The sequence below is a fragment of the Rutidosis leptorrhynchoides genome, chromosome 9 (assembly GCF_046630445.1).
Source record: "Rutidosis leptorrhynchoides isolate AG116_Rl617_1_P2 chromosome 9, CSIRO_AGI_Rlap_v1, whole genome shotgun sequence".
Lineage (NCBI taxonomy): Eukaryota > Viridiplantae > Streptophyta > Magnoliopsida > Asterales > Asteraceae > Rutidosis > Rutidosis leptorrhynchoides.
In genome coordinates this window covers 350,226,346-350,298,434 of record NC_092341.1, presented here as the reverse complement: position 1 = coordinate 350,298,434, position 72,089 = coordinate 350,226,346, and the positions used below count along the sequence as shown (strand labels likewise).

Here is a 72,089-nt window from a genome sequence, read left to right as displayed (position 1 = left end):
ATAAGCGGTATTGTAGGTTTGTAAATTATTGTGTAAAAGTTTGAACGCGAAATATTATTATAATCAGTTTTTCATATAGAATTGTAGTAGTTGAATTGTATATTAGCTACTAAGTATGAACTTAACGGGTAGGTACTACCCGAATTTAAACTTATAAAACGCTAATATGAAGAAAAAGCTTTTATAAATGAGTTCATATTATGCTACGAAATACTATTAACTACTCTTAATATTCTGTATGATTAACTTGTTCCATTTAACTATTTTGAAGGAAATGGCACCGACTACTCGACACACCGTGAATATGAATGAAGAGGAATTCCGTACTTTTCTAGCTTCAAACATAGCCGCAGTACAGGCTGCGCTACATACCAACAATAACCTTGGATCTAGAAGTACAGGAAATCGTGTAGGATGCACCTACAAAGAATTCACTGCATGCAAACCTTTGGAATTTGATGGAACCGAAGGACCGATCGGATTAAAACGGTGGACCGAGAAGGTCGAATCGGTGTTTGCCATAAGTAAGTGTACTGAAGAGGACAAAGTGAAGTACGCTACGCATACCTTCACAGCATCTGCGTTAACATGGTGGAATACCTATCTAGAGCAAGTGGGACAAGACGATGCGTACGCACTACCGTGGTCAGCATTCAAGCACTTGATGAACGAGAAGTACCGTCCCAGAACCGAGGTCAATAAGCTCAAGACAGAACTTAGAGGGTTACGAACCCAAGGATTTGATATTACCACGTACAAAAGACGATTCACAGAATTGTGCCTATTGTGTCCGGGAGCATTCGAAGATGAGGAAGAGAAGATCGACGCGTTTGTGAAAGGATTACCGGAAAGAATCCAAGAAGATATAAGTTCACACGAGCCCGCCTCCATATAACAGGCATGTAGAATGGCTCACAAACTAGTGAACCAGATTGAAGAAATAATTAAAGAACAGACTGCTGAAGAGGCCAATGTGAAGCAAGTCAAAAGAAAGTGGGAGGAAAACGGTGATAAGAATCACCAATACAACAACAACAGCAATTACAACAATAATCGCAACAATTATCCTAACAATCGCAACATCAATCGCAACTACAACAAATGGCCCAACAACAACAACAACAACAACAACAACAACAACTACAACAATCATCCCAACAACAATAATAACCGCAACAACAACAACAATCAGAAGCAGCTATGCCAAAGGTGTGAAAAGTATCACTCGGGGTTCTGCACCAAATTTTGCAACAAGTGTAAAAGAAATGGTCATAGCGCGGCGAAGTGTGAGGTCTACGGACCAGGGGTTAATAGAACGAAAGGAACAAATGGTGTCGGAACGAGTAATGGCGGAGCAAGTAGTGTCGGAGCAAGTTATGCCAATGTAGTTTGTTATAAATGTGGAAAACCGGGCCACATTATTAGAAATTGCCCGAACCAGGAGAACACGAATGGACAAGGCCGCGGAAGAGTTTTCAATATTAATGCGGCAGAGGCACAGGAAGACCCGGAGCTTGTTACGGGTACGTTTCTTATTGACAATAAATCTGCTTACGTTTTATTTGATTCGGGTGCGGATAGAAGCTATATGAGTAGAGATTTTTGTGCTAAATTAAGTTTTCCATTGACGCCTTTGGATAATAAATTTTTACTCGAATTAGCAAATGGTAAATTAATTTCAGCAGATAATATATGTCGGAATCGAGAAATTAAACTGGTTAGCGAAACATTTAAGATTGATTTGATACCAGTAGAGTTAGGGAGTTTTGATGTGATAATCGGTATGGACTGGTTGAAAGAAGTAAAAGCAGAGATCGTTTGTTACAAAAATGCAATTCGCATTATACGAGAAAAAGGAAAACCCTTAATGGTGTACGGAGAAAAGGGCAACACGAAGCTACATCTTATTAGTAATTTGAAGGCACAAAAACTAATAAGAAAAGGTTGCTATGCTGTTCTAGCACACGTTGAGAAAGTACAAACTGAAGAAAAGAGCATCAATGATGTTCCCATTGCAAAAGAATTTCCCGATGTATTTCTGAAAGAATTACCGGGATTACCCCCACATCGATCCGTTGAATTTCAAATAGATCTTGTACCAGGAGCTGCACCAATAGCTCGTGCTCCTTACAGACTCGCACCCAGCGAGATGAAAGAACTGCAAAGCCAATTACAAGAACTTTTAGAGCGTGGTTTCATTCGACCAAGCACATCACCGTGGGGAGCTCCTGTTTTGTTTGTCAAGAAGAAAGATGGTACATTCAGGTTGTGTATCGAATACCGAGAGTTGAACAAACTTACCATCAAGAACCGCTACCCACTACCGAGAATCGACGACTTATTTGATCAACTACAAGGCTCGTCTGTTTATTCAAAGATTGACTTACGTTCCGGGTATCATCAAATGCGGGTGAAAGAAGATGATATTCCAAAGACTGCTTTCAGAACACGTTATGATCATTACGAGTTTATGGTCATGCCGTTTGGTTTAACTAATGCACCAGCTGTGTTCATGGACCTTATGAACTGAGTGTGTGGACCATACCTTGACAAGTTTGTCATTGTTTTCATTGATGACATACTTATTTACTCAAAGAATGACCAAGAACACGGTGAACATTTGAGAAAGGTGTTAGAAGTATTGAGGAACGAAGAATTGTACGCTAAGTTTTCAAAGTGTGCATTTTGGTTGGAAGAAGTTCAATTCCTCGGTCACATAGTGAACAAAGAAGGTATTAAGGTGGATCCGGCAAAGATAGAAACTGTTGAAAAGTGGGAAACCCCGAAAACTCCGAAACACATACGCCAGTTTTTAGGACTAGCTGGTTACTACAGAAGGTTCATCCAAGACTTTTCCAGAATAGCAAAACCCTTGACTGCATTAACGCATAAAGGGAAGAAATTTGAATGGAATGATGAACAAGAGAAAGCGTTTCAGTTATTGAAGAAAAAGCTAACTACGGCACCTATATTGTCATTGCCTGAAGGGAATGATGATTTTGTGATTTATTGTGATGCATCAAAGCAAGGTCTCGGTTGTGTATTAATGCAACGAACGAAGGTGATTGCTTATGCGTCTAGACAATTGAAGATTCATGAACAAAATTATACGACGCATGATTTGGAATTAGGCACGGTTGTTTTGCATTAAAGACTTGGAGGCACTACTTATATGGGGTCAAAAGTATTATATATACCGACCACAAAAGTCTTCAACACATATTTAATCAGAAACAACTGAATATGAGGCAGCGTAGGTGGATTGAATTATTAAATGATTACGACTTTGAGATTCGTTACCACCCGGGGAAGGCAAATGTGGTAGCCGATGCCTTGAGCAGGAAGGACAGAGAACCCATTCGAGTAAAATCTATGAATATAATGATTCATAATAACATTACTACTCAAATAAAGGAGGCACAACAAGGAGTTTTAAAAGAGGGAAATTTAAAGGATGAAATACCCAAAGGATCGGAGAAGCATCTTAATATTCGGGAAGACGGAACCCGGTATAGGGCTGAAAGGATTTGGGTACCAAAATTTGGAGATATGAGAGAAATGATACTTAGAGAAGGTCATAAAACCAGATACTCAATACATCCTGGAACGGGGAAGATGTACAAGGATCTCAAGAAACATTTTTGGTGGCCGGGTATGAAAGCCGATGTTGCTAAATACGTAGGAGAATGTTTGACGTGTTCTAAGGTCAAAGCTGAGCATCAGAAACCATCAGGTCTACTTCAACAACCAGAAATCCCGGAATGGAAATGGGAAAACATTACCATGGATTTCATCACTAAATTGCCAAGGACTGCAAGTGGTTTTGATACTATTTGGGTAATAGTTGATCGTCTCACCAAATCCGCACACTTCCTACCAATAAGAGAAGATGACAAGATGGAGAAGTTAGCACGACTGTATTTGAAGGAAGTCGTCTCCAGACATGGAATACCAATCTCTATTATCTCTGATAGGGATGGCAGATTTATTTCAAGATTCTGGCAGACATTATAGCAAGCATTAGGAACTCGTCTAGACATGAGTACTGCCTATCATCCACAAACTGATGGGCAGAGCGAAAGGACGATACAAACGCTTGAAGACATGCTACGAGCATGTGTTATTGATTTCGAAAACAGTTGGGATCGATATCTACCGTTAGCAGAATTTTCCTACAACAACAGCTACCATTCAAGCATTGAGATGGCGCCGTTTGAAGCACTTTATGGTAGAAAGTGCAGGTCTCCAATTTGTTGGAGTGAAGTGGGAGATAGACAAATTACGGGTCCGGAGATTATACAAGAAACTACAGAGAAGATCATCCAAATTCAACAACGGTTGAAAACCGCCCAAAGTCGACAAAAGAGCTACGCTGACATTAAAAGAAAAGATATAGAATTTGAAATTGGAGAGATGGTCATGCTTAAAGTAGCACCTTGGAAAGGAGTTGTTCGATTTGGTAAACGAGGGAAATTAAATCCAAGGTATATTGGACCATTCAAGATTATTGATCGTGTCGGACCAGTAGCTTACCGACTTGAGTTACCTCAACAACTCGCGGCTGTACATAACACTTTCCACGTCTCGAATTTGAAGAAATGTTTTGCTAAAGAAGATCTCACTATTCTGTTAGATGAAATCCAAATCAACGAAAAACTTCAATTCATCGAAGAACCCGTCGAAATAATGGATCGTGAGGTTAAAAGACTTAAGCAAAACAAGATACCAATTGTTAAGGTTCAATGGAATGCTTGTAGAGGACCCGAGTTCACCTGGGAGCGTGAAGATCAGATGAAGAAGAAATACCCGCATCTATTTCCAGAAGATTCGTCAACACCTTCAACAGCTTAAAATTTCGGGACGAAATTTATTTAACGGGTAGGTACTGTAGTGACCCGAACTTTTCCATGTTTATATATATTAATTGAGATTGATATTTACATGATTAAATGTTTCCAACATGTTAAGCAATCAAACTTCTTAAGACTTGATTAATTGAAATATGTTTCATAGACAATTGACCACCCAAGTTGACCGGTGATTCACGAACGTTAAAACTTGTAAAAACTATATGATGACATATATATGGATATATATATATATATAGTTAACATGATACTATGATAAGTAAACATATCATTAAGTATATTAACAATGAACTACATATGTAAAAACAAGACTACTAACTTAATGATTTTTAAACGAGACATATATGTAACGATTATCGTTGTAAAGACATTTAATGTATATATATATCATATTAAGAGATATTCATACATGATAATATCATGATAATATAATAATTTAAAATCTCATTTGATATTATAAACATTGGGTTAACAACATTTAACAAGATCGTTAACCTAAAGGTTTCAAAACAACACTTACATGTAACGACTAACGATGACTTAACGACTCAGTTAAAATGAATATACATGTAGTGTTTTAATATGTATTTATACACTTTTGAAAGAATTCAATACACTTATCAAAATACTTCTACTTAATAAAAATGCTTACAATTACATCCTCGTTCAGTTTCATCAACAATTCTACTCGTATGCACCCGTATTCGTACTCGTACAATACACAGCTTTTAGATGTATGTACTATTGGTATATACACTCCAATGATCAGCTCTTAGCAGCCCATGTGAGTCACCTAACACATGTGGGAACCATCATTTGGCAACTAGCATGAAATATCTCATAAAATTACAAAAATATGAGTAATCATTCATGACTTATTTACATGAAAACAAAATTACATATCCTTTATATCTAATCCATACACCAACGACCAAAAACACCTAAAAACACTTTCATTCTTCAATTTTCTTCATCTAATTGATCTCTCTCAAGTTCTATCTTCAAGTTCTAAGTGTTTTTCATATATTCTACAAGTTCTAGTTACATAAAATCAAGAATACTTTCAAGTTTGCTAGTTCACTTCCAATCTTGTAAGGTGATCATCCAACCTCAAGAAATCTTTGTTTCTTACAGTAGGTTATCATTATAATACAAGGTAATAATCATATTCAAACTTTGGTTCAATTTCTATAACTATAACAATCTTATTTCAAGTGATGATCTTACTTGAACTTGTTTTCGTGTCATGATTCTGCTTCAAGAACTTCGAGCCATCCAAGGATCCGTTGAAGCTAGATCCATTTTTCTCTTTTCCAGTAGGTTTATCCAAGGAACTTAAGGTAGTAATGATGTTCATAACATCATTCGATTCATATTTATAAAACTATCTTATTCGAAGGTTTAAACTCGTAATCACTAGAACATAGTTTAGTTAATTCTAAACTTGTTCGCAAACAAAAGTTAATCCTTCTAACTTGACTTTTAAAATTAACTAAACACATGTTCTATATCTATATGATATGCTAACTTAATGATTTAAAACCTGGAAACACGAAAAACACCGTAAAACCGGATTTACGCCGTCGTAGTAACACCGCGGGCTGTTTTGGGTTAGTTAATTAAAAACTATGATAAACTTTGATTTAAAAGTTGTAATTCTGAGAAAATGATTTTTATTATGAACATGAAACTATATCCAAAAATTATGGTTAAACTCAAAGTGGAAGTATGTTTTCTAAAATGGTCATCTAGACGTCGTTCTTTCGACTGAAATGACTACCTTTACAAAAATGACTTGTAACTTATTTTTCTGACTATAAACCTATACTTTTCTGTTTAGATTCATAAAATAGAGTTCAATATGAAACCATATCAATTTGATTCACTCAAAACGGATTTAAAATGAAGAAGTTATGGGTAAAACAAGATTGGATAATTTTTCTCATTTTAGCTACGTGAAAATTGGTAACAAATCTATTCCAACCATAACTTAATCAACTTGTATTGTATATTATGTAATCTTGAGATACCATAGACACGTATACAATGTTTCGACCTATCATGTCGACACATCTGTATATATTTCGGAACAACCATAGACACTCTATATGTGAATGTTGGAGTTAGCTATACAGGGTTGAGGTTGATTCCAAAATATATATAGTTTGAGTTGTGATCAATACTAAGATATGTATACACTGGGTCGTGGATTGATTCAAGATAATATTTATCGATTTATTTCTGTACATATAACTGTGGACAACTAGTTGTAGGTTACTAACGAGGACAGCTGACTTAATAAACTTAAAACATCAAAATATATATTTTGAACATACTTTGATATATATGTATATATTGTTATAGGTTCGTGAATCAACCAGTGGCCAAGTCTTACTTCCCGACGAAGTAAAAATCTGTGAAAGTGAGTTATAGTCCCACTTTTAAAATCTAATATTTTTAGGATGAGAATACATGCAGGTTTTATAAATGATTTACAAAATAGACACAAGTACGTGAAACTACATTCTATGGTTGAATTATCGAAATCGAATATGCCCCTTTTTATTAAGTCTGGTAATCTAAGAATTAGGGAACAGACACCCTAATTGACGCGAATCCTAAAGATAGATCTATTGGGCCTAACAAACCCCATCCAAAGTACCGGATGCTTTAGTACTTCGAAATTTATATCATATCCGAAGGGTGTCCCGGAATGATGGGGATATTCTTATATATATGCATCTTGTTAATGTCGGTTACCAGGTGTTCACCATATGAATGATTTTTATCTCTATGTATGGGATGTGTATTGAAATATGAAATCTTGTGGTCTATTGTTACGATTTGATATATATAGGTTAAACCTATTACTCACCAACATTTTTGTTGACGTTTTAAGCATGTTTATTCTCAGGTGATTATTAAGAGCTTCCGCTATCGCATACTTAAATAAGGACGAGATTTGGAGTCCATGCTTGTATGATATTGTGTAAAAACTGCATTCAAGAAACTTATTTTGTTGTAACATATTTGTATTGTAAACCATTATGTAATGGTCGTGTGTAAACAGGATATTTTAGATTATCATTATTTGATAATCTACGTAAAGCTTTTTAAACCTTTATTGATGAAATAAAGGTTATGGTTTGTTTTAAAATGAATGCAGTCTTTGAAAAACGTCTCATATAGAGGTCAAAACCTCGCAACGAAATCAATTAATATAGAACGTTTTTAATCAATAAGAACGGGACATTTCATGACTGTCCTTATGGGTTTGTATTTGTCAATTCTCACTATAAAAAGATCTTCATCAGAGTCTCATATTTCAGATGATACTCAGACGGAACGTTGATGAATGCTTTCAAATACTTGAGATGGAGACTGATCAATAACTGCTATTCAACTGAAGATAATGAGATTGTCAAATACATTCTCACAAGATTGAAAAGTCGTCTAAAGACAAGAGTGAACATACGAAGATATGAGAATCTCAAGGGATTCAAATCCAAAGTTTACTTCAGAGGAACAAAGTTCCTTTAGATGTTTTAGATAGGATTATATTGTAAAGTTCACATTTAACACTAAGGGGGAGATTGTTAGGACCCCAAAGTTGTATAGTGTTAATGTGAAATAATCTTAAATGAAGGTTCCTTAGAAGAGGGCTATATAAAGAACCTAAGTAGTCCTAATTAGATAACCATTGCATTGTAATTGAGTTTTAGAAGCTGTGGAATGTAAATCTTGTTGATTCTCTCTCATACCGAGTCTCCTTCACATTTATCGAATATTTACCATTTATCCTCTGACATGAGATACATATTAGGTTCGGATATTTACCAAGTATCGTGCCTTGATTCTTTCCTTCGCTATTCTGAAATATGGTGGTTCATAAGGAAGAGCTCAGGTATAATACAAAGTATATATTTAGGATGTATGTAGTCAAGATGGAATTTTTCCCTCTTATTCGTTGAGAGTCAGATGTCTAAGGCCTGATAAATTTAAATCTAGAAGAGAGTGATCACTCTGTATCTCTTGGATTTAACATGACATCTAGGACAAAAGGATGTAATGAAAAATTCACCTATTCATGTTTGAGTTGGGATCTCGAAAGGGATGATGTTATTGAATGGCATAAAGTCATAACATATTGGGGGTGATGGACGATCGTTAGGTGGTATCCATCACTTGCATTAATTTCTTATGTTTCTCGTGCAAGTGGGAGATTGAAGGTATTTCGTATGCCCGAGAGAAATATCAAATTAATGTGGCTAGTATGTTTTGATCCAAGTCGGGTCATACCCAATAACATGCTTACCGACACCTTATTTGTATTTAATCTTAGCGATTGGTTCGTTGATTATAATACACGACACTTGAATTATAAGAAAAATGGTTTTCTTAAATAACTTGATATGTATATATAAATTATGGAATAATTTATATAACGAGGACTTAATTATTTATAGGTTAAATAATTAATTAAGTTATGTTACATTTTATAAAATTGGTTTTATAAAATAAAGTATATATAACTAATATATGGAAGGTTATAAAATATATTTTATAAAATCTAATTTTATAAAATTATTTAAATGGAAGTGGCATTGGAAGTAGGAGTTCTTGTGCCCAAGACATCATCCATTGGCCATTTAATTCCCATATCCATATGCATGTATCTAGTCCTCTTGGTGACCACATACACATGAAAATACACATATCAAGTAAATGAAAAAAGCTCTTCTCCTACTACTTGTTTTTGGCCGAAATTTTCAAGGGGTGTAGGAGGTGTTCTTGAGTTTTTTTTAAGGCAAAATTCAAGTGTAAAAATCCTAACCAAACTAGTGGGTGTTGGTGCAAAAGTTTGGGGTATTACTACTTGAGGCTTCATTCGTTTGGAGCTTGCTTTCATCATCATCTTCGCCACCCACCTCCTAACTTGGAGAAGGTATAATCTCTTAACTCACTTGTAGTTTGTAAGCATATTTCACAACTTGATCCAATTTGGAATTTGACTTTAATCAGTTAAAGAATAACATGTTGGTAATCGGTTTTACACGCTTCCGCAAAGTTTATTTCTTAAATGGGTTTTAAGTATTTTGAAACATGTTAAATCCCAACATTTTACGGCCATGAGTTATAATTGAAACAAAACTACACTCTCATATATTCGCATTAAATATGAAACCAAGACGTTATAAAAGTGGCATGGTTTTGTGGCTAGTGGTGAAATAGTAGCCCCGACATGATTCTCGATGTACCTAAATACAATATTAAATAATAATATGTATCAAAGTGGTATTTAAACATGCGCTATAATTCACATGCGAATGTATTATTTATCATATGATCTAAAAGTGCAAAATTCACCTTTAAAAATAGTAGAATGATATTTTCGGCATCTAAAATGCTTCGAACGGAGGAAAGCCTTAAGGAAGTATTGCTCGTAGCGCCATTTTATAGTTATATTGCGAAAATGGGCCCAATTTTTAATCAGAAATTTTTTGTAAAATTCTCCACAAAATTTAACCCGATTTTGTAGAGAATGTAGTGACTTCACATATGTGTTTTACGGCCGTGAATTATAACTGAAACAAAATTACACTCTCATATATTCGCATTCAATATAAAATTTAGAAACAAAAAATAGAATAAAGTTATGAATGTAGAGAAATAAAAATTCGGCTCAAAATACTAGAACAATGAAACCAAGACGTTATAAAAGTGGCATGGTTTTGTGACTAGTGGTGAAATAGTAACCTCAACATGATTCTCGAAGTACCTAAATACAATATTAAATAATAATAAGTATCGAAGTGGTATTTAAACATGAAAAATAATACAAATGCGAAGGTATTAATTTTTGTAAGATCTAAAAGTGCAAAGTTACCTTTAAAAATGGTAAAATGTCACTTTGATATCTAAACTGCTTCGAACGAGGGAAAGCCTTAAGGAAGTCTTGTTCGTAGCGCCGTTTTCTAGTTATCTTGCTAAAATTGGCCCAATCTGCTATCGAAAATTTTTCGAAAAATTATCTACAAAATTTAGCCTGATTTTGTGGAGAATGTAGTGACTTCAATTATGTGTTTTACGGCCGTAAATTATAATTGAAACAAAACTACAATCTCATATATTCGCATTCAATATGAAATTTAGAAAAAAAAACAAAAATAATGTTATGAATGTAGAGAAATAAAAAATCGGCTCAAAATACTAGAACAAGGAAACCAAGACGTTATAAAAGTAGCATGGTTTTGTGGCTACTTATTAAATAATAGCCCCGACATGATTCTCGATGTACCTAAATACAATATTAAGTAATAACAAGTATGAAAGTGGTATTTAAACATGCGCCATAATTCACATGTGAACGTATTAATTATCATAAAGTCTAAAAGTGCAAAATTCACCTTTAAAAATAGTAGAATGCAATTTTTGGCATCTAAAATGCTTCGAATGGAGGAAAACCTTAAGCAAGTATTGCTCGTAGCGCCGTTTTCTAGTTATCTTGCGAAAATGGGCCCAATCTGTAATCAAAAATTTTTCAAAAAATTCTCCCCAAAATTTAGCCTGATTTTGTGGAGAATGTATGGACTTCAAATATGTGTTTTGCAGTAGTGAATTATAATCGAAATGGAACTTCACTCTCATATAATCGCATTCAATATGAAATTTAGAAATAAAAACAAAAAAAGGTTATGAATCTAGAGAAATAAAAAATCAGCTCAAAATACTTGAACAATGAAACCGATACGTTATAAACCTAGCATGTTTTGTGGCTAGTGGTTAGATAGTAGCCCCAACATGATTCTCGATGTATCTAAATACAACATTAAATAATAACAAGTATCGTTGGTATTTAAACATGCAAAATAATTCAAATTCGAAGGTATTAATTATTGTAAGATCTAAAAGTGCAAAATTGACTTTAAAAATAGTAAAATGTCATTTTGGTATCTAAACTGCTTCAAACGAGGGAAAGCCTTAAGGAAGTCTTTTCGTAGCGCCGTTTTTTATTTATCTTATTAAAATTGGCCTAATCTGCTATAGAAAATTTTTAAGGAAATTCTCCACAAAATTTAGCCTGATTTTGTGGAGAATGTACTGACTTCAATTATGTGTTTTACGGCCGTGAAGTATTATTGAAACAAAACTACACTCTCAGTTATTCGCATTCATTATGAAATTTAGAAAAAAAAAACAAAAATAAAGTTATGAATGTAGAGAAATAAAAAATTGGCTCAAAATTCTAGAACAATGAAACTAAGATGTTATAAAAGTAGCATGGTTTTGTGGCTAGTGGTGAAATAGTAGCCCCAACATGATTCTCAATGTACCTAAATACAATATTAAATAATAACAAGTATGAAAGTGGTATTTAAACATGCGCCATAATTCACATGCGAACGTATTAATTATCATAAAATCTAAAAGTGCAGAATTCACCTTTAAAAATGGTAGAATGCAATTTTCGGCATCTAAAATGCTTCGAACGGAGGAAATCCTTAAGGAAGAATTGCTCGTAGCGCCATTTTCTAGTTATCTTGCGAAAATGGGCCCAATCTGTAATAGAAAATTTTTCAGAAAATTCTTCACAATATTTAGCCTTATTTTGTGGAGAATGTAGGGACTTCAAATATGTGTTTTGCGGCTGTGAATTATAAACGAAATGAAACTACACTCTTTTATAATCGTATTCATTATTAAATTTAGAAATAAAAACTAAAATAAGGTTATGAATCTTTAGAAATAAAAATCAGCTCAAAATACTAGAACAATGAAACCAATACGTTATAAATGTAGCATGGTTTTGTGACTAGTGGTGAGATAGTAGCCCCAACAAGATTATCGACGTATCTAAATACAATATTAAATAATAACAAGTATTAAAGTGGTAATTAAACATGAAAAAAAATACAAATGCGAAGGCATTAATTATTGTAAGATCTAAAAGTGCAAAATTTACCTTTAAAAATAGTAAAATGTCATTTTGGTATCTAAACTGCTTCGAACGAGGGAAAGACTTAAGGAAGTCATGTTCGTAACGCCGTTTTCTAGTTATCTTGCGAAAATCGGCCCAATCTGCTATAAAAAAAAATTCGGGAAAAAATTCTCCACAAAATTTAGCCTGATTTTGTGGAGAATGTAGTGACTTCAAATATGTGTTTTACGGTCGTGAATTATTATCGAAACAAAACAACAGTCTCATATATTCGCATTCAATATGAAATTTAGAAATAATAACAAAAATAAAGTTATAAATGTAGAGAAATAAAAAATCGGCTCAAAATACAAGAACAATGAAACCAAGACGTTATAAAAGTAGCATGGTTTTGTGGCTAGTGGTGAAATAGTAGCCCCAACATGATTGTCGATGTACTTAAATACAATATTAAATAATAACAAGTATCAAAGTGGTATTTAAACATGCGCCATAATTCACATGCGAACATATTAATTATCATAAGATCTAAAAGTGCAAAATTCAACTTTAAAAATAGTAGAATGCTATTTTCGGTATCTAAAATGCTTCGAACGGATGAAAACCTGAAGGAAGTATTGCTCGTAGCGCCGTTTTCTAGTTATGTTGCAAAAATGGGCCCAATTTGTAATCGAAAATTTTTCTATAAAATTCTCCACAAAATTTAGCCAGATTTTGTGGAGAATGTATGGACTTCAAATATGTGTTTGCGGCCGTGAATTATAATCGAAATGAAACTACACTCCCATATAATTGTATTCACTATGAAATTTAGAAATAAAACAAAAATAAGGTTATGAATCTAGAGAAATAAAAAATCAGCTCAAAATACTAGAACAATGAAACCAATACGTTATAAACGTAGCATGTTTTATGGCTAGTGGTTAGGTAGTAGCCCCAACATGATTCTCGATGTACCTAAATACAATATTAAATAATAACAAGTATCGAAGTGGTATTTAAATATGCGTCATAATTTTCATGCGAACGTATTAATTATTATAAGATCTAAAAGTGCAAAATTCACCTTTTAATATAGTAGAATGCTATTTTTGGCATCTAAAATGCTTCGAACGGAGGAAAGCCTGAAGGAAGTATTGCTCGTAGAGCCGTTTTCTTGTTATCTTGCGAAAATTGGCCCAATCTGCTATCGAAAAGTTTTTGGAAAATTCTACACAAAATTTAGCCTGATTTTGTGGAGAATTTATGGACTTAAAATATGTGTTTGGCGGCTGTGAATCATAATCGAAATGCAACTACACTCTCATATAATCGCATTCAATATGAAATTTAGAAATAAAAACAAAAATAAGGTTATGAATCTAGAGAAATAAAACAATCAGCTCAAAATACTAGAACAATTGAACCAATATGTTATAAACGTATCATGGTTTTGTGGCTAGTGGTGAGATAGCAGCCCCAACATGATTCTCTACGTACCTAAATACAATATTAAATAATAACAAGTATCGAAGTAGTATTTAAACATGCAAAATAATTCAAATGCAAAGATATTAATTATTGTATGATATAAAAGTGCAATATCCACCTTTAAAAATAGTAAAATGTCATTTTGGTATCTAAACTACTTCGAACGAGGGAAAGCCTTAAGGAAGTATTGTTCGTAGCGCCATTTTCTAGTTAGCTTGCGAAAATTGGCCCAATCTGCTATCGAAAATTTTTCGAAAAATTCTCCACAAAATTTAACCTAATTTTGTAGAGAATGTAGTGACTTCAAATATGTGTTTTACGGCAGTGAACTATAATCCAAAAAAACTACACTCTCATATATTCGCATTCAATATGAAATTTAGAAACAAAAACAAAAATAAAGTTATAAATGTAGAGAAATAAAAAATCGGCTCAAAATACTAGAACAATGAAACCAAGATGTTATAAAAGTAGCATGGTTTTGTGACTAGTGGTGAAATAGGAACCCCAACATGATTCTCGATGTAACTAAATAAAATATTAAATAATAACAAGTATCAAAGTGGTATTTAAATTACATGCGTCATAATTCGCATGCGAATGTATTAATTATCATAATATCTAAAAGTACAAAATTCACCTTTAAAAATAGTAAAATGCTATTTTCGGCATCTAAAATGCTTCGAACGGAAGAAAACCTTTAAGGAAGTATTGCTCGTAGCACCATTTTCTAGTTATCTTGCGAAAATGGGCCCAATCTGTAATCGAAAATTTTTCAGAAAATTCTTCACAATATTTAGCCTTATTTTGTGGAGAATGTAGGGACTTCAAATATGTGTTTTGCGGCTGTGAATTATAAACGAAACGAAACTACACTCTTTTATAATCGTATTCTATATGAAATTTAGAAAGGAAAAAAAACTAAAATAAGGTTATGAATCTAGAGAAATAAAAAGTCAACTCAAAATACTAGAACAATGAAACCAATACGTTATAAACGTAGCATGATTTTGTGGCTAGTGGTGAGATAGTAGCTCCAACATGATTATCGATGTACCTAAATACAATATTAAATAATAACAAGTATCGAAGTGGTATTTAAACATGCAAAACAATTCAAATGCGAAAGTATTAATTATTGTAAGATCTAAAAGTGTAAAATTCACCTTTAAAAATAGTAAAATCTCATTTTGGTATCTAAACTCCTTCGAACGAGAGAAAGCCTTAATGAAGTCTTGTTCGTATTGCCATTTTCTAGTTATCTTGCGAAAATTGACCCAATCTGCTGTCAAAAATTTTTCGGAAAATTCTCCACAAAATTTAGCCTGATTTTATAGAGAATGTAGTGACTTCAAATATGTGTTTTACGGTCGTGAATTATAATCGAAACAAAAATTAACTCTCATATATTCGCATTCAATGTGATATTTAGAAACAAAAACAAAAATAAAGTTATGAATATAGACAAATAAAAAATCGGCTCAAAATACTAGAACAATGAAACCAAGACGTTATAAAAGTAGCATGGTTTTGTGGCTAGTGGTGAAATAGTAGCCCCAACATGATTCTCGATGTAACTAAATATAATATTAAATAATAACAAGTATCAAAGTGGTATTTAAACATGCGCCATAAAACCCAGGGGAATGATGAATCTCCAGTGAGCCACCGTGATGGCTGCTTTGATGCTGTTCCGAACCAGTACCGAACTGGATAGAGTCACAATTTGGTCTTTGACATGAGAGATGTCTTCGATGTTGATGATGGGAGGGTTAGTTTGTCCTGAAACAATTACTTTTATTAGTTTCCGCCATTGTGATCTCAGTGAGATGTAACACCCCGTTTTCCTCGTATATGATTTATAGGTGAATTGGGTATGTATGATAGGCATATGAAGGGTTCGGGACATTTTCTAGTGTTAAGTCTTGTGTGAGGAGAAGATGACTCAGATCGTGCCTTGTGTCGCGGCGCGACAAAGGAGGCCGCGGCGCGGCAATGGACTGAAATTGAGATCAGAAGTAGGACAAAAAATGATCCCAGACCTAGTTATAGGTCGCGGCACGACGAATTAGGCCGCGGCGCGGCAAACTGTGCGAGCAGGCACCAAATTCTTGTAATTTTAAATGAAGTTCAAGGGCAATTTGGTCTTTTCACGTTTGAGCCAGATTTGAGGCTTTAACCTCATCCATTCATTTCATTTCTTATTTTCTTTTCCTTTTTCTTTCATTTTCTCCCAAGAAACTCAAATACCCCAAGTGATTCAAGTGGGATTTTGGAAAGGAAGAAGCGGGTTTTGATCTTTGGCGTAGTTGACAAGTTTGTTCTCCTCGTTCTTAGCTACACGGTGATACTAGTGGTAAGCTCTAACTCCGAATTTCATTTTCATGTTCATCATTCAAATTTGGGGCTTTTGATTGTATGATTCATAGATGGAACCCATTTAGTTGTTAATTGAAGATTAACACCAAGATTCGGATTTATAAGTGTTAAAGGCGGGTTTTGGGTTGGTTAATGATTTAACCATGTTTAAGACTTGTAAATGGTGTACAATCACTAGCATTAGTGATTATTGGTGTTTTGGAGACTTTTAGGGTTTTCGTGGTTGACTAATTTTGACTAGAGTCAAAATTAGGGTTTGTTGAGAATTATGACCCGAATGTCGATTCGTTGAGGTTTGTAAACTTAAAATGGATTAAGTTGAAGTATAAAACCGAGTTAAACATGTTTTGGTGTCAAAACTTGTAAATGGTGAGATTTTGACCTTATAGGTCAAAATTAGGGTTTATGGGCGATTTTGAGAACGATAAGTGTCTAACACTTGTGTTCGGGTTTAATTGGCATATTAGGACCATTATCACTTGTGTTAGTGATTATTGGGTAGTTTGGGCGCGGTTTGTCCTTGGAAGTTCATTTGGGTCAAAATTGCACTAAGTGTCGAATTGGGTTGGTTTGTAGATCCAATCTAAGTGTGTTGTTGAATTTGTGATAATGGATTAGGTACTTTTCATTGACGAGTTGCGGATTACTTGGAAGCTTTTCTTCAAGGCGACAAGGTGAGTGTTAATATCCTATGTGCATATGTATGTATAGGATGGGTGCGGGTCGGGTGAAGTGGTTCTCGGTTATAGAGCTCACTTCACATATAGGTGGATTGATGGACTTGTGTATAGGTCCAATTGGCACGGTTGTGCGTTTTGGTTAACCACCTTTGGCGAGGTGCACACTTTGTGTGTACGTTATCACATGGGCGTGTGATGTGGATTATATAACCCCAACGGCGAAGGGTTAATATTGTGAGTGGAGTATTTATACGTACGTGTATATGGTGTATCTATTTGTGGGTGTTATGGCATGAACCATCGAGCCGGTAGTGCCATAACATGTGTGCGATAAGATGTGAACCACGTGCCGGTAGCATCGAGTGTGAACCACGTGCCGGTAGCACTAAATATAATGATGTGAACCACGTGCCGGTAGCATCGAGTGTGAACCACGTGCCGGTAGCACTATAAAATGAGCGTGAACCACGTGCCGGTAGCGTCAAAGTGTGAACCACGTGCCGGTAGCACTATAAAAGAGTGAGACTCAAATGCGTATGGTGTGAACCACGTGCCGGTAGCACCATAGCGTTATGGTTAACCATATTATGTTGTTGGATATTGTTTAGCATGTTAAATATTGTATACGTATATTGTTGTATTGTTGTGATGTAGCTAACTCTCCGGGTGTAGCTCATTGGCGTTGTTCACCTCGTCGTTGGTGAACTAACTTATACTTTGTTGATATCTTTAGCTTGTGCTTAGAGATCGTACGATATGCTTAGTGTAGTTGGCTTATACTTGGATGCTTCGGTATGAGGTATTTGACTTTTGTGTGGCGTGTCCATTTTATACATAGATATGTATGTAGTATATTTTCACTCACTAAGCGTTAGCTTACCCTCTCGTTGTTGATATTTTTATAGGTTCGCATGCTTGGCGGCTCGGGTAAGCTTGGGGATTAGAGATCTTGGCTAGGTTGCTTTAGAAGATCTTGCTTTTGGACTCGATTAGGATTTGGGTAGCGTAGTCCCAAATCACCATGCTCGGTTTTGTGTAAACGTAACTAGTCGGGTCATAATGATTACAACCGGATTACGATTTAATTAATGAACCATTGTATTAGGGAGTTTAAATTATTGATGTATGTTTTAAGTTCATTGAACTTACTTTGGTAACAAATATGTTTTGGAATTAGTGTAATGGGACCTAAAGTGTTATTTAAAGCGTATTAAAAGGAAAAAAAATTATGGGCCGGTTTTAATACGGGTTGGGTCGTTATAAGTGGTATCAGAGCATGGTCTAAGGGATTTAGGTGACTTGAGATAGGTGCCTAGACTTAGACTTTTGTGTGTGCTTAATTTGTTGCGGGACTTGTAGGTGTACGGGTCGGAATGGGTTATAGTTAGTGGCTTGTTTATAGGTGGACTAACGTTTATATTAGTAATGAGGATATTATTAATATATTATTATGTTGTGATAATAATTCTCGCGTGTGTTTATATCGCGTAGAATTTTATTTGTGTTTGTTTATAACATCGAGCGAGACGGTCGTTGTACTAACAATTCGATACGGCATGTGTGCTTAATAAGGACTTGCAAACCTTATTACGGGTGAAAATCGTGTCAAACAAGTGATGTACGATGAGTGTTTAGCAAGATGGACCGGTGTGGAGTGTGTGTTTTATACGTTCGTGATCTAATCACTTTGTATTCCTTAGAATGGCGACGGGAAGTGGGATCGAGACGAACAATGCTGAGTTTAACACTAGAGTTGCGGCCGCCGTTGCGGAGCAAATGAGTGCGTTTCGAGAAGAAATGTATAGGAAGTATTCCGAATTTTGGGGTAGTAGTGAAATGGAGCGTTGTCTTAAGAGCTTCATGAGGACTAAACCCCCGATGTACGACGAAAAACCGGATCCTTTGGTAAGCACAACTTGGATCTCGGATGTCGAAGGGTGTTTTCGTACTATTGAATGCCCTCCTGAGAAGAAGACGAGACTCGCTACTAGTTTGTTGCGGGGTAGGGCAAAGGATTGGTTGGATGGTAAGATTGATCTTGTCGGTGGTGAACCGTTTATGGCGTTATCATGGGACGAGTTTAAGAAGGAATTCTTCGAGGAGTTCCGAACTTCAGCCGATTTGTCGAAAATGCGTAATGAGTTGCGAAATTTGCAACAGGGTTCTATGGATTTGAATACTCTCAAGACGACCTTTATGGCGAAGGCTCGTTTTTGCCCGGAGTATTTGGGGAATGATCATTTGTTGATGCAAGATTTTTATCGGACCTTGAATGACGAATTGAAGAGTAAAATTAGCTGAGGTCAAGCGAAATCGTTTGCGGAATTATTTGACTTGGCTAGAGGTTTCGAGTCGTATTCACAATCGAAGAGGTGTGAACCTTCAAGTGAGAGAAGGGTTGTTTCGTATGGTGCTCCAAGTAAGAGGACTAAGGGTCCGAGCGTGAGCTCGGGTGGTACGCGGACGAGTATATTGGATTCTAGTGCGCCTAGATGTTACAATTGTGGCGTGAGGGGTCACAAGTCTTGGGAATGTTCGGTGCCAAAGGGTGATGGCATGGTGTGCTTCAATTACCAAGAAGGACATCGTAAGTCAGAATGTCCCAAGTTAGCGGGGACGGGTGCGGCAAGGAGACGTTAAGGTACGTTTCGTTTTAATAAATATGTCCTTTGATTATTTATTAAGTGTCGTTTGTGTTTGAGTTGTAAAATGCCTTGTGTTGTGCATATTGTTGTTATGGGTGACGTTCCTAGTGGAAGTACCCTATGGTGACGTTTGATTAACAGGCGAAGGGCATAAGACTTGGTGCAACCAAGCATTCCTTAGTATTTGGGAAATGTTTCTACCAAGCCATGGAAATGGGTTTTGGTGTTCGGTTGTTAAGCGCGTGTTCGCTTGTGTGTTGGAGTTGATGAACCATGAGGTTCGACGGGTGGGATGAAACCCTTGAGATCGAGTGTTTTGAATCTCGATGTATGTTGGTAATGGAGTTTATATGACGCGACATCAGGTGCCTCTTTTATACCTACTAGCGTGGTGTTCAACTCTGATTGTGTTGCGGTTACATTGTACTTAGGGTACCGAAGTGAAACCCTTAGGTACATGAGTGATCGGGTGAAAGTTGACAAACTATATCAATTGGATGATTGCGAGGGTATAGTTTGTGTAATCGTGGTACACTTTTCGTTTGAAGTGTTTAAGGATAGGTTAAAATCCTTCGTATGCTCAAGGTTGGAGCAAGTTATGGTGATGGGTCGTGTGAGCCCAATTGTTGGTAAAGTCTACCTTTGGTAGCATTGTACGGTTGTAGGAGTTGTAAATATGGAACGTGGTTCCAAGTGGGGGAGTTGCACTCCCGCACGAGGAGGTTTTTAGTTTGAGACTTCGGATGATACTTTTGGTAGATCCAGAAGTTTGCGTTAGGACCTAGTTTTGGTCGATTTGTGGTAAAGTACAATTTCGGTTAAATTGTACTTATGGTTTTGGATGTAAGTTACCACCGAGGTGGTAATGTGGTAAATCTCGTTGAGAGATAAAGAACGTGTTTGGCGAGCAAGGTGAAATCCCTCGGTTAAGGGATGTGCGTATCGGATTTTCTTCTAGAGAATTATTGTTTTGTACTTGTGTTTGATATAGGTGGTTCTTGCTCGATTGTGTGAATGGTTAGTGGTATCCATTAGGATTCACTATGGCGTAGCAGAGCGCGATGTTACGCAACTCGTTGTTCGAGGCCAAAAAGGGCGTTGATTGGTGAAGCATGACCTTCGGGGTCCGCTGACTTCATCATGGTATTGTTGATTGGTGAGGCATGACCTTCGGGGTCCGATGACTTCATCATGGTATTGTTGATTGGTGAGGCATGACCTTCGGGGTCCGCTGACTTCATCATGGTATTGTTGATTGGTGAAGCATGACCTTCGGGGTCCTCTGACTTCATCATGGGAGTAGTGACATATCGGTGAAGCATGACCGTTGACGGGGTCCGCTGACTTCATCCGGTGTTAAGTGATCTATCGGTTGTTTTATACACCGATGGTGGGGTCGTAAGGACCGTGTGGTGTGATCTATCGGTTGTTTTATACACCGATGGTGGGATCGTGCGGACCATGTTGTGTGATTAGTGATGTGATAGCCGTGTTTCGCTCACATGTTGTTACGGGTGTGACAATAGTCGATTTTGTACACCTTAGGATTTATGTTGCCATAGTCGTTTTGGGCGCTTTTGGTTTTAGCCGTTGCTTATGATGTTAGGATAGTGGCGTATTGGTTGTATTGCTCACTACAAAGGATGTTTAGTGGTAAGTGTAATCCGTAAGGATTCATGTGGTTCGACCTTCAACGTTCGGATTGTTGACCTTAGTTTGAGACTTGGTCGCTTTTAGCGTTGACCTTGGTAAAGGTACGCTAAGGGATTGATATCTCGGTTCGAGATTGGTTAAGTTTTCCCGATGTGAGGGATTAAGTTAGTGCTAGTGCTCGAAATTATGGAATTTGATAAATCGCGGGTGACGATTTAGCTGTTAAGGGTAACTCTTTGAGAAGAATTGTCTAAGGGATCGTTGTAGACTTCGGTTGTTGCGTGTATTGTACGTCTCGGGATGCGATCAGGTGTGTAATTTTTCATTGGAATTAACCATCGGGTTAGCGAATTTGTGGTAGAAGTCGGTTTGAAATGCATGTTCGACGACCTCTGAGTGTGGGTCCGTTTGGGTTCGTGACTAGGATCACGAGGACGTGATCGAGTCTAAGTGGGGGAGAGTTGTAACACCCCGTTTTCCCCGTATATGATTTATAGGTGAATTGGGTATGTACGATAGGTGTATGAAGGGTTCGGGACATTTTCTAGTGTTAAGTCTTGTGTGAGGAGAAGATGACTCAGATCGTGCCATGTGTCGCGGCGCGACAAAGGAGGCCGCGGCGCGGCAATGGACTGAAATTGAGATCAGAAGTAGGACAAAAAATGATCCCAGACCTAGTTATAGGTCGCGGCGCTACGAATTAGGCCGCGGCGCGGCAAACTGTGCGAGCAGGCACCAAATTCTTGTAATTTTAAATGAAGTTCAAGGGCAAATTGGTCTTTTCATGTTTGAGCCAGATTTGAGGCTTTAACCTCATCCATTCATTTCATTTCTTATTTTCTTTTCCTTTTTCTTTCATTTTCTCCCAAGAAACTCAAATACCCCAAGTGATTCAAGTGGGATTTTGGAAAGGAAGAAGCGGGTTTTGATCTTTGGCGTAGTTGACAAGTTTGTTCTCCTCGTTCTTAGCTACACGGTGATACTAGTGGTAAGCTCTAACTCCGAATTTCATTTTCGTGTTCATCATTCAAATTTGGAGCTTTTGATTGTATGATTCATAGATGGAACCCATTTAGTTGTTAATTGAAGATTAACACCAAGATTCGGGTTTATAAGTGTTAAAGGCGGATTTTAGGTTGGTTAATGATTTAACCATGTTTAAGACTTGTAAATGGTGTACAATCACTAGCATTAGTGATTATTGGTGTTTTGGAGACTTTTAGGGTTTTCGTGGTTGAGTAATTTTGACTATAGTCAAAATTAGGGTTTGTTGAGGATTATGACCCGAATGTCGATTCGTTGAGGTTTGTAAACTTAAAATGGATTAAGTTGAAGTATAAAACCGAGTTAAACATGTTTTGGTGTCAAAACTTGTAAATGGTGAGATTTTGACCTTATGGGTCAAAATTAGGGTTTATGGGCGATTTTGAGAACGATAAGTGTCTAACACTTGTGTTCGGGTATAATTGGCATATTAGGACCATTATCACTTGTGTTAGTGATTATTGGGTAGTTTGGGCGCGGTTTGTCCTTGGAAGTGCATTTAGGTCGAAATTGCCCTAAGTGTCGAATTGGGTTGGTTTGTAGATCCAATCTAAGTGTGTTGTTGAATTTGTGATAATGGATTAGGTACTTTCCATTGACGAGTTATGGATTACTTGGAAGCTTTTCTTCAAGGCAACAAGGTGAGTGTTAATATCCTATGTGCATATGTATGTGTAGGATGGGTGCGGGTCGGGTGAAGTGGTTCTCGGTTATAGAGCTCACTTCACATATAGGTGGATTGATGGACTTTTGTATAGGTCCAATTGGCACGGTTGTGCGTTTTGGTTAACCACCTTTGGCGAGGTGCACACTTTGTGTGTACGTTATCACATGGGCGTGTGATGTGGATTATATAACCCCAACGGCGAAGGGTTAATATTGTGAGTGGAGTATTTATACGTACGTGTATATGGCGTATCTATTTGTGGGTGTTATGGCAAGAACCATCGAGCCGGTAGTGCCATAACATGTGTGCGATAAGATGTGAACCACGTGCCGGTAGCATCGAGTGTGAACCACGTACCGGTAGCACTATACATATAATGATGTGAACCACATGCCGGTAGCATCGAGTGTGAACCACGTGCCGGTAGCACTATAAAATGAGCGTGAACCACGTACCCGTAGCGTCGAAGTGTGAACCACGTGCCGGTAGCACTATAAAAGAGTGAGACTCAAATGCGTATGGTGTGAACCACGTGCCGGTAGCACCATAGCGTTATGGTTAACCATATTATGTTGTTGGATATTGTTTAGCATGTTAAATATTGTATACGTATATTGTTGTATTGTTGTGATGTAGCTAACCCTCCGGGTGTAGCTCATTGGCGTTGTTCACCTCGTCGTTGGTGAACTAACTTATACTTTGTTGATATCTTTAGCTTGTGCTTAGAGATCGTACGGTATGCTTAGTGTAGTTGCCTTATACTTGGATGCTTCGGTATGCGGTATTTGACTTTTGTGTGGCGTGTCCATTTTATACATATATATGTATGTAGTATATTTTCACTCACTAAGCGTTAGCTTACCCTCTCGTTGTTGATATTTTTATAGGTTCGCATGCTTGGCGGCTCGGGTAAGCTTGGGGATTAGAGATCTTGGCTAGGTTACTTTAGAAGATCTTGCTTTTGGACTCGATTAGGATTTGGGTAGCGTAGTCCCAAATCACCATGCTCGGTTTTGTGTAAACGTAACTAGTCGGGTCATAATGATTACAACCGAATTACGATTTAATTAATGAACCATTGTATTAGGGAGTTTAAATTATTGATGTATGTTTTAAGTTCATTGAACTTACTTTGGTAACAAATATGTTTTGGAATTTGTGTAATGGGACCTAAAGTGTTATTTAAAGCGTATTAAAAGGAAAAAATTTTATGGGCCGGTTTTAATACGGGTTGGGTCGTTACAAGTGACGTATTAGGATTATTGTCAGGATTATAATAATACCCACCGTGGCTGAGCTCGTGCTGGAAGCTCTCTAAGTTGCTTTCAGCAATCTCCTTGGCAGTCTTGGCTCTTTTGTTGCCGTCGGGGGTAACCAAAAACATGGCGGGGCTGTAACGCTTCTGCCCGACTGGGGGTCTGGTATGGCAACGGATATTGGATCCGGGTTGGTGGCTGGTGTTGATGTCTGTGTCTGTGAAACGCCACCAGTTTCGGTGGCGGCGTTTGTTGATGACTCAACGGCTGGCTCCCCTCCTTCCGGGGATCACCTTCCGGCAACTTGGACACGGGCACCCTCTTAAATTTGAGCCCTTCGATGTTAGGGCGGCGAATAGCTTGGCCAAAATCCATCTGTGCAAGAGAAGGCAAATGTTAAATATAAATAATACAGATGGAATGAGAAAACTTATAAAGAACGCTACGGCACGAAGAGCATACCCGTTCCGTTATAAAGTACCATTGGCACCTTATTCGCCCAAGGCCAGTAACATCGGACGTTACCTAGTTTCAACATCACCTCATCGTAAGGACGCATATCAAGTTCAGCATCCTTACAAAAATTGAACAGATCCTTTTCTTCCGGAGTCAAATCTGGCGTCTTGGACAGTTCTGGAGAACGGCTGAAGCGCCACGGAACCATATGGGCATGCCCTTCTCCTAGCACGTCCTGGTGCACAAACACGAACATATCCCTCCAATCATGAAGAGATGGGGATTTCTTTGAGGTGAAGTTGCACTTCTTCTTGAACGTATTCCAACCCCTCCCAAACGCTGATAACTTGAACGTCGCGCGAAACACGTTCAAGAGCGCCGGTCGATTTTGTCCTCTAAAGAACATCTCGAATATAATCACGCGCTGCCACGCGTGAGGGTGGAGTTGTGAAACACCGATCTGATAGTGGTCCAAAACCGATACAACGAATGGCGTAATGTGACGACCCGGAAATTTCCGACTAAATTTAAACTTTATCATTATATTATTCTGACACGATAAGCAATGTTTGTTAAGTTAAATCTCAAGGATTTTAAACTATGTTTATACATTCATTTAAACCTCGATCAAATTCCAATGATTCACGAACCATTAAATGAACATATATGAATATGTATGTATATGTGTATATGTTATAAATTGAAAATGTCAACAAAGTATTTAAACGTATAATACTTTATATGAATGCATTTGTTTCAATATGAATATCGACGAAATTAAAAAATATATATATTAAATGATTGAATTATCAGAAACATTGAATTATGATTACAAGTCTCTGTTGAGAGGTCCACTATGATTTGAGAAAATCTATTCCTCTTAACGATATTCGGAATAATTTGTAAAGCTATTTATAAATAAATAAAAAAGTGTCATTTACGAAAGTTAGACAAAAGCTAGTGGAGAATTGGTTTCCATAATATTCTATTAATCTATTTTCAAACGTACAAAAACGTTTTCAGTTTAAAAAGAACTTTATTATTAAAACGTATATAACTTTTATAAATATCTAGAATCACTTTTGACAACTCATTACTTAACCAGTATAATAAATATAACTATATTTATATTTTATTTCATTAAATATATATAACGATTTAAATTAATATTATATATATTTATACGCGTATTATATATACATAATTTTTATACTTTTACTATACTTTAACTTTACCTTTACTTTACTTTTACTTTACTTTAACTTTCATAATTCATACTTTAATAATTCATACTTTAATAATTCACTTTAATAATTCATACTTTAATAATTCACTTTAATAATTCATACTTTAATAATTCACTTTAATAATACAAAAATCTATTATAAATAGAATTCAATAGGTTTCATTATTTCATAGAAACTTGAAAATATATTTCCCTAAACTCTCTCAATCGATTTACACACACACACACACACACACACACACACACACACACACACATATATATATATATATATATATATATATATATATATATATATATATATATATATATATATATATATATATATATATATATATATGCTCTGTATTATTTCAAGATATTATTAGTATACATAAAATATTACGATAGAGTGATGTCCGAGTGATTTCAAAATAGTTTTTTGAATGAGTCGAAGCTAAGGAAATTATGGGTTATAGCTATGGAGGTGATGGGTATGGTTCATGGGTATGCTCGTGAGGTCAATCTAGTGTTTATCATCTCCGTTGCGTCTACGTACTTTCTTGCAATATTGAATCTCAATATTGATACGTGAGCACTCATAACTTAACTTTTATATATCAATAGTGTATCCCTGACTAGTGCTTGAGTATATAGGATTATGCATGCTTGTACATTCAATATTGTCCTTAGATAGGTTTGTTGAATCCTGAATTCGATACATATGCTACTGAGATAGGGTATATGATATGCATGTCATTGGAAAGCTAGCGAAAAATTAAGAACTTTTCATTTAGATATCGAATGGTTTCGATGAACGGATTAGAAGTTATAGTCAACTGAATTTTAGTATTATTGTTAAAATGATTATTATTACTATCGTCGTTATTATTTTAATAGAAATATCATTGTTATTATAAAATATCATTATTACTATTATGTTAGTATTATCATTTTATCATAATAACATTTTTAGTAAATATAAATATTGTTATTTTTTTATAGAATAATAATAATTATTATTACAAAATAATACAACTTTTACTTATTATTATTATGATCAATATTATTTTATCAAATAAATAGGGGATACAAAGATATTTTTCACCACGCGTAATATAATTACATTAATAATACTTACCAATATAGTTTTACGATATTAAGTGAACTTTATAAATTTTACTACTTAATATATATAAAAGTATATTTTATCATATATAAACGTTAATATAAATTTTTATTAATAAATGAATTTTATTATTATAAAATCTAATAAATATATTTAAATATATAAAATGACTATAGTTAAGTTATATAATAAACACGTATAAATTTTAGAAGTCATTTTAGGTCAAGTTGACTTTTGTTGACTTTTGCATATTAGTCTCGAGCATTAGGATTGTGGTACACTATGACTTGACCAAAAATTGTTAGACAAATATTGATCAACATATAAATATATATAATTAATATAGGTTCGTGAATTCGAGGCCAACCTTGCACTTGTTAAATGACGTTATATGTATTTTTACTACGAAATACAGTATGGTGAGTTTCATTTGCTCCCTTTTATATATATTTTTGGGACTGAGAATACATGCGCTGTTTTTATAAATGTTTTACGAAATAGGCACAAGTGCTAAAACTAATTCTACGTGGGTTTAAACCAGAAATATACCCTTAGCTTGGTAACATTAAACTACTTGTCTATGTACGGTAGGCGCGAATCCTAAAGATAGATCTATTGGGCCTGACAAACCCCATCCTGACTATGAGATGCTTTAGTACTTCGAGGTTATTTTAAACACACCTGATCTGGTGTACTTCAGAGGGTAAAACATGAACGTTAAGGCTTGTTACCGGGTGCCTACAACTTATAGAATACTTTTATACACATGCGAGTGTACATATATTTATAAACGGAAATCTTGTGGTCTATTAATATATTGAAATGATTGTTATGATAAACCTATGAACTCACCAACCTTTTGGTTGACACTTTAAAGCATGTTTATTCTCAGGTATTAAAGAAATCTTTCGCTGTGCATTAGCTCATTTTAAGGATATTACTTGGAGTCATTCATGGCATATTTTGAAAGACGTTGCATTCGAGTCATTGAGTTCATCAAGATTATTATTATGTCAATTATAGTTGGATGTATTATGAAATGGTGTGCATGCCGTCAACTTTCGTTGTAAAGAAAGTTTGTCTTTTAAAAACGAATGCAATGTTTGTAAAATGTATCATATAGAGGTCAAATACCTCGCGATGTAATCAACTATTGTGAATCGTTTATAATGTATATGAACGGGTCCTTTCACGTAAGTGGTAAATGCAAGTTTCCCACAGAAATCACCTTCAGATATAACGTGAAGTATTCGGTTGGAGGATTATGTGCACGTTGTTCGTCCGTGGCCACCATTATACGCCATCCGGCAAGCGGTGGATAATCGGCGATATACTGCTCTAATAAGTCAGTGGTCACGTTGCTATACTTCTGCTCTACATCAACCTTAGACATGATAAATACACTGACCTTCGAAACGAAGAATAAACGGTACGCTAATAGAGAATGTAAGACGCGGGAAGGTATCAATAGTAGGCTTGAATATTAATTTGAAAACGCAAGGGGTAAGTAAAAATGAGGAGGTAAAAGCCCCTATCTATAGGAAATGCCTTGAGTGGGCCTCAGCCTTGGGCTTTAATCCTAGACGTACACGTGTCTTCTCACCATCGGTTCATAGCCGTTAGATTCGCGTCGTTCCACTTCTTACAGCTGTAACAATGATGGCGTTTACCTAGGGAATAGCACGTTTGGCGGCTGATGGCACATTTTCGGTGTCAGAATCACTCATGATGTTATTTAAACATTATAAAAATACGGTTGTTCAGCATCACTTTGATAATGCATAAATACCATCATTTCGCGTGCCGTACCGCTTATGATATTAGGTTTACATTTTCGGACTTAGTTTGGTCACGTACAAGTACATTTTGTACCCAACCAAACTGGGGGGACTTAATGACGTACGTCACGCCATGCCCCGTCACGTTCTGCGTCACGTGCAACGCATGACGTCTAGCACACGAGCCCGCCAGGAACCTAATGCTGCGTCATGTGAAACAACGTGATGTCCAGTTAGACGTCAAGCTTGTGTATTCAAGTCAACCCCACGCGACTGGTAGCATGACGTCCTCACGAGGTTGACTTGGTGTTGCTGAGCTGGACTATAACCATACATTTCAGGAACGTGGAGTAGGTTGTAGGCATGATTAGAAGGTTCTAGCGGCAGTTTTGGATCGTGGGTGCTATTATAGTGGTTATTATGCATAACCGCCAATTATCAATCTATAAATAGCAACCCCATGCCTCATTTGAAGGCCGATCAATCAACTCGCACACTAATTCTCTTCATACTTACCTTGGAGGCTCGCAAAAGACAAACAACACCACACCCTTCACATCCCATTTAACCGGAGGAACCACTTCCGAAGGTTAGATTCTTCTTTTTATTTACCTGCACTCGAACCGAACAATTTCGGTTTGATCAGAACTCAATATTTCAAAGCTATGCGACATACCGATCGCTTAATAAGAATATATTATTCAGAAAACTCTATATAAGTAGGAGGTGATACTCACACATTACTTTTTTTATCCATATACATTTTTGTCTCATAAATTCACAGTTATACTCCTAAATTAATCTAGGAAGTTGAACTTATATAGTTAAGTGTATAATAGTAAATTAGGTGTAGATGAATCAAAAAGTAGTGTGTGACAGTGTGAGGATCACCTCCCATATAAGTAGCATGAATATATATATATATATATATATATATATATATATATATATATATAATTTAATAATTAAGTAGCATGAATTCCTGATGTATGAACCATAGAATACCTCATATTATTAGATACTGTAATACTTGTGTTGAAAAACCATTGTTGGTAGTTAGCTGTTTACCAAGTCATGAACATCTTATTTGATCACGATTAAAGAGTTCATTACCTCTAATAGGAAAGAATACGCGTTGTACCTTACATAAAAGTTAGGTAAAATTTAAACTAAAATATTAACGTTAAACCAACACGCTAAGACCATTTCTAATGGTGACTGTGACGTTACGTGCAGTTAGTGCACTTTTCGGCCAAAAGGTATTATTTGACTATGACATAACAATGTCAGTTTCTGAGATTTTTTAACAGTTAGTGTCAGTTTTTTTGTGTCAAATATTTGGTATGGTGATGTGGTAAAATCTGATTGAAAATGAAGTGAAAAACATAAATTAATTATAAAAAATATATATTTATTAAATCAAAAATATGCATGATTGGTTACCGAAGAAACTGACAAAAGCTTTCAAAGTCGTCACATACATACTTAATGCCCCGCATACTGACTAACTGACGCCCCGTAAAAATTCGTCAGTTTTCGTCAGTTTCGCCACATAGACTAACGAATGGATTCTGACGCGCCGTTAGGTGTGGTCTAACCCATTAAAATATTGCGACTTCTTTGTGGACTTTATGGATGCTTCGGATGAGCATTGTGTTTTGCCCAACTGTTATTCGGAAATGTGGGCTTTTTGATTTTATTCGTGATATGTCATTTTGTTGGTATTGTAATAGAGGTCGTAAATGTATTAGTTGAAATGATTGGCTTCAAGAGCCGGTGTAACTTCCCCTATCATCTTGCTAGTTGTTTATTTGATATAAATTTTAGTCGTTCTAAAAAAACCAACACGCTAACCCATTAAAAGCGTTACCCACAATTGGGTTATAAATTTGTGACATCGGGTCCTCGGGGTGACGACTCACTCGTTAAAAGGAGGAGCTAGGAAGTCGGCACTTGAAAATTGTAAAAAAGATAGGGGTGGTCTGTTTCGGTTGCGGGACAATGATGAGGACTTAGATGTTGGCGAAGCGATTCAAAACCTTTTTTGTGAGAAGTCGGATGATGATCCTTCTAACGGTGATTGTTTTTTTTGAGGGGTTAGCGATGTGTGGGTTGATCCCTCCTTCTTTGAGCACGCTTATCAAGGATCCTTCGGCAAATCTGTTGACATACTTTTTCAACCAGGTTATTAGTAACAAGGATATTGATTTGACTTCCACGCCGGGCGCCAAAGCTCGCAAGGATAAATCAGTGATTGAGTAATCCGGTGATCGTTCGTTAGTTTATTTTGTCCGTTCGTTAGTTTATTTTGTTAATATGACAGGTTTATTGTATTTTCCTTATTGTATCGTTACGCTGGTTTGGGTTTTGGTAGTTAGTGTCTAGGCTCAAGCTTATTTGGTTCGGTTTTGTGTTATCTTGAGCAAAGTCGTATTTTGCTTGTATTTTTAATTAATTATTTTCTTTTTTCAAGAAAAAGACTCGTTTATATAATTTTCGTTTTTTTTTTTTTTCCTGTTAAAACAAAATGTAAAAGATTGATTAATTAAAGTTTTGTATTTTAGTAGCGGACAAAGTGAAGTGGCCATCTTACGTCATCCCTCCCTTTGCATAGAAGCCAATCCTGGACCACCCTCACCATTCACCAACCCCCCAATTTTAGCCACACTTACCTCAACCTATCACTCACTCCACCATATCATCATCATATCATGGCACAAGGTATTGCTAATACTTATCTATTCAATTGCTAATTACTATTTCACTGTTCAATTCAAGTTATTGTTCATATTAGTATTGCTAAATTTCTAGCATAATAAGGTATTGAAATTGACATGTTTATCTGATTATTAATTGACCTTAATGTTTATGAAGATGATGAATGTTTATATCCTTCAAAAACTTATGATGATGCCATGGATGCTTTATCATCTCTCATCACTCAAAAAACTCGTGCCAATATGTCCAACAGCGGCCTCAGATTCGAGCTTTTGTTCGACTACGTTAAGGTAGACTGATTCATACTATTAATTAACGTTCACACACTGACACATTAATTTCATATATCATCAGAGTTTTTATACGAAATTACATTGCATATGCATCAAATTCCACACCTGCATCTTGAACGATCTATCTAAATCAGTTCTTACCAACAGCTTAACTAATTGGATGGATTTAAATAATGACCATAAGTTGAAGTATTGTCTTTTTGTAATAGATTTTGGATTTGGAGGAGTCAATTGAAAACATGAAGATCATCCATGTTGCAGGCACTAAAGGAAAGGTAATGTATTATCGCTCCTTATCTTTGATCATTAAATCGTCTAACAAGTCGTTAAATACATGTATGGAAGTAACCTTGTGTTGTAGCTCATATGGTAGTGCTCTGCCTCTCTTAGCGAGAGGTCAGGAGTTTTCATCCCGTGGGGTGCAACATTGCACACAAGGTTGCCCCTTTACCCTTGAATTTCACCCAAGGGTGCCTTCCGCACATCGCGTTACTGGGGTAGTGGAGGAGGGGGGGTTTACTTACCACCCATGCCCTTGGATTGGGCCAGGTTTCCTCCTGGACAGCAGTTGGGGCCTGGCGGCGGGTTATGCAACTGCAGGGAGATGAACGCGTGGGTGGTTAAGTCCCCCTGGATGATCTTGTACTGCTGTTAAAAAAAAGCATGTATAGAAGTACTGTCAATTTTGGTTTTAAGCAAATGCACATGTGTAGGATTCGTAGCAATGCAATTCTCATATGAAATGGTGATGTGTAGTGTACACCACCACATTTTGGTAATGCACCGCTAATAATTATGCATCAATGCAATCGTACTGTTTAATCCTTAAAGCATAATTGGTGTTGTATGGCTGAAATGTGGTGTTGCACAAATCATCACCCTATAGGAAATAGCTTGTAGGTTACATTGCTATTGATATAGTGGAGAATTGAACTCGTGTGTCCTCAGTTGACTGATAAGTACATGTTACATTAAAACTTTAGTACATTTGCAACCTAAGACGTTTCTTTCTATATTATTCTTTAAATGTTGCTGATATAATGAGATATTTGAATTTGGATTATTTACAGGGTTCAACATGCACATTTACTGAGGCAATACTCCGTAGTTGTGGCTTTCGCACCGGGCTATTCACATCCCCTCACCTTATTGATGTTCGAGAAAGATTTCGGTTAGATGGGTGAGTTTTTCAGGTTCTGTCACTGTCATTTGATGTTTAAGTGGTTCATACAAGAAATGTTTTTTTGTTCTTTGTTAAAGGTTGCTTAATTTCTCTTTTTTTTTTTTTTTGTATGTTTTAGTGTGGATATATCCAAAGAGAAGTTTTTGGCTTACTTTTGGTGGTGTTGGGATAGACTGAAGGCATGATTTCTGATCCATAAACATTTTGAATGTAATTTACTTATATTAACTTTTTTCATGCAGCTTCTTAACAGCTTATTTTGAATGTAATTTACTTATATTAACTTTTTTCATGCAGCTTCTTAACAGCTTTTCATAAATATAATCGCTCCTGTTAATGTTATTATCTCTGTTATTTGTATTATTTCGTTATGTATAACCCCTTGTCATTATAATAAGCTCCTTCACCCAGTTTAGTAATAGTATTGAAAAATAATGTGTTTCTTCTTGTAAATAGCATTGTCCCCTTATTGTACTTATAATTGTATTTATATATTACAGTAATTTATTCCATTAAAAATAAAATTGTTAATAATGTATTAAATATGCAGGATAAATGCAACGAAGATATACCAATGCCAAATTTATTTCGCTTCCTCGCATTACTTGGTTTCAAGATATTTGCAGCAGAGCAAGTATGGCAATTTTTGTTAACTTATTTAATTTTTTCTAAATTTAATTGTTGTTTTCTTGTTAATGAACGCTTCACGTTTGGATACAGGTAGATGTTGCTATTATGGAGGTTGGACTAGGTGGAAAGTTTGATGCAACAAATGTGGTATGCAGTATGCACATATTAATACTTCATTAAACTATTATTGAGTGTAACTTCAAGTAGTTACATGTATCTTAAAATTTCATATACTAATTTTCAGGTTCAGAAACCTGTTGTATGTGGTATCTCATCTTTAGGGTATGACCACACTGAAATTTTAGGTTAGTCTCAGACAAATTATTTTTTATATTATAATATAAATTAGTTGGTCGAATATTAGTCTATAATCTTGGATCGGTCAAATTTTGTAAATGTCTGTCAAATAGGAAATACTCTTGGACTAATTGCTGGGGAAAAGGCTGGTATCTTTAAGGTATTTTTTTTACCTTGTATCCTTTTTTTCCCACTGTAATTGACTTTTTTTCTTGTTTGTTGTTCTTTTATATTTGTTAATTATAATTATAATTATGCATTATGCATTATGATGTCTAATTTCTGGTTAGTTTAATGCAGAAAGGTGTTCCTGCATTTACTGTACCCCAACCAGATGAAGCTATGGAAGTGCTCAAGGAGAAGGCTTCACAGTTGGATGTAATTCACATTATCTCTAATAGGTCAAACGTGTAAAATTAAACAAATTTACCCACACGAAAAGGGTCAAAAGTCGCCCAAAGTGTATCTTTAATGCATACAAGCTCCCAAACCACTTTACTACAAAACATTATTATTACTAAAGTAACATAGTATTTGCAATCAAACTTTGATATAGATATAAAAGGTTTGGTTCAAGTGTTTTAACTGAACTGACCCAACCTGTTTCACACTGCAGGTAAAAACATTTTGTTTTTACCTGTTACCTGCCCTTTTTGGAACCTCCTGAAACGAGAAACTAAAAACTAAAAACTGAGTCGCGAAACTGAAAACTGAAAAAGGGTCCGACCCAACCCGACCCAAAAATTTAAGATGAAAAATGGGTCTTGACCCAACCCGGCCTATTAAAAAGCTGACTCTTTCAACCCATGACCCCTTTTCAACCCAAACCCATTTTACCTTGACCCAACCCGACCCGTTTGCCAAGTATAGTTGATACAAGTTCTGCTGCTACAGGTGCCTCTTGAAGTAGCAAATCCATTGGATAGAAAATTGCTGAACGGGTTACCTCTCGGGCTTGTAGGCGATCACCAGTATCTAAACGCTGGACTTGCAATCAAGTTATGCTCTACATGGCTCCAATGTACTGGTCATCTTGAACCCGGTTCCATGGACCAAAATGTAAGATCCAATAGTATTGTATAAATTATCATATGTCAATATATAACATATAATGATATAAAAATCAGAACTTTATGTTTGAATACAGAGTTCACTGCCTCATGAGTTCATCAAAGGGCTAACAACTGCAGCACTGCAAGGACGAGCCCAGATCATTCCTGACCCGTCAGTTAATAGTGAAAGTTTAGGTGATTTGGTGTTTTATTTGGATGGGGCCCATAGTCCTGAAAGTATGGAAGTTTGTGCAAAATGGTTTTCTGTTACTGTTAAAGCAGATGACAGTTATTTGCGTAACCAACAACTTGATAATTCCAGAAATTCAAATGAAGTTGCACCTGTTAACCATGGTGAAACCGCCAGCAAGGACTCTGCACAGGTTAGAGATAACACTTATATGCAATTATTACTTGTAATGCCTGGTTTTTTATTGGCCATTTGACTAAAATCGCACGTGTTTATAAGAACTGAACAGTCTAATAATCGATGTCAAAATGTATAAGTATTAAAAATTTTGGAAGATTTTTTAAACTTTCTGAAAATGCAGATATTATTATTCAATTGCATGTCAGTAAGGGACCCACAGTTGCTCCTTCCTCAGCTGATGAAAACATGCAGTGGTCATGGTAATTATTTTTTTCATAAGCGTCATTTGTATCATCAATCTTATACCATCTTGGGATTATTATTATTAATATTACGCATATGTTTAATCTTTATACAATTGAATTGTTTCAGGTATAAACTTTAATAAGGCACTATTTGTACCTAACATGTCCCTTGTGACCAAAGTTGGATCGGGGTCATCGTTTCCAGCAGCAACTGATTCTGTAGTAGATACATCATGGCAGATCACACTTCAAAGAGTATGGGAGAACATTATACTTGGTGAAAAAGGTGCCGTTTACGTACCTTATTTTAATGCTCAAACTATGTTATAAAGTGAGTGTTTGCTGTAACTTTAGCTATATGATCATGATTTTCAGGTAACACTCATAATAATGGTGAGTTAGTTTCGATAGAGAGCAAAGAATATAGTGAAATGAGTGTTGTGAAGAGTTGTGAAAACAGTGTGGTGTTTGCGTCCCTTCCATTGGCTATTAAATGGTTGAGAGACACTGCTAAACAAAATAGGTCTGTTCGGTTGCAGGTAATGATTGATGTCTTTTATTATCTGCTTGAGTTTTCTGGTTTTGTGTCTCCTGTAAGGTTACATATTTATTTGTTTTGAGTTTCTTGTACCAGGTTCTTGTAACTGGTTCATTGCATTTGGTGGGAGATGTTATTAAATTACTCAAGAAATGAGGTTACAGACTTCTTGCTGGAATGATATTTTACGAGATCTAACAAACAAAACTTTGTTATAAGTAAAGAAAAATTCAAGCGGTCTGTTAACATTGATTGGATGCTATACAAAGGAGTAACAAAATCACTCACATGTCACAATAGATAGTTCGCAGAATCCGAAAACATATATTTTTTTTTTCCATCTATTTTTTTTTGTCTAAAGGTAATATTTGGTTATATGGCAATGCTTGTCCCACTACAAAACAGTCATTTTACTGATTGCAACTTGTAAAAACCATGGTTTGGTTGCAGCATATTATGGAATGTTTGATTTGAGATATGAGTACCTTCATGTAAAACCGTTTTACTCTATTGATTGTTATAATTCAAAGGTTTCGTAAGAAAATATATCGATCAGGGAGTTACAGCGTTGGTTATACACAAACTATTATCTCATGTGATTTATAATTGAGTTAGAAATGGATTGTTGTTTATTGTCGAAATTTTGAAGCTTTCTCAAACATGTTTCTCCTTAAAATTTGTTCTCTTCAGATTCAATCATTCAGATAACCTATCTGACACTTTTTTTATGTTTCGTTGCATAGCTGCCATGGTTGCAAACGGCATTCATTTATCCGTTGTGACAGCCGTTGCGGCGTTTTGGCAACTAGACCGTCTCGGCATCTAAAAGTTGGTCAACGGTCAGGTCACAGACGGGAATGGGCGGGTCAACACTGAACAAAAGTCAAAATTTGTTCAAAACGGGTCAAAAGTCAATTGAATCAATCAAAATTGACGTAGTTTAGTGTTACTTTTTTGTATTATATTAGCAGTAATAGGTACAAATTGGTCAACGAAAGTTATTTAAGTTTAAAATATGTTTATATTTATATATTTAAAAGCCAACGTCCGTCTCGGCACCCTCGGTCCCAACTGTCTCGACCCCGTCTCACGTCCTTTTCATCCTTGATAACATCTAAACATCAAGTGCCAATAAAAATTAATGATGAAACAAGAAGAAAACAGAAACCAACAAAACTCAAATGTAACATTTTCAAGCAGCATTAAGATCAGCTGCTATTAACATCTCTGATATAACCCAGATTCTTTTTTGGCAATTTTTCAGAACAATAAAAATCATTCAAAATGTCATCACTCAAACTAGTAAACCTGGGTACGAATCTAAATATATAATCACATTCGAAATCAAAAACACATTTTCATCGGTCTTCACTAATTGATTTCAATGTTAAATCACCGCCCATATTTCATCCCGGAAATCGCCACATGCTATCTGCAATAGAAACAAGACAAAGAACATTAGTTATAGTTTAGAAACAAATTTAAGAATTCAAACGATATTAAAAGCTATTGATTTGGAATCTATCAAAGATACCTTGGGAAAATATAGGCAGTCGAAATAACAACACATCTATTTAGACATGGAGAACTTATTTTTCTTCTCAGCTGGTTTAAGGATCTGAAAAGAACACATCAAATTCTCATCAACACTCATCATTGCACCTGCATTATCAAACTCCCCACAGTAATTTGGGGCTGAAAATATAGTAACAAGCTGTCTGTCTGCAAAAAATTCATAACCATCCTCCACAACCTGTAGTATAACAAGTCGTGTTTTAGTAACCACGATAAGTCAATAACATAACATGTATATAAATCTAAACTTAAACAGATCAACAAAAACAAATGTTCCCTCTTATTATCCAAAAATGAAAGCAACAAATTGGTTTTCACGTGCACTATAAAACAGGTATTTAGCAAATCCGTTTTCATTAACATGGTACAACTTGAATTTTCTTGTTTTAAATCAATGTTTAATCTTAAATTTTTTTATACAATAGTAAAATCATTTTACAAGAAAACATCAAAATAAAGGGATTTCAAGGTGTTTGTCATATAAGGTTATATGTACAAGCGTACAAGAGCACCATATTCACTTCCCTTTATATATAATACATTTAGTCTTATTTACAAGTCCAAAAACTATGTCAATACGCAATTAATAGATACCTTTCATATTATATTAAAACAGGTTGAAGGATATTTATTCATTTGAATAAAGTTCAAATAACTTTCAATCTGTTTACTCTATTTCCCCTGTAGGCAACAACACTGGCTAAACCAACCCATTTACAAGTAAATAGGTCAAACTCACCACCTCTACCAGTCATGTATGGCAATCGTCTTAAAACATAGAAAACTAAAGGTAAACAAAAAAGACCAAAAAAAAAAAGGAAGATTGCTTATAACCTGGTGAGCACGACAAACAAGATCAAGATCATGCTTTGTTAAAAACTCGGAAACTTTATCAGGGCCAAAAGTAAACGAAACCCCTCTATCATTCATTCCCCATCCTTTAACATCTTTACTAGGATCCGACCACAACAAATCACAAAGTAAACCCGTATCCGGAATCGCAGTCGGGCGGGGCAAGTTTCTAATTTGATCCAAATCATTTAAATCGGGCGATAATCCCCCGTGCATACACAATATCTTATCATCAACAAGTGCAGCAACAGGTAAACAATTAAAGCAATCAGTAAATGCTTTCCATAACTTAACATTAAACCGTCTCTTACATTCATCATAAAACCCGTATATACGGTTTATGGATGCACATTCATGGTTTCCTCTTAGTAGAAAAAAGTTCTCGGGGTACCTAATTTTGTAAGCGAGAAGAAGACAAATTGTTTCCAAACTTTGTTTTCCTCGATCGACGTAATCGCCGAGAAAAAGATAATTGGCGTGCGGAGGAAAGCCTCCGTATTCGAATAGTCTCAACAGATCACTATATTGTCCATGAATATCACCTAAAAATAAGATATAAGTGGCAAAATGAGTGGGTCAGGCATGTTTTGAAACAGCACAAATGCAGATGATGTGAAAAGAAACAAACTTGAACCATGATGTAAATATATGTGAACCCACAAATTGATGGCACTTAATAACAAAGTCCTTATTAAAAAATGTTATTAGTTAGGAGAAGGTAATGAATGAAAATTGGTGACACATCTTGATGCCCCTTATCAAACTAATTATACCATTGTTGCAACTTGATGCAACAATAATCATTTTTTATGTTTGGATCACATAATAAGTAATATATTTATGTTTGGATATAATAATTTACAGTAGCTTTCAACAACCATTTGCCTTGCAATCTATGAGGATAATAGTAAAGACCTATGTTCATAAGCTAAATTACCAATTCTTCGCCAAAGTCAATTCCACTTCTCAATTGTTATAGCTTAGATACAAATATATATAAAATTTAAACAAAAATACATTTAGTTTAAAATCCCCAATCCAATAAACAATCAAGTATCACAAAGTCAACACATTTAAAAACCCCCCAAATCGCACAACATTATAATAATTCACGAACATTAAAAATAAAATAAAAAATAGATAAAGGAAATACCACAAATCTTGATAGGAGCTTCGAGTTCAAGAAGATTAGGTTGTTTCATGAAAATATCACGAGAAGCAACACAAAGCTGTTTGATTTCAGCTTCAGAAAGCTGAACCAGCTTCCCTGGTTTATTGGATCGAACTTCAATTAATCGTTCGATTATTCTATCTAGGGCAACTGGGTCCATCTCCAAGAATCAAACTTTATTTCGAAAACCCTAGATTTTTACTTCAAAGGTTATGCGAATCGAAATGGGGGCAACATAAAAATTGAAGCTTTATTAGAAATTTATATTATTATATATATAGAATTATTACTATCATTAAATAATTAAATATATATGTGGAGATGAGATTTGAGGAACTCAAATGAGTTCCATTTTCCAAAGCAGGGAAAGGGAAGGGAAGAGGGAGACGGGTGGGACTCAAAATGTGACGGAGTCGCCCATAAACGTGTGTCCTCATCTCATTGGTTCCATTTATATCTCAAGGGTTCCTTGATTATTTTTTTTGAATATTTTACTAATCTTTTTATTATATTATTATTATACGGGTGTGTTTGGATGTTAGAAGTCTATTGGAGTTTAAAAAGGTAAGCTTCTAGTAATTTTAAGAGCTTCTAATTTTTAAATATTGTTTTGCAAAAAAAAAATAATGTAGCTTATGAAAAAGTAGAGCTTAAAAAATAAGCTCCTTCTATTAAGTTTAAAAAATAAATTCATAGCTTATGATATGTTAAATTACATAACTATCATTTAAATAATTATTTAATATATATTATGTTGTCTTTTTTAATAAATTTATAACTATAAGCTCCAGCTTTAACTACTTTACCAAATACTTATGAAAAGTAATAAGCTTCAGCTTCAAACTTAAAAAATAAGCTTTATCTACCGGCTCTAGTTATAAGTTTCATCTTCAGCTACCAACTCCAGCTAGTTTCAACAAAACTCACCATATATCCTATATGTCTCAAAAGAAAATTTGTTTCTGCTTTCATTTGTTAAGTCCGTCTTGTATAACTTTGATTAGATTATTTTATTTATATTTTATAATATTTGATGAAAATTTTATTATTATTATTATTATATCAATTAAACACAATTCAAAATCAAACTGATTCATATGATTTTCATCAAATATTATATAGCACAAATAAAAAATAATTAATGTCAAAATTTGGGAAAAAAATAAGATTTGAAAAGTCAAACGGGACACTATGTTGGGACGGAAGTAGTAATAAATGTTAAATAACATTAAATACGAAAATAATAGTAGATATAGTAATTATTCAATCCGATTTTGTTAATGAGAGTTGTTAGGTCCGTTGTTAATGTGCTTTAAATAGTTGTACATATCGGTTACTTATTAATTTAGTAGTGGTGAACTATCGGTTACATGAATGTATAATTGTTTAAAACGTGTTAACGATAATACTATGGACTATCGTTGGTAAAATCTAAAAAGTTTTAAACCGCTAACTAGTAATTTGGCACAAACAAATCTGTAATTTTTTCTATAATATATGAGATGGAGTGACAAAATCAAAAATGATAGTAGAGAAAACGGTTCAAAATTTGTAAGTGTTCCCAACAGCTTCTTCCGATCGGTCAACCTCTTAGCCCTCAAGGATGCTCTTGGCAGCAATTAGTCCAGCCTTCGCCCAGCAACTAGTCCAGCCTTCCGCCCTTTTTCGTGTCCATTTTAATCATATTCGTGGATGGAGTAGTATGGTAAAATGTGTGATATATTTATAACACCCCAACTTTTTCGATCATTTTTATATTTAACGACCATTAGAATAACGAACTTGAAAACTTAGGACGTCCAAAGCAAACGAACTCGGTTAGAAAACCGAAACTATTGAAAGTAACGAAATGGGTAACGAGGTTACCTAAACTAACGATCATGGGTCATCATCAATAAATATTTAACGAAGGACTAACGCGAATAAAATGTGCGGGGACTAAAATGCACATTAATTAAATTAATAAAAATTAAAATATATATACATATTAGAACCGAATTTTTTTTCTTTTATAAATATATATAAATAAATAAGCAGGGAGTAATTAAATAAAAATAATTTAATTAATTAAATTTAAGGATAATGACTAGACCAAATTCTAGAACACTCCATGAAGAGTCCTAATCTCAAGAGTCCTAGTATTCTACAAATTTCCTAATACTAATCCTAAAGACTCATATCCTAATTCTAACTCTAAGCAATTGGTCTATATAAACTCATGATCAAGCATCAAAATTCATTCACCAAAATCACAAATTGTTCTCTTGTTCCCACAAAAACCCACGACCAAAAAAATAAAAAATAAAATATAACCCTCCCACCATCAGGAATATTGTCGATCACCACCACCATTATTTGCTGCTATATTGCAGCCACCAACACCATCATAAAACATCCCATGTTGGCGCCCTTTTTGCTGTTACTTTCAACTGTTTTTGGTCGATTTTTCCAGCCTAAACCGTCATTCAAAAGCTGTTAAAAACAGCTGCTAAAAGTTGTTAAAAACAGCCTGTTGCGGCTACTGTTTTGCTGTTTCTGATCAGCCGTGAACCACCACAATTCACCACCTAAAAGCTGCTGAAAACCGCCACCATGTAACGACCCCGAATCCGTTTACCAAAAACGAAGCACATTTTTTTTTTTTTAAGTTAGGTCCCATTAAAACGTTAATAATACATATTATTTTCAACTCTGTATTAACCAAAAGCATAATATCATAACGATATATTTAACAATTTATATTGACCAATGGTACACAAATGACACATTACGAAAGCATTTATGCTAACGATTGAATCACACAAAATACGGGTTAATACTCAATAACCCAACCCAATACCAAGAGCATAATCCCGGGGACTACCAAATCCCCAATCCGCGTTCAAATATCCAAAATCTACCCCATCGAGCCCAAGCGCTCCTACTCATCTAGTCTAACAACTAGCTAGCTTCACAATCACAATACCTATAAAAAGGTAAACAACGAGAGGGGTAAGCATAAAGCTTAGTTAATGCAATAATTATACATATACATATATAATCTACTTACTTGCAAACACTTACACAAATACCGCATACATGCTAGCAATCTAATTAGCATACCATCGCAAAGTATAAAGCTAATAATCTCCAATACCGCAAGCTAGCATAACCAATAGCATATATTCATCACAATATTAAATGCTAAATAAACAACACACCCACCATATGGTTAACCATACTCGCGTCATGGTGCTACCGGCTCCGTGGTTTACACCATACGCATTCATCATGATGCTACCACCTCCGTGGTTCACATCACAACTCGAGTCATACTCATGTTAAGGCGCTACCGGCTCCGTGGTTCACACCTTAACAAGTTGTGCCATAGTGCTACTGGCTCCGTGGTTCACACTAAAACACCCGTACCTTGAAATGTCCCGTTCTTATTGATTAAAAACGTTCCATATTAATTGATTTCGTTGCGAGGTTTTGACCTCTATATGAGACGTTTTTCAAAGACTGCATTCATTTTTAAAACAAACCATAACCTTTATTTCATAAATAAAGGTTTAAAAAGCTTTACGTAGATTATCAAATAATGATAATCTAAAATATCCTGTTTACACACGACCATTACATAATGGTTTACAATACAAATATGTTACATCGAAATCAGTTTCTTGAATGCAGTTTTTACACAATATCATACAAACATGGACTCCAAATCTTGTCCTTATTTTAGTATGCAACAGCGGAAGCTCTTAGTATTCACCTGAGAATAAACATGCTTTAAACGTTAACAAAAATGTTGGTGAGTTATAGGTTTAACCTATATATATCAAATCGTAACAATAGACCACAAGATTTCATATTTCAATACACATCCCATACATAGAGATAAAAATCATTCATATGGTGAACACCTGGTAACCGACATTAACAAGATGCATATATAAGAATATCCCCATCATTCCGGGACACCCTTCGAATATGATATAAATTTCGAAGTACTAAAGCATCCAGTACTTTGGATGGGGTTTGTTAGGCCCAATAGATCTATCTTTAGGATTCGCGTCAATTAGGGTGTCTGTTCCCTAATTCTTAGATTACCAGACTTAATAAAAAGGGGCATATTCGATTTTGATAATTCAACCATAGAATGTAGTTTCACGTACTTGTGTCTATTTTGTAAATCATTTATAAAACCTGCATGTATTCTCATCCCAAAAATATTAGATTTTAAAAGTGGGACTATAACTCACTTTCACAGATTTTTACTTCGTCGGGAAGTAAGACTTGGCCACTGGTTGATTCACGAACCTATAACAATATATACATATATATCAAAGTATGTTGAAAATATATTTACAATACTTTTAATATATTTTGATGTTTTAAGTTTATTAAGTCAGCTGTCCTCGTTAGTAACCTACAACTAGTTGTCCACAGTTAGATGTACAAAAATAAATCGATAAATATTATCTTGAATCAATCCACGACCCAGTGTATACGTATCTCAGTATTGATCACAACTCAAACTATATATATTTTGGAATCAACCTCAACCCTGTATAGCTAACTCCAACATTCACATATAGAGTGTCTATGGTTGTTCCGAAATATATATAGATGTGTCGACATGATAGGTCGAAACATTGTATACGTGTCTATGGTATCTCAAGATTACATAATATACAATACAAGTTGATTAAGTTATGGTTGGAATAGATTTGTTACCAATTTTTACGTAGCTAAAATGAGAAAAATTATCCAATCTTGTTTTACCCATAACTTCTTCATTTTAAATCCGTTTTGAGTGAATCAAATTGCTATGGTTTCATATTGAACTCTATTTTATGAATCTAAACAGAAAAAGTATAGGTTTATAGTCAAAAAAATAAGTTACAAGTCATTTTTGTAAAGGTAGTCATTTCAGTCGAAAGAACGACGTCTAGATGACCATTTTAGAAAACATACTTTCACTTTGAGTTTAACCATAATTTTTGGATATAGTTTCATGTCCATAATAAAAATCATTTTCCCAGAATAACAACTTTTAAATCAAAGTTTATCATAGTTTTTAATTAACTAACCCAAAACAGCCCGCGGTGTTACTACGACGGCGTAAATCCGATTTTACGGTGTTTTTCGTGTTTCCAGGTTTTAAATCATTAAGTTAGCATATCATATAGATATAGAACATGTGTTTAGTTAATTTTAAAAGTCAAGTTAGAAGGATTAACTTTTATTTGCGAACAAGTTTAGAATTAACTAAACTATGTTCTAGTGATTACAAGTTTAAACCTTCGAATAAGATAGCTTTATATGTATGAATCGAATGATGTTATGAACATCATTACTACCTCAAGTTCCTTGGATAAACCTACTGGAAATGAAAAAAATAGATCTAGCTTCAAAGGATCCTTGGATAGCTTGAAAGTTCTTGAAGCAGAATCATGACACGAAAACAATTTCAAGTGAGATTTCCACTCGAAATAAGATTGTTATAGTTATAGAAATTGAATTAAAGTGTGACGCCCCGTACTAAATCATCATGTACGGACCATCAACAACAGGATCATTACAAGGTTAAGTACTATATGCGTTTTCAAAACAGAGTTTACATTCATAAATAAAAGTGACGTCATAACATACGTCAATTGTTTTACAAATCAAAAGTATGCTTCGATAAGTAGAAGCATTAAATAAGTGTACGTGACCATAATGGTCGTTACATAACATAAGTTCATAAGTAAAAAGTTTGAATGCAACATAAGTAGTCATGCGATAACAACTCTAGGCAGCGGGTTCTACAGCACGACTAGTAAGATAGCGGAAGCGACTTCAAGCACCTGAGAAAATACATGCTTAAAAAGGTCAACACAAAGGTTGGTGAGCTATAGTTTAAGTATAACAGTAATGTAAGTAGGCCACGAGATTTCAGTGCTACAACGAGCGTTTCAAAAGTATGTAAAAGTATATGCTTAACCGTGGGCACCCGGTAACTAACTTAACGTTTAATGTACCCCCTTAAAGTGCACTTGGCAAGTGCGTATAACCTCGAAGTATTAAACACTCGTTAAATGCTAGCGCTACTAGCCCGAGTGGGGATGTCAAACCCTATGGATCCATATCTAAGATTCGCGTTCACGGTTCAAAAACCAATGATTAAACGTTACCGAGCTAAAGGGAATGTTTCTGCCGTTATATAACCCACACATATATAAAGTTTAAGTACTCGTGCCTAGTATGTAAAACATAAAATCCGCATGTATTCTCAGTTCCCAAAATAAGTTAAAGTAAAAAGGGAATGCTATAACTCACAATGATTAGTAGAAATGGTAAGGTAGTAGTCGGAAAGTGGTGTGCAAGTAACGGTCCAAACGTCCTCAACCTAAGTCAAATAGCACTAAGTCAATAAGTCGTCTCAAAAGGTTTATAAGTACGTAATTAGGGTCATAAGGGTCATCATCAATCATCATTAAACAAAAGGTAACAAGTAAGACTCGTTTATGAAAGTCGTTTAAAACAAAGGCTGACTTCGGTCAGTCACCACGGCCTCTACCCTTACTGAATTAAGGTGAGACCAGTGGTCATGGCTCCGTCTATGAGTCCCTTAAGTGTGGTAAAATTTACAGAAGCAAACTCGTCTTGGTTTGACCGTGGCGACGGTCTAAGTGCGAGTAGGTCAGAAATTTCTGCACAACGTTAAAGGACATGGTAACGATCGGAGGGCCATAAATCCTAAACCGTAACTCGGATTAAGACGAGTCCTATATGAAAAGTTATCTACTCGAAAAGTTCTATCTAAAAATCAAGGTTAGAACAGCCCAGGTCTACTGGTCTGTTCCAGAAGCATCAGGTCAGTGGGTTTTGGACAGAACAGTGGGTTTTGGAGAGTTCCGGTTGTCTCGGTGCTTGATGTTCATCACGGTTCTCATCCTTGATGCGTATAGCTTCAAGTGTACAACTCGTTGATGTGTTAACATCATTTTGACCAAGGTTTGTCCATCATAACTCAAGTGCAAGTGTTGTAAGTGTTTGATGAACCAAGGTTACATGTAAGTTTATGAACAAGTTCATGAACACTAAGAAAGATCACAACCAAGTGTTGGATCCATGATACTTGCACCAAAGTGTAAGCTCTTGTTGTTTTCATGTCCTTGTTCAAATGTGTAGTAAGCAACTAATAATAAGAAATAAAGAAAATGAATGATAAACCTAAACCAACCATGAAGGTGGTATTCTAGTAACATACAACAAACAAGAACACAAGTAACAATTATAAAGATTATAAACTTTAAATCTTTTGAAACAAAATATGTAGAACATAACTAGATAGATTATGTTCTTGGATGTTCTTGATGAATACAAGATATTATGAAGAATCAAAACTAAGAAGTTTGATCTTGTAACATGAAAGTAAGTAAGTAAACAACTTAGTAACCTACAAGTAATTAACTTTAAACAAGAACAAGTAACAAAAGTTTTAACAACAAAGATTGATGATGATTATGTTCATGTAGAAATCAGTTTTTACCAACAAAGAAAAGAAGAAAAGAAGTTGTTTCAAACACTTACAAGAAAGAAAGAAGAACTTGAGAGAAAGATAAGAGAAAAGATGAAGCAAGTGTGTGTGTTTTGAGAGAGAGATACAAGTGAACAAGTAATGAAGAAATGAAGTCAAAACCACCTTATGGAACCCCCTAGGCCGACGGCCTGCAGCTCCCAAGGGGGGGGTGTGTTGCTTGTTGGTCACTAGGTGGAAAAGCATGCAAAAGTTGGGTAAAAGGGTGGTGTTCATGGGGATTATGGCAACTAGATTCCATTTCTAAGCAACTAACTAGTTCCATGTCCTAAATGATACTTACACTTGCAAGAGTTGGGCTAATTAATCCAAAATATAAGTAGGGTGGGCTTACACTAGTCCATTAACTCTTAAAAGGCCCAAGTTGCAAGTAGTTAGCAAGTAATCCAATAAAAGTCCATCTTAAGCCCAAGTAACTAACTAAAGGCCTTAGTTAATTAAAATGATTAATAAAATTAATCATGAATGTAAATAATATCTTAAAATATTATTCGTGCAAGTTCCGGGTGTCACAAAGACGTTTCGGGCATTTAAAGTTCAAGTACGGGCAATTAAAGCAACATGTAAATGTAATAACATACATTCGTTTAATCAAGCGTATTAATAATAATAATTATTAATAAATAACGTTGGAAAAACCAGGGTCGTTACATTACCCACCTGTTAAAGAAAATTTCGTCCCGAAATTTAAGCTGAAGTAGATGGAGGAGTCGGGAAAAGATGAGGATATTTCCGCATCATTTGATCCTCTCGTTCCCAAGTAAACTCAGGTCCTCGTTTGGCATTCCATCGTACTCGTACAATCGGAATCTTGTTGCGTTTCAAAGTTTTGATCTCACGATCCATAATCTCAACAGGTTCCTCCACAAAGTGGAGTTTATCATCGATAGTAAGTTCTTCCAATGGTATGATGAGTTCGGGTGCAGCAAGACACTTCTTCAAGTTTGACACATGGAAGGTAGGATGAACTGAGCTCAATTGTGCTGGTAGATCTAAACGGTAAGCAACTGGTCCAACACGTTCCAAGATCTCGAAAGGACCAATGTATCGTGGGTTCAACTTTCCACGTTTTCCAAAACGGATCACACCTTTCCAAGGTGCAACCTTCAACATTACACGATCACCAACATTAAATTCAAAGTCTTTCCGTTTAAGATCGGCATAGCTCTTTTGGCGATCACGGGCAGTCTTAAGTCTAGCTTGGATCTGAGCAATCTTCTCTGTGGTTTCGTGAACTACCTCGGGTCCGGTGATTTGCTTTTCGCCTACTTCGGCCCAACAAATAGGAGATCGGCACTTACGACCATACAATGCTTCAAAAGGTGCAGCATTAATGCTTGAGTGATAACTGTTGTTGTACGAGAATTCGGCGAGTGGCAAATGCCTTTCCCAGGCCTTTCCAAAATCAATGACACATGCACGCAGCATGTCCTCCAAGGTCTGAATTGTCCGTTCACTTTGCCCGTCAGTCTGAGGATGATAAGCAGTACTCATGTCAAGACGAGTTCCCATGGCTTCTTGCAAAGAACGCCAAAATCTGGAAGCAAAACGGGGATCGCGATCGGAGATGATTGATAAAGGTACACCATGACGAGATACAACCTCTTTGATGTACAGCTGAGCAAGTCTTTCCATTGTATCAGTTTCCTTCATCGCTAGGAAGTGTGCAGATTTGGTGAGGCGGTCAACAATAACCCAAATAGTATCGCATCCGCCCACCGTCTTCGGCAGCTTAGTAATGAAATCCATTGTGATCCTTTCCCACTTCCATTGTGGGATTTCCGGCTGTTGAAGTAACCCAGAAGGTCTCTGATGCTCGGCTTTAACCTTCGAGCAAGTCAAACACTTACCAACATAAGTCGCAACGTCCTTCTTAAGATTCGGCCACCAATACTGTTCTTTAAGGTCGTGGTACATCTTACCTGCACCGGGGTGAATCGAATATCTCGATTTGTGTGCTTCATCAAGTATCAGGCTTCGCAGATCTCCATAGTAAGGTACCCAAATTCTTCCGGCATAACATCGGAGTCCAGACTCTCTAACCTCGAATCGAGAGACAAGTATGTTCAAATGCTCGTGAGATATGTTCTCCTCCTTGAGAGCCTCAACTTGGGCTACTCTGATCTGGTTGTTGAGGTTCGAATGGATGGTGATGTTCAGAGCCCTAACACGGAGAGGTGCCGTCCTCTCCTTTCGGCTTAAAGCGTCAGCTACAACATTGGCCTTGCCAGGGTGATAACGGAGTTCACAATCGTAGTCGTTAAGCGTCTCGATCCATCGACGCTGTCTCATATTCAATTGCTTCTGATCGAAGATGTGCTGGAGACTCTTGTGATCGGTGAAGATAGTGCTCTTAGTTCCATACAAATAATGTCTCCACAATTTGAGTGCAAAGACAACGGCTCCAAGTTCAAGATCACGTGTAGTGTAGTTCCGCTCGTGAATCTTCAATTGGCGGGAGGCATAGGCAATAACCTTTGATCGTTGCATCAGTACACAACCAAAACCACTCTTCGATGCATCGCAATAAACAACAAAGTCGTCACTGCCTTCAGGAAGTGATAGGATAGGTGCGGAGGTTAACTTCTTCTTCAAAATTTGGAATGCTGATTCGTGTGTGGGTTCCCAAATGAACTTCTTGCCCTTGTGAGTCAGTGCGGTCAAAGGACGCGCAATCAGAGAAAATCCTTCGATAAACCTTCGATAATAACCGGCGAGACCTAGAAATTGGCGAATATGCGTTGGAGTAGTGGGGGTCTCCCACTTGCTGATGGCTTCAATCTTGGCGGGATCAACTTTGATACCCAGGTCGCTCACAACATGACCCAAAAACTGTACTTCCTTCAACCAAAATTCACACTTGGAGAATTTGGCGTAAAGTTGCTCTTGTCTTAAGAGTTCAAGCACTAGCCGAAGGTGTTGCTCATGTTCTTCTTCGCTCTTAGAGTAGATGAGGATATCATCTATGAAGACGATAACAAACTTATCCAAGTAAGGCTTGCAGACACGATTCATGAGGTCCATGAACACGGCAGGTGCATTTGTCAAACCGAATGGCATCACGAGGAACTCATAATGACCATAACGGGTCCTGAATGCAGTTTTCATCACGTCACTTTCCTTCACCCTCAGCTGGTGATATCCGGATCGCAAATCGATCTTTGAATAAACGCTCGATCCTTGTAGTTGATCAAAAAGATCATCAATTCGTGGAAGAGGATATCGATTCTTGATAGTCAATTTGTTGAGCTCACGGTAGTCGATACACATACGAAAGGATCCATCCTTCTTCTTTACAAACAACACAGGTACGCCCCAAGGCGAGAAGCTTGGTTGGATAAACCCTCGATCTAATAGCTCTTGTAGTTGACTCTGTAATTCTTGCATCTCGGAAGGTGCGAGTCTATAAGGTGCGCGAGCTACAGGTGCAGCTCCTGGCACTAAGTCAATCTGAAATTCTACGGCTCTCGGCGGTGGTAATCCAGGCAATTCCTCTGGGAAGACATCGGAAAATTCGTTCACAATTCGAACGTCGTTCATGCTCTTCACCTCAGTTTCTACCGCTTTCACATGTGCTAGGACAGCAAAGCGTCCCTTCTTCATAATCTTTTGCGCTTTCACGCAACTAATGAGGTTCAACTTCGCGGTACATCTCTCTCCATAGATAACCAGTGGTTCGCCATCTCCTTGTGGTATGCGAAGTGCTTTATCTCCACAGATAACATCGGCCTTTATCTTGCTCAACCAATCCATACCGACGATCGCGTCAAAACTTCCCAGTTTGATAGGTATCAAATCAATTTCGAAATCTGCACCAGCTATGTTGATAATAGCTCCACGACTAATATGGTCAACCTTTTCAAGTTTTCCATTTGCGACCTCGACAAGCATACTTTCCTTCAAAGGAACTAACGACTAATCTAACTTATCACAAAAATGTCTACACACATAGCTCCTATCGGCACCAGTATCAAATAGGACAGAAGCTAAAAGATTGTTGATCTTGAATATACCTGTCACCAAGTCGGGGTTGTCGCGAGCGTCCCTTGCATTAACATTGAAGGCTCTAGCACGTGGTGGTCCGCCATCCTTACGCTTGTTAGGACACTCGTTTCTGAAATGGCCCGTCTTTCCACATTCATAACACTTCTTAGGCCCATTGTTGTTGTGGTTTGGCTTCACATTCAAAGTGGTAACCTTGCAATCCTTGCCAACATGTCCAGATCGTTGGCACTTCTCACAGATAACATTGCAATACCCAGTGTGGTGCTTGTAGCACCTATTGCATTGTGGTAAGGTTCCTTTGTAGTTCGGATTGGTGCGGTTGTTGTTGTTGGGGTTGGTGTTGTTGTTGTGTATGTTGTTGTTTTGCCTGAACCCTTCATGTCGTTTTGCCGGGTTTTGATCATAGTTCCTACCCCTGTTGTTGTTGTGGTTGTTGTCCCATTTCCTCTTTTCACCACTAACAGTTTCAAACTTAGCCTTCTCCGGGTCGTCCAGGATGATTTGATTCAAGAGAGTATGCGCCATGCGCATTGCTTCGGGAACACTTGGTGGCTTGGATGAGGTAACATTACCCTTGATGGACTTAGGAAGTCCCGAGAAGTATTTCTCCAAACGCTTAAATTCGGGGGTGACCATGGTTGGACACATAAGAGCCAATTCCAAAAACCTACGGTTGTAGCTGTTAAGGTCGTTCCCTACAGTTTTCAATTGCATAAATTCGATTTCCATCTTTTGAATCTCGGTTCTCGGACAGTATTCCTCGATCATAGCACATTTAAATTCTTCCCAAGGCGTAGCATACGCCTCATCAATTCCTTTCGCTTGGGCCATGGTATTCCACCATGTGAGCGCGCCATCAGACAGCGTGCAAGATGCAAATTTCGTTTTGTTAGCCTCAGAACAATTGCTAACCCTGAATACCGATTCCAACTTTTCGAACCATCTGGTGAGACCGACGGGTCCCTCAGTGCCACTGAAGTAGTGTGGCTTGCAGTTTTGAAATTCCTTGTAAGTACACCCATCTCGGACGACAGGTGGATTGACAGGCGGTGGTGGTGGAACTTGGGGTTGTCTTTCAGCTAGTGCAGCAGCGACTCGCTCGTTAATCATTTCCTCAATTTGTGCCGCGGTGGGGATAGATCTCCCGTTGGCCATGATGTTCTATACAAACATTTTGACTCAAGTCAAAATCCATTATGCAAATAATAATAATATAGTATATAACAACCAACATGAAAACAGCACAACACATGTTGATTAAGTAATGCAAGCATATATAAGTACCACAAAACCATGATATGATAACGTAAATAGAACACTTGCGCACAAAGTAACAACACAAATTCCATTCATTAATGATAATAAGTTCATACATTACAATAAGTTCGTACATTACATAAGTGAAATATGAAATTACAAAAGAAATTACAATACAGAATCTAGTACAAAGTCCTACGGCGATGGTGGGTACAAGATGTCCAAAACATGAGCCAACTGCTCCTCGAGCTCAGTAACTCGAGTCTGGAGAATCTCAATCTCCCGCCTCATTTCCTCATTAGAGGAAGATGGTGGGGCAGGTGGTGCTGGCGGTGCAGGTGGAGCCGGTGGTGCTGAAGTGGATGGTCCGGCTCTGGGTGGAGACGGTAATATCAGTGGGTCGGCGGGGTACGGCACCAGCCGTTTACGAGCAGTGATCCTACGACGCCGACCATAAGCGTCAGTGATAGTACGACCAGGAATTATGCCAGCGAAGCGATACCGCTTCTTCGGCGGGGTAGAAGGTGCCTGAATCGGTCGGTCAGCGGGATCCTCCTCATCACTGGAGTCGTCAGATGAGGTGTCGTCTGAAGAAGCATCGGTGGAAGAACCGTCGTCTGAATCATGCGGTGGTGGCGCGGGTGGCTCAACATATCCGAAAGCGGCCAACATCTGTCGGTGTCGGCCTGGCGTAATCACGGCTAAGCGGCCGTCGGCAGTGCGTCGGCAAGGTGTGCGCCAGTGATTACGGAAGGGTCCTTCCCCGAACTCCGCGGGGATCTCCATGCCACCAATGCGAGCCAGTTGCCTCAGGGGTCTGGAAGAAGACGCCGGGATAGGCACACTAGAGCTAGCTCCAGAACTAGAGGCGCCGGGGTCGCCAGTGGGTGTCGGGGCCGGAATGTCAGCAGCAGCAGCAGCAGCAACAGGTGCAGCAGTGGGAGGAACAACGGGGCCTGAGCCGCTCGGGATGTCAGTAGGTGGAACGTCCGACATCTGAACAAGGAAAAATAAGTTTTCCATGTCAGTATGTCATAAAGCAAGCAAATAATAGGCCAACAGTTTAAATCATGTATAACAATAAGTAGCATGGCAATATCAGTAATCGTACGAAACTAGCATGCAATCGAAAGCAAGTAATAGCATGCAGTAAGTTCAGCGGAAACAAGTAAACTAACAAGTTGTAGATTAGCCCTATTAGTGAATCCTACTCGGGTCGGTCTTAGACTCACTAATGCATCCTAATTCCCTACAACCAATGCTCTGATACCAAATGTGACGCCCCGTACTAAATCATCATGTACGGACCATCAACAACAGGATCATTACAAGGTTAAGTACTATATGCGTTTTCAAAACAGAGTTTACATTCATAAATAAAAGTGACGTCATAACATACGTCAATTGTTTTACAAATCAAAAGTATGCTTCGATAAGTAGAAGCATTAAATAAGTGTACGTGACCATAATGGTCGTTACATAACATAAGTTCATAAGTAAAAAGTTTGAATGCAACATAAGTAGTCATGCGATAACAACTCTAGGCAGCGGGTTCTACAGCACGACTAGTAAGATAGCGGAAGCGACTTCAAGCACCTGAGAAAATACATGCTTAAAAAGGTCAACACAAAGGTTGGTGAGCTATAGTTTAAGTATAACAGTAATGTAAGTAGGCCACGAGATTTCAGTGCTACAACGAGCGTTTCAAAAGTATGTAAAAGTATATGCTTAACCGTGGGCACCCGGTAACTAACTTAACGTTTAATGTACCCCCTTAAAGTGCACTTGGCAAGTGCGTATAACCTCGAAGTATTAAACACTCGTTAAATGCTAGCGCTACTAGCCCGAGTGGGGATGTCAAACCCTATGGATCCATATCTAAGATTCGCGTTCACGGTTCAAAAACCAATGATTAAACGTTACCGAGCTAAAGGGAATGTTTCTGCCGTTATATAACCCACACATATATAAAGTTTAAGTACTCGTGCCTAGTATGTAAAACATAAAATCCGCATGTATTCTCAGTTCCCAAAATAAGTTAAAGTAAAAAGGGAATGCTATAACTCACAATGATTAGTAGAAATGGTAAGGTAGTAGTCGGAAAGTGGTGTGCAAGTAACGGTCCAAACGTCCTCAACCTAAGTCAAATAGCACTAAGTCAATAAGTCGTCTCAAAAGGTTTATAAGTACGTAATTAGGGTCATAAGGGTCATCATCAATCATCATTAAACAAAAGGTAACAAGTAAGACTCGTTTATGAAAGTCGTTTAAAACAAAGGCTGACTTCGGTCAGTCACCACGGCCTCTACCCTTACTGAATTAAGGTGAGACCAGTGGTCATGGCTCCGTCTATGAGTCCCTTAAGTGTGGTAAAATTTACAGAAGCAAACTCGTCTTGGTTTGACCGTGGCGACGGTCTAAGTGCGAGTAGGTCAGAAATTTCTGCACAACGTTAAAGGACATGGTAACGATCGGAGGGCCATAAATCCTAAACCGTAACTCGGATTAAGACGAGTCCTATATGAAAAGTTATCTACTCGAAAAGTTCTATCTAAAAATCAAGGTTAGAACAGCCCAGGTCTACTGGTCTGTTCCAGAAGCATCAGGTCAGTGGGTTTTGGACAGAACAGTGGGTTTTGGAGAGTTCCGGTTGTCTCGGTGCTTGATGTTCATCACGGTTCTCATCCTTGATGCGTATAGCTTCAAGTGTACAACTCGTTGATGTGTTAACATCATTTTGACCAAGGTTTGTCCATCATAACTCAAGTGCAAGTGTTGTAAGTGTTTGATGAACCAAGGTTACATGTAAGTTTATGAACAAGTTCATGAACACTAAGAAAGATCACAACCAAGTGTTGGATCCATGATACTTGCACCAAAGTGTAAGCTCTTGTTGTTTTCATGTCCTTGTTCAAATGTGTAGTAAGCAACTAATAATAAGAAATAAAGAAAATGAATGATAAACCTAAACCAACCATGAAGGTGGTATTCTAGTAACATACAACAAACAAGAACACAAGTAACAATTATAAAGATTATAAACTTTAAATCTTTTGAAACAAAATATGTAGAACATAACTAGATAGATTATGTTCTTGGATGTTCTTGATGAATACAAGATATTATGAAGAATCAAAACTAAGAAGTTTGATCTTGTAACATGAAAGTAAGTAAGTAAACAACTTAGTAACCTACAAGTAATTAACTTTAAACAAGAACAAGTAACAAAAGTTTTAACAACAAAGATTGATGATGATTATGTTCATGTAGAAATCAGTTTTTACCAACAAAGAAAAGAAGAAAAGAAGTTGTTTCAAACACTTACAAGAAAGAAAGAAGAACTTGAGAGAAAGATAAGAGAAAAGATGAAGCAAGTGTGTGTGTTTTGAGAGAGAGATACAAGTGAACAAGTAATGAAGAAATGAAGTCAAAACCACCTTATGGAACCCCCTAGGCCGACGGCCTGCAGCTCCCAAGGGGGGGTGTGTTGCTTGTTGGTCACTAGGTGGAAAAGCATGCAAAAGTTGGGTAAAAGGGTGGTGTTCATGGGGATTATGGCAACTAGATTCCATTTCTAAGCAACTAACTAGTTCCATGTCCTAAATGATACTTACACTTGCAAGAGTTGGGCTAATTAATCCAAAATATAAGTAGGGTGGGCTTACACTAGTCCATTAACTCTTAAAAGGCCCAAGTTGCAAGTAGTTAGCAAGTAATCCAATAAAAGTCCATCTTAAGCCCAAGTAACTAACTAAAGGCCTTAGTTAATTAAAATGATTAATAAAATTAATCATGAATGTAAATAATATCTTAAAATATTATTCGTGCAAGTTCCGGGTGTCACAAAGACGTTTCGGGCATTTAAAGTTCAAGTACGGGCAATTAAAGCAACATGTAAATGTAATAACATACATTCGTTTAATCAAGCGTATTAATAATAATAATTATTAATAAATAACGTTGGAAAAACCAGGGTCGTTACATAAAGTTTGAATATGATTATTACCTTGTATTAGAAAGATAACCTACTGTAAGTAACAAAGGTTTCTTGATCTTGGATGATTACTTGGAATCGATTTAGAAAACTTGGAAGTAAACTTGCAATCTTGGAAGTATTCTTGATTTTATGAAACTAGAACTTTTGGAATTTATGAAGAACACTTAGAACTTGAAGATAGAACTTGAGAGAGATCAATTAGATGAAGAAAATTGAAGAATGAAAGTGTTTGTAGGTGTTTTTGGTCGTTGGTGTATGGATTAGATATAAAGGATATGTAATTTTGTTTTCATGTAAATAAGTCATGAATGATTATTCATATTTTTGTAATTTTATGAGATATTTCATGCTAGTTGCCAAATGATGGTTCCCACATGTGTTAGGTGACTCACATGGGCTGCTAAGAGCTGATCATTGGAGTGTATATACTGTAGTGACCCGAACTTTTCCATGTTTATATATATTAATTGAGATTGATATTTACATGATTAAATGTTTCCAACATGTTAAGCAATCAAACTTGTTAAGACTTGATTAATTGAAATATGTTTCATATAGACAATTGACCACCCAAGTTGACCGGTGATTCACGAACGTTAAAACTTGTAAAAACTATATGATGACATATATATGGATATATATATAGTTAACATGATACTATGATAAGTAAACATATCATTAAGTATATTAACAATGAACTACATATGTAAAAACAAGACTACTAACTTGATGATTTTTAAACGAGACATATATGTAACGATTATCGTTGTAAAGACATTTAATGTATATATATCATATTAAGAGATATTCATACATGATAATATCATGATAATATAATAATTTAAAATCTCATTTGATATTATAAACATTGGGTTAACAACATTTAACAAGATCGTTAACCTAAAGGTTTCAAAACAACACTTACATGTAACGACTAACGATGACTTAACGACTCAGTTAAAATGTATATACATGTAGTGTTTTAATATGTATTTATACACTTTTTAAAGACTTAAATACACTTATCAAAATACTTCTACTTAACAAAAATGCTTACAATTACATCCTCGTTCAGTTTCATCAACAATTCTACTCGTATGCACCCGTATTCGTACTCGTACAATACACAGCTTTTAGATGTATGTACTATTGGTATATACACTCCAATGATCAGCTCTTAGCAGCCCATGTGAGTCACCTAACACATGTGGGAACCATCATTTGGCAACTAGCATGAAATATCTCATAAAATTACAAAAATATGAGTAATCATTCATGACTTATTTACATGAAAACAAAATTACATATTCTTTATATCTAATCCATACACCAACGACCAAAAACACCTACAAACACTTTCATTCTTCAATTTTCTTCATCTAATTGATCTCTCTCAAGTTCTATCTTCAAGTTCTAAGTGTTCTTCATATATTCTACAAGTTCTAGTTACATAAAATCAAGAATACTTTCAAGTTTGCTAGCTCACTTCCAATCTTGTAAGGTGATCATCCAACCTCAAGAAATCTTTGTTTATTACAGTAGGTTATCATTCTAATACAAGGTAATAATCATATTCAAACTTTGGTTCAATTTCTATAACTATAACAATCTTATTTCAAATGATGATCTTACCTGAACTTGTTTTCGTGTCATGATTCTGCTTCAAGAACTTCGAGCCATCCAAGGATCCGTTGAAGCTAGATCTATTTTTCTCTTTTCCAGTAGGTTTATCCAAGGAACTTAAGGTAGTAATGATGTTCATAACATCATTCGATTCATACATATAAAGCTATCTTATTCGAAGGTTTAAACTTGTAATCACTAGAACATAGTTTAGTTAATTCTAAACTTGTTCGCAAACAAAAGTTAATCCTTCTAACTTGACTTTTAAAATCAACTAAACACATGTTATATATCTATATGATATGCTAACTTAATGATTTAAAACCTGGAGACACGAAAAACACCGTAAAACCGGATTTACGCCGTCGTAGTAACACCGCGGGCTGTTTTGGGTTAGTTAATTAAAAACTATGATAAATTTTGTTTTAAAAGTTGTTATTCTGAGAAAATGAGTTTTATTATGAACATGAAACTATATCCAAAAATTATGGTTAAACTCAAAGTGGAAGTATGTTTTCTAAAATGGTCATCTAGACGTCGTTCTTTCGACTGAAATGACTACCTTTACAAAAACGACTTGTAACTTATTTTTCGACTATAAACCTATACTTTTTCTGTTTAGATTCATAAAATAGAGTTCAATATGAAACCATAGCAATTTGATTCACTCAAAACGGATTTAAAATGAAGAAGTTATGGGTAAAACAAGATTGGATAATTTTTCTCATTTTAGCTACGTGAAAATTGGTAACAAATCTATTCCAACCATAACTTAATCAACTTGTATTGTATATTATGTAATCTTGAGATACCATAGACACGTATACAATGTTTCGACCTATCATGTCGACACATCTATATATATTTCGGAACAACCATAGACACTCTATATGTGAATGTTGGAGTTAGCTATACAGGGTTGAGGTTGATTCCAAAATATATATAGTTTGAGTTGTGATCAATACTGAGATACGTATACACTGGGTCGTGGATTGATTCAAGATAATATTTATCGATTTATTTCTGTACATCTAACTGTGGACAACTAGTTGTAGGTTACTAACGAGGACAGCTGACTTAATAAGCTTAAAACATCAAAATATATTAAAAGTGTTGTAAATATATTTTGAACATACTTTGATATATATGTATATATTGTTATAGGTTCGTGAATCAACCAGTGGCCAAGTCTTACTTCCCGACGAAGTAAAAATCTGTGAAAGTGAGTTATAGTCCCACTTTTAAAATCTAATATTTTTGGGATGAGAATACATGCAGGTTTTATAAATGATTTACAAAATAGACACAAGTACGTGAAACTACATTCTATGGTTGAATTATCGAAATCGAATATGCCCCTTTTTATTAAGTCTGGTAATCTAAGAATTAGGGAACAGACACCCTAATTGACGCGAATCCTAAAGATAGATCTATTGGGCCTAACAAACCCCATCCAAAGTACCGGATGCTTTAGTACTTCGAAATTTATATCATATCCGAAGGGTGTCCCGGAATGATGGGGATATTCTTATATATGCATCTTGTTAATGTCGGTTACCAGGTGTTCACCATATGAATGATTTTTATCTCTATGTATGGGATGTGTATTGAAATATGAAATCTTGTGGTCTATTATTATGATTTGATATATATAGGTTAAACCTATAACTCACCAACATTTTTGTTGACGTTTTAAGCATGTTTATTCTCAGGTGATTATTAAGAGCTTCCGCTGTCGCATACTTAAATAAGGACGAGATTTGGAGTCCATGCTTGTATGATATTGTGTAAAAACTGCATTCAAGAAACTTATTTTGTTGTAACATATTTGTATTGTAAACCATTATGTAATGGTCGTGTGTAAACAGGATATTTTAGATTATCATTATTTGATAATCAACGTAAAGCTTTTTAAACCTTTATTGATGAAATAAAGGTTATGGTTTGTTTTAAAAATGAATGCAGTCTTTGAAAAACGTCTCATATAGAGGTCAAAACCTCGCAACGAAATCAATTAATATGGAACGTTTTTAATCAATAAGAACGGGACATTTCAGTTGGTATCCGAGCGTTGGTCTTAGAGAACCAGAATTTTGCATTAGTGTGTCTTATCGAGTTTGTTAGGATGCATTAATGAGTCTGGACTTCGACCGTGTTTACTTGAAAAATGATTGCTTAACAAATTTTGTTGGAAACTATATATTTTTAACATGTGAATATTATGTGATACATTAATCTCTTAACGCGTTTGATATTATGTGATAGATGTCTACCTCTAGAACAAGTCCCATTGACTCACCTAATAATAATGAAGAGTCAAATGTAAATTGGAATGATTCGTAGACTGATTCACAAGTTCCCGAAGAGGAACCGGAAGAAGAGTCAGAACCGGAAGAAGAATCGGAACCGGAAGAAGAATCGGAACCGGATGAAGAAATAGAACCGGTGGGGGAAATAATAAAACGGTTAAGTAAAAGAAAATCCTCAACCAACCGACCAAGGTTAATTATGGTCAATGGTGTTTCCGCCAAGGAAGCAAAATATTGGGAGGATTACCAATTCTCCGATGAATCGGATTCCGACGAGAATTCCGATGATGTTATAGAAATTACCCCAACTGAATTTAAAAAGGCAAAAGAAAATAATAAGGGAAAGGGCATAAAAATAAAGAAATCGAATTCCAACCCCGATGAACTTTATATGTATCGTCAACTCCCGAAGTCCTTAAGTTGTAACAATGACCCGGGAACCTCTAAACCACCAGGTTTTTCTAAACCAATGTGGAAAACGACGGCTCGTATTAGGGGAACATCATATATCCCTAGAAACTTGGCAAAACGAACCAAAACCGAAGAAGAAGAAACAAGCGAGTCGGAATAAGATAGTTGTATTCGTGTGGTGTAATATATGTAATATAGTGTGCTTATGCTTTATGATATATGTAAAAATTGCTTGTATTAATAAGTATTTTTTTTTTTGAATCTAACTCTTGTCTATTTTACAGTATAAAAACACAAAATGGATAGACAACCCAATATTTTAAGAGACCTACCCGGAGACATGATTGATGAAATCTTGTCTAGAGTCGGTCAGAATTCTTCGGCACAACTATTTAAGGCGAGATCAGTTTGTAAGACATTCGAAGAACGTTCCAAGAATGCCTTGGTTTATAAAAGGCTTTCGTTCGAAAGATGGGGGATATCACATTGGGAAATCCATAAGTTACGATGTGTTTACTTTGACGCATATATTGCGGGGAACCCAAATGCTATTTTACGCAATGGGTTAAGAAATTATTTTGACTCAATATATCCGAATATTGGACTTCGTGATTTAGAAAAAGCGGCTAACATGCAACATAAAGAAGCATGTTATGCTTACGGATTAGTAATGTTCGCTTCTCACCAAAGTGAGAACAAGAACATCGGGCTACAACTATTAAACAAAACGTTCCCACAAGTGACGGAGTTGGTAATTGGGGTAAGAAATGAGGTTTTTAGATTGTTACGGGACTGTTGGACATTACGTAACCCTCGTCCCTTTGACGAAGTTACAACACGATGTCTTATCAACGGCCATAACGGTTATGTTCCACAAGACCAAGGATGGGAAGTAATCCTAGTAAAACCAGAATGCATGACTTGTTTCTGGACGTATGAATTACGTGTCTTTATTGCCTTTGCTGAACGACTTGTGTACTAGCTAGAATTATCTTCACAACCATCTTGTATCAAATTTATTGTGTACTATATTTCATGCTATATGTAAAATAAGCGGTATTGTAAGTTTGTAAAATATTGTGTAAAACTTTGAACGCGAAATATTATTATAATCAGTTTTTCATATAGAATTGTAGTAGTTGAATTGTATATTAGCTACTAAGTATGAACTTAACGGGTAGGTACTATCCGAATTTAAAATTATAAAACGCTAATATGAAGAAAAAGCTTTTATAAATGAGTTCATATTATGCTACGAAATACTATTAACTACTCTTAATATTCTGTATGATTAACTTGTTCCATTTAACTATTTTGAAGGAAATGGCACCGACTACTCGACACACCGTGAATATGAATGAAGAGGAATTCCGTACTTTTCTAGCTTCAAACATAGCCGCAGTACAGGCTGCGCTACATACCAACAATAACCTTGGATCTAGCAGTACAGGAAATCGTGTAGGATGCACCTACAAAGAATTCACTGCCTGCAAACCTTTGGAATTTGATGGAACCGAAGGACCGATCGGATTGAAACGGTGGACCGGGAAGGTCGAATCGGTGTTTGCCATAAGTAAGTGTACTGAAGATGACAAAGTGAAGTACGCTACGAATACCTTCACAGGTTCTGCGTTAACATGGTGGAATACCTATCTAGAGCAAGTGGGACAAGACGATGTGTACGCACTACCGTGGTCAGCATTCAAGCACTTGATGAACGAGAAGTACCGTCCCAGAACCGAGGTCAATAAGCTCAAGACAGAACTTAGAGGGTTACGAACCCAAGGATTTGATATTACCACGTACGAAAGACGATTCACAGAATTGTGCCTATTGTGTCCGGGAGCATTCGAAGATGAGGAAGAGAAGATCGACGCGTTTGTGAAAGGATTACCAGAAAGAATCCAAGAAGATATAAGTTCACACGAGCCCGCCTCCATACAACAGGCATGTAGAATGGCTCACAAACTAGTGAACCAGATTGAAGAAAGAATTAAAGAACAGACTGCTGAAGAGGCCAATGTGAAGCAAGTCAAAAGAAAGTGGGAGGAAAACGGTGATAAGAATCACCAATACAACAACAACAGCAATTACAACAATAATCGCAACAATTATCCCAACAATCGCAACATCAATCGCAACTACAACAAATGGCCCAGCAACAACAACAACAACAACAACAACAGCAACTACAATAATCATCCCAACAACAATAATAACCGCAACAACAACAACAATCAGAAGCAGCTATGCCAAAGGTGTGAAAAGTATCACTCGGGGTTCTGCACCAAATTTTGCAACAAGTGTAAAAGAAATGGTCATAGCGCGGCGAAGTGTGAGGTCTACGGACCAGGGGTTAATAGAACGAAAGGAACAAATGGTGTCGGAATGAGTAATGGCGGAGCAAGTAGTGTCGGAGCAAGTTATGCAAATGTAGTTTGTTATAAATGTGGAAAACCGGGCCACATTATTAGAAATTGCCCGAACCAGGAGAACACAAATGGACAAGGCCGCGGAAGAGTTTTCAATATTAATGCGGCAGAGGCACAGGAAGACCCGGAGCTTGTTACGGGTACGTTTCTTATTGACAATAAATCTGCTTACGTTTTATTTGATTCGGGTGCGGATAGAAGCTATATGAGTAGAGATTTTTGTGCTAAATTAAGTTGTCCATTGACACCTTTGGATAGTAAATTTTTACTCGAATTAGCAAATGGTAAATTAATTTCAGTAGATAATATATGTCGGAATCGAGAAATTAAACTGGTTAGCGAAACATTTAAGATTGATTTGATACCATTAGAGTTAGGGAGTTTTGATGTGATAATCGGTATGGACTGGTTGAAAGAAGTGAAAGCAGAGATCGTTTGTTACAAAAATGCAATTCGCATTATACGAGAAAAAGGAAAACCCTTAATGGTGTACGGAGAAAAGGGCAACACGAAGCTACATCTTATTAGTAATTTGAAGGCACAAAAACTAATAAGAAAAGGTTGCTATGCTGTTCTAGCACACGTCAAGAAAGTACAAACTGAAGAAAAGAGCATCAATGATGTTCCCATTGCAAAAGAATTTCCCGATGTATTTCCGAAAGAATTACCGGGATTACCCGTTGAATTTCAAATAGATCTTGTACCAGGAGCTGCACCAATAGCTCGTGCTCCTTACAGACTCGCACCCAGCGAGATGAAAGAACTGCAAAGCCAATTACAAGAACTTTTAAAGCGTGGTTTCATTCGACCAAGCACATCACCGTGGGGAGCTCCTGTTTTGTTTGTCAAGAAGAAAGATGGTACATTCAGGTTGTGTATCGACTACCGAGAGTTGAACAAACTTACCATCAAGAACCGCTACCCACTATCGAGGATCGATGACTTATTTGATCAACTACAAGGCTCGTCTGTTTATTCAAAGATTGACTTACGTTCCGGGTATCATCAAATGTGGGTGAAAGAAGATGATATTCCAAAGACTGCTTTCAGAACACGTTACGATCATTACGAGTTTATGGTTATGCCGTTTGGTTTAACTAATGCACCAGCTGTGTTCATGGACCTTATGAACCGAGTGTGTGGACCATACCTTGACAAATTTGTCATTGTTTTCATTGATGACATACTTATTTACTCAAAGAATGACCAAGAACACGGTGAACATTTGAGAAAGGTGTTAGAAGTATTGAAGAAGGAAGAATTGTACGCTAAGTTTTCAAAGTGTGCATTTTGGTTGGAAAAAGTTCAATTCCTCGGTCACATAGTGAACAAAGAAGGTATTAAGGTGGATCCGGCAAAGATAGAAACTGTTGAAAAGTGGGAAACCCCGAAAACTCCGAAACACATACGCCAGTTTTTAGGACTAGCTGGTTACTACAGAAGGTTCATCCAAGACTTTTACAGAATAGCAAAACCCTTGACTGCATTAACGCATAAAGGGAAGAAATTTGAATGGAATGATGAACAAGAGAAAGCGTTTCAGTTATTGAAGAAAAAGCTAACTACGGCACCTATATTGTCATTGCCTGAAGGGAATGATGATTTTGTGATTTATTGTGACGCATCAAAGCAAGGTCTCGGTTGTGTATTAATGCAACGAACGAAGGTGATTGCTTATGCGTCTAGACAATTGAAGATTCACGAACAAAATTATATGACGCATGATTTGGAATTAGGCGCGGTTGTTTTTGCATTAAAGACTTGGAGGCACTACTTATATGGGGTCAAAAGTATTATATATACCGACCACAAAAGTCTTCAACACATATTTAATCAGAAACAACTGAATATGAGGCAGCGTAGGTGGATTGAATTGTTGAATGATTACGACTTTGAGATTCGTTACCACCCGGGGAAGGCAAATGTGGTAGCTGATGCCTTGAGCAGGAAGGACAGAGAACCTATTCGAGTAAAATCTATGAATATAATGATTCATAATAACCTTACTACTCAAATAAAGGAGGCGCAACAAGGAGTTTTAAAAGAGGGAAATTTAAAGGATGAAATACCCAAAGGATCGGAGAAGCATCTTAATATTCGGGAAGACAGAACCCGGTATAGGGCTGAAAGGATTTGGGTACCAAAATTTGGAGATATGAGAGAAATGGTACTTAGAGAAGCTCATAAAACCAGATACTCAATACATCCTGGAACGGGGAAGATGTACAAGGATCTCAAGAAACATTTTTGGTGGCCGGGTATGAAAGCCGATGTTGCTAAATATGTAGGAGAATGTTTGACGTGTTCTAAGGTCAAAGCTGAGCATCAGAAACCATCAGGTCTACTTCAACAACCCGAAATCCCAGAATGGAAATGGGAAAACATTACCATGGATTTCATCACTAAATTGCCAAGGACTGCAAGTGGTTTTGATACTATTTGGGTAATAGTCGATCGTCTCACCAAATCAGCACACTTCCTGCCAATAAGAGAAGATGACAAGATGGAGAAGTTAGCACGACTGTATTTGAAGGAAGTCGTCTCCAGACATGGAATACCAATCTCTATTATCTCTGATAGGGATGGCAGATTTATTTCAAGATTCTGGCAGACATTACAGCAAGCATTAGGAACTCGTCTAGACATGAGTACTGCCTATCATCCACAAACTGATGGGCAGAGCGAAAGGACGATACAAACACTTGAAGACATGCTACGAGCATGTGTTATTGATTTCGGAAACAGTTGGGATCGACATCTACCGTTAGCAGAATTTTCCTACAACAACAGCTACCATTCAAGCATTGAGATGGCGCCGTTTGAAGCACTTTATGGTAGAAAGTGCAGGTCTCTGATTTGTTGGAGTGAAGTGGGGGATAGACAGATTACGGGTCCGGAGATTATACAAGAAACTACCGAGAAGATCATCCAAATTCAACAACGGTTGAAAACCGCCCAAAGTCGACAAAAGAGCTACGCTGACATTAAAAGAAAAGATATAGAATTTGAAATTGGAGAGATGGTCATGCTTAAAGTTGCACCTTGGAAAGGCGTTGTTCGATTTGGTAAACGAGGGAAATTAAATCCAAGGTATATTGGACCATTCAAGATTATTGATCGTGTCGGACCAGTAGCTTACCGACTTGAGTTAACTCAACAACTCGCGGCTGTACATAACACTTTCCATGTCTCGAATTTGAATAAATGTTTTGCTAAAGAAGATCTCACTATTCCGTTAGATGAAATCCAAATCAACGAAAAACTTCAATTCATCGAAGAACCCGTCGAAATAATGGATCGTGAGGTTAAAAGACTTAAGCAAAACAAGATACCAATTGTTAAGGTTCGATGGAATGCTCGTAGAGGACCCGAGTTCACCTGGGAGCGTGAAGATCAGATGAAGAAGAAATACCCGCATCTATTTCCAGAAGATTCGTCAACACCTTCAACAGCTTAAAATTTCGGGACGAAATTTATTTAACGGGTAGGTACTGTAGTGACCCGAACTTTTCCATGTTTATATATATTAATTGAGATTGATATTTACATGATTAAATGTTTCCAACATGTTAAGCAATCAAACTTGTTAAGACTTGATTAATTGAAATATGTTTCATATAGACAATTGACCACCCAAGTTGACCGGTGATTCACGAACGTTAAAACTTGTAAAAACTATATGATGACATATATATGGATATATATATAGTTAACATGATACTATGATAAGTAAACATATCATTAAGTATATTAACAATGAACTACATATGTAAAAACAAGACTACTAACTTGATGATTTTTAAACGAGACATATATGTAACGATTATCGTTGTAAAGACATTTAATGTATATATATATATATCATATTAAGAGATATTCATACATGATAATATCATGATAATATAATAATTTAAAATCTCATTTGATATTATAAACATTGGGTTAACAACATTTAACAAGATCGTTAACCTATAGGTTTCAAAACAACATTTACATGTAACGACTAACGATGACTTAACGACTCAGTTAAAATGTATATACATGTAGTGTTTTAATATGTATTTATACACTTTTGAAAGACTTAAATACACTTATCAAAATACTTCTACTTAACAAAAATGCTTACAATTACATCCTCGTTCAGTTTCATCAACAATTCTACTCGTATGCACCCGTATTCGTACTCGTACAATACACAGCTTTTAGATGTATGTACTATTGGTATATACACTCCAATGATCAGCTCTAAGCAGCCCATGTGAGTCACCTAACACATGTGGGAACCATCATTTGGCAACTAGCATGAAATATCTCATAAAATTACAAAAATATGAGTAATCATTCATGACTTATTTACATGAAAACAAAATTACATATCCTTTATATCTAATCCATACACCAACGACCAAAAACACCTACAAACACTTTCATTCTTCAATTTTCTTCATCTAATTGATCTCTCTCAAGTTCTATCTTCAAGTTCTAAGTGTTCTTCATATATTCTACAAGTTCTAGTTACATAAAATCAAGAATACTTTCAAGTTTGCTAGCTCACTTCCAATCTTGTAAGGTGATCATCCAACCTCAAGAAATCTTTGTTTCTTACAGTAGGTTATCATTCTAATACAAGGTAATAATCATATTCAAACTTTGGTTCAATTTCTATAACTATAACAATCTTATTTCAAGTGATGATCTTACTTGAACTTGTTTTCGTGTCATGATTCTGCTTCAAGAACTTCGAGCCATCCAAGGATCCGTTGAAGCTAGATCTATTTTTCTCTTTTCCAGTAGGTTTATTCAAGGAACTTAAGGTAGTAATGATGTTCATAACATCATTCAATTCATACATATAAAGCTATCTTATTCGAAGGTTGAAACTTGTAATCACTAGAACATAGTTTAGATAATTCTAAACTTGTTCGCAAACAAAAGTTATTCCTTCTAACTTGACTTTTAAAATCAACTAAACACATGTTCTATATCTATATGATATGCTAACTTAATGATTTAAAACCTGGAGACACGAAAAACACCGTAAAACCGGATTTACGCCGTTGTAGTAACACCGCGGGCTGTTTTGGGTTAGTTAATTAAAAACTATGATAAACTTTGTTTTAAAAGTTGTTATTCTGAGAAAATGATTTTTATTATGAACATGAAACTATATCCAAAAATTATGGTTAAACTCAAAGTGGAAGTATGTTTTCTAAAATGGTCATCTAGACGTCGTTCTTTCGACTGAAATGACTACCTTTACAAAAACGACTTGTAACTTATTTTTCCGACTATAAACCTATACTTTTTCTGTTTAGATTCATAAAATAGAGTTCAATATGAAACCATAGCAATTTGATTCACTCAAAACGGATTTAAAATGAAGAAGTTATGGGTAAAACAAGATTGGATAATTTTTCTCATTTTAGCTACGTGAAAATTGGTAACAAATCTATTACAACCATAACTTAATCAACTTGTATTGTATATTATGTAATCTTGAGATACCATAGACACGTATACAATGTTTCGACCTATCATGTCGACACATCTATATATATTTCGGAACAACCATAGACACTCTATATGTGAATGTTGGAGTTAGCTATACAGGGTTGAGGTTGATTCCAAAATATATATAGTTTGAGTTGTGATCAATATTGAGATACGTATACACTGGGTCGTGGATTGATTCAAGATAATATTTATCGATTTATTTCTGTACATCTAACTGTGGACAACTAGTTGTAGGTTACTAACGAGGACAGCTGACTTAATAAGCTTAAAACATCAAAATATATTAAAAGTGTTGTAAATATATTTTGAACATACTTTGATATATATGTATATATTGTTATAGGTTCGTGAATCAACCAATGGCCAAGTCTTACTTCCCGACGAAGTAAAAATCTGTGAAAGTGAGTTATAGTCCCACTTTTAAAATCTAATATTTTTGGGATGAGAATACATGCAGGTTTTATAAATGATTTACAAAATAGACACAAGTACGTGAAACTACATTCTATGGTTGAATTATCGAAATCGAATATGACCCTTTTTATTAAGTCTGGTAATCTAAGAATTAGGGAACAGACACCCTAATTGACGCGAATCCTAAAGATAGATCTATTGGGCCTAACAAACCCCATCCAAAGTACCGGATGCTTTAGTACTTCGAAATTTATATCATATCCGAAGGGTGTCCCGGAATGATGGGGATATTCTTATATATGCATCTTGTTAATGTCGGTTACCAGGTGTTCACCATATGAATGATTTTTATCTCTATGTATGGGATGTGTATTGAAATATGAAATCTTGTGGTCTATTATTATGATTTGATATATATAGGTTAAACCTATAACTCACCAACATTTTTGTTGACGTTTTAAGCATGTTTATTCTCAGGTGATTATTAAGAGCTTCCGCTGTCGCATACTTAAATAAGGACGAGATTTGGAGTCCATGCTTGTATGATATTGTGTAAAAACTGCATTCAAGAAACTTATTTTGTTGTAACATATTTGTATTGTAAACCATTATGTAATGGTCGTGTGTAAACAGGATATTTTAGATTATCATTATTTGATAATCTACGTAAAGCTTTTTAAACCTTTATTGATGAAATAAAGGTTATGGTTTGTTTTAAAAATGAATGCAGTCTTTGAAAAACGTCTCATATAGAGGTCAAAACCTCGCAACGAAATCAATTAATATGGAACGTTTTTAATCAATAAGAACGGGACATTTCATATACCAATAGTACATACATCTAAAAGCTGTGTATTGTACGAGTACGAATACGGGTGCATACGAGTAGAATTGTTGATGAAACTGAACGAGGATGTAATTGTAAGCATTTTTGTTAAGTAGAAGTATTTTGATAAGTGTCTTGAAGTCTTTCAAAAGTGTATGAATACATATTAAAACACTACATGTATATACATTTTAACTGAGTCGTTAAGTCATCGTTAGTCGTTACATGTAAATGTTATTTTGAAACCTTTAGGTTAACGATCTTGTTGAATGTTGTTAACCCATTATTTATTATAACAAATGAGATGTTAAATTGTTATATTATCATGATATTATGATATATAATATATCTAGTATGATATATATACAATTAAATGTCGTTACAACGATAATCGTTACATATATGTCTCGTTTCGAAATCATTAAGTTAGTAGTCTTATTTTTACATATGTATTTCATTGTTAATACACTTAATAATATATTTACTTATCATTTATCATAATTAACCAAGTGTATCAATATCTTAATATGATTCATATGTACCTAGTAAGACGTTGTTATAACGATAATCGTTATATATATCGTTTTCGAGTTTCTTAAATTAATAGTCTCATTTTTATGTATATAACTCATTGTTAAAATACCTAATGAGATACATACTTATAATAAAATCATGTTAACTATATATATAACCATATATATGTCATCGTATAGTTTTTACAAGTTTTAACGTTCGTGAATCACCAGTCAACTTGGGTGGTCAATTGTCTATATGAAACCTATTTCAATTAATCAAGTCCTAACAAGTTTGATTGCTTAACATGTTGGAAACACTTAATCATGTAAATATCAATTTCATTTAATATATATATAAACATGGAAAAGTTCGGGTCACTACAGTACCTACCCGTTAAATAAATTTCGTCCCGAAATTTTAAGCAGTTGGAGGTGTTGACGTATCTTCTGGAAATAAATGCGGGTATTTCTTCTTCATCTGATCTTCACTCTCCCAGGTGAACTCGGGTCCTCTACGAGCATTCCATCGAACCTTAACAATCAGTATCTTGTTTTGTTTAAGTCTCTTAACCTCACGATCCATTATTTCGACGGGTTCTTCAATGAATTGAAGTTTTTTCATTGATTTGGATTTCGTCCAACAGAATAGTGAGATCTTTTTTAGCAAAACATTTCTTCAAATTTGAGACGTGGAAAGTGTTATGTACAGCCGCGAGTTGTTGAGGTAGCTCCAGTTGGTAAGCTACTGGTCCGACACGATCTATAATCTTGAATGGTCCAATGTACCTTGGATTTAGTTTCCCCCGTTTACCAAATCGAACAACGCCTTTCCAAGGTGAAACCTTAAGCATGACCATTTCTCCAATTTCAAACTCTATATCTTTTCTTTTACTGTCCGCGTAGCTCTTTTGTCGACTCTGGGCGGTTTTCAATCTTTGTTGTATTTGGATGATTTTCTCGGTAGTTTCTTGTATTATCTACGGACCCGTAATATGTCTATCCCCCACTTCACTCCAACAAATCAGAGACCTGCACTTTCTACCATAAAGTGCTTCAAACGGCGCCATCTCAATGCTTGAATGGTAGCTGTTGTTGTAGAAAAA

At 36.0% G+C, this 72,089-nt stretch overlaps 2 protein-coding genes across 3 annotated transcripts; one reads left to right on the top strand and one right to left on the bottom strand.

The window, feature by feature from the left end:
- Window positions 1–31,790: 31,790 nt before the first annotated feature.
- LOC139867558 (folylpolyglutamate synthase-like) lies at window positions 31,791–37,039 on the top strand. The gene is made up of 16 exons (XM_071855926.1): window positions 31,791–31,910; window positions 32,064–32,197; window positions 32,410–32,475; window positions 33,271–33,380; window positions 33,502–33,562; window positions 33,934–34,017; window positions 34,104–34,160; window positions 34,258–34,318; window positions 34,424–34,470; window positions 34,611–34,688; window positions 35,205–35,369; window positions 35,458–35,745; window positions 35,914–35,992; window positions 36,105–36,263; window positions 36,353–36,516; window positions 36,612–37,039. The coding sequence occupies exons 1-16, from the start codon at window positions 31,901–31,903 to the stop codon at window positions 36,669–36,671; spliced, it is 1,623 nt and encodes a 540-aa protein (XP_071712027.1). The 5' UTR covers window positions 31,791–31,900; the 3' UTR covers window positions 36,672–37,039.
- A 484-nt stretch (window positions 37,040–37,523) lies between these two features.
- On the bottom strand, window positions 37,524–40,422 carry LOC139867612 (serine/threonine-protein phosphatase PP1 isozyme 3). Of its 2 annotated transcripts, none has more exons than XM_071855980.1 (4): window positions 40,096–40,422; window positions 38,925–39,484; window positions 38,050–38,133; window positions 37,524–37,947 (listed from the first exon to the last, which is right to left on the bottom strand). In XM_071855980.1, the coding sequence occupies exons 1-3, from the start codon at window positions 40,271–40,273 to the stop codon at window positions 38,086–38,088; spliced, it is 786 nt and encodes a 261-aa protein (XP_071712081.1). In that variant the 5' UTR covers window positions 40,274–40,422; the 3' UTR covers window positions 37,524–37,947; window positions 38,050–38,085. The 2 variants fall into 2 exon arrangements, with proteins under 2 accessions (XP_071712081.1, XP_071712080.1); XM_071855979.1 differs by having other exon boundaries at window positions 37,546–37,947; window positions 38,050–38,268; window positions 40,096–40,420.
- Window positions 40,423–72,089: the final 31,667 nt, after the last annotated feature.

Excerpts from the sequence above, each read along its gene's own strand:
- LOC139867558 (XM_071855926.1), top strand. Across the intron at positions 35,993-36,104 it reads GAAAACATGCAGTGGTCATG|GTATAAACTTTAATAAGGCA; the intron begins GTAATTATTTTT and ends GAATTGTTTCAG. Across the intron at positions 36,517-36,611 it reads ATAGGTCTGTTCGGTTGCAG|GTTCTTGTAACTGGTTCATT; the intron begins GTAATGATTGAT and ends TTCTTGTACCAG.
- LOC139867612 (XM_071855979.1), bottom strand. The coding sequence starts at position 40,273 with ATGGACCCAGTTGCCCTAGATAGAATAATCGAACGATTAATTGAAGTT. Across the intron at positions 39,485-40,095 it reads AGCTCCTATCAAGATTTGTG|GTGATATTCATGGACAATAT; the intron begins GTATTTCCTTTA and ends TCTTATTTTTAG. Across the intron at positions 38,269-38,924 it reads TTGTTTGTCGTGCTCACCAG|GTTGTGGAGGATGGTTATGA; the intron begins GTTATAAGCAAT and ends GTTATACTACAG.